Below are 70,083 nucleotides of genomic sequence, written 5' to 3'. Positions count from 1 at the left end.
CCATGCATCCTTCGGTAATTTCCGGATTTTTGCCAATTTTTAAGCGAAAGTATGTTCGGCAAAGCTTGTGTTGTTATTGTCGTGTGGTGCTGAGCGGAATTGGCGTGCTGGCGAAAACGGGAAAGTTTTGAGCTTCGGGAAAGTGAGTTTTACCATTTTAAAAATTCCACTCACATTTTTATGAATATATAATGAGTGTGTTTGAACCAAATTTGAAAGTCTTTTATCGATACTGTATGGTTTTACTCAATGGTTCACGGTTAGTCATATCGCCTTTTAAAAGTTTGCCATGGAAGGACGTGTTTATGAATGTTATGTTTTGATTTGCGTGAAGCAGTGTTTCTGTGCTAAGAGCTCACAAAGTAAGTATTATTGCAACGCGACTGGCAGCACGATGCCATCTCGTCGTACTTTTCGCATAATCTCGTGCAATTATCAACCACGAACAAAGTCTCCAAAAAATCTAACACCTGCGAAGCTCATTTTAATATGAAAAGGCCATAGTCTACCGAGACGACCATGGAACAAAAGGCATGCCGCGTTGCTAGTCTGCTTTCTATTTGTCTGTGCTGAAACGTAACAGAAGTGAAATGAATTTACCTCTCTGAAAACAAAAATGGATCTAAAGAACAATATTCTACAAATAATGAATTATCATCTACACGTGTGAAGACTACACCGAGTCCTTTTGCTGCCAAGAATAGTTCCCTACGCGTGCTTTAAATTTTAAAAACACTTCGGATTCGAAGTAGTGTGTCAGCATATAAACACGTTACCATGGTATCATAAACTTTCATATTGCCTGACAAACAACGTCTGTATCGGAAGCCGCTAGATGTAGAAATTTTGTCACTTGTTGTCATTGTTTAGTACGGATATAGCGAGGGGCTAGAAAACGGAGACATGCATTAAATGAAAAAGATGCAATTGTTGGACTTGGTAACTTCCATCCAACTTACACCTGTGTAACAGCCTAAACTCGCTATAAACAACAACGCTGACTATCCTTGTACGTCTCCATTAGACAGACAGACAGAGAGAGAGAGACAGACAGACAGACAGACAGACAGACAGACATTATTGTATATTGGCGGGTTCTTAGATTGTGTGCCAGCGGACATTGTCGATACTCAACATATGATGCTTGGGAAGAATGGTTTTTGAACGGCTTCTGAAAAACTAAAAATGATAAATGCATCAATTCTTAACCTTGGTGCACTTAGCCACCGGTAACGAGAGTTATTTGAATATACTCTGGTGTGGTTAATTATCAACATGACGATCTTCTAGTTCGTAAACTGTGTATAATTTCAAAACCATTCGATTTAGTGACTGTACACTGCGAAGTCGATACAAATATTTAAAATACTACAATATTTGATAAGTACGACGACAATAAAACTTTGCTATAACTTTTGATCCCCCAAATGGAAACTTATACCTAGCTTCTTTGTCTTATCTGATCATTGTGTCATTTGAGAGAAGCGCCGACTGTTGTTGCTCTTTAGTCTGGTTCCTTAACATTTGTTGAATTGGATGTTGAAAAACAGATTGAAGATTAGCTTGTTGTTTGTCCTCTGCAAACGCCGTTACCTCTGGCTGAGGCCCCACATCACTGGTGATGATGCGATGCCCTGGCCAGCTGCAAAGACTGATGAAAATAGGGAATGCCCAACTCATGTCTTTGTGGGTGAAATTGGCCAGCAAATGGATGACTGTTTAGTGACAAACTGTAAATGTGAAATACATCATACAGACCACAAACATTATAACCTGTTTATATCTGCGATAAAGTTGTAATGGTGAACTACATAAAGTAGGACACAAAATTGGTGACCAATAAACTATCTTACAAAACATTTTACCGTTAAAATTATTAAGAAGCTCATATTGTGAAAAACATGAAGTGGGCCGTAGATTCGGTTGCCAATTAACTGTCTTACAGAATTAATCTATTTAGGTCACTCATTTAATCTCGTCCCAATCTAGTGAGGGCCCAAACACGCCATGAGACACATATTGTATCGGCCCCACAAGAACAAGGTCTAGTACATCACCCGGAACGGAACAAGTCACTGCAACCACGAACAGTGGCCTATGGCGATCACCGCGCCGGGCTGGCGAATACCATGTTGAGAAAATTCGCTAAATAAACTGTACCACATTGCAGGTTGCACAAGTGTGTGTTTTAGAGAAATAACCTAGAACAGCGCAACTTACTGAAGCCGTTGCGAACAGTCGCTGTTCTAAATGGGGTCTTCAAATGATGACCTATACAATGTCATCCTTTTTCAACAATACTGACTGTACCTACAGACTGACATGCAAATATCTAGCTCCAGGTAAGTATACGTCAAACATCGAAATCTTCTGATTGATTGTTGGACGCCTGCTGTTGAGGTAGCAGTGACACATGTGTTGACAAAGGGTGTTAAAAAACTGTAACAATTGCCAAACCAAACAGAAAGCTGAGCTGATGATCACATGACTCTACTGTAAAGATAGAAAAAAGTGTTCACATAAAGTGAAGACAACATTTGACTCTGGCTAAAGATATGTTTTTGTGCATTGCATTTACTAGATAATAAAGGAAAATCATAAGAACCAATGAGAAACTGACATTTGAGCGGTGATCAAAGTAACATATCAGACACCTGATTTGAGGTACTGGAAAATAAACAAACAAACAACAAACAAACAAAACCTATGTAATGGTTGTAGCAATTGATAATGTTGTCTATAAAGACAACTGTCTGGAATAATATCTTATCGTTAATTAACGTATAACATACCATTGAATGTGATGATTTAATATACAGATGTGAAGATGCATAAATCTTTGGCTAAAATCTATATACAGTTCTTTAAGAGAAGTAAATAAACAACAAGCAAAGAAAAATTATCATTTATACATTCGTGTAAAACATATCAGTAAAGACCAGCTATTGATGTAAAGATGGAAGCTCGCTCACATGAAGCGGGTACAACCTTTGATTCTGTTGTAAAATTTTAGATGAGGTTAAGCGGCAGAAATGGCAAACATGCTAGGACTGTCTGGGCAAAGGAGAACCAGCCTTTGGGTGACAACCTGACCTTCACCACAGGTAGCGCAGTATGAAAGTTTGCAGTCAGATAACTCATTTTATCACATGAACTGGCCCGTATCGCCACCTGTCTAATGTACACCAGCATAGATAAGAAACCTATATTACCCCAGTTGTAAGTCATCTATCCGGTGCTATTTTCAGTCTCGAGATACGGCGTTCACGCACCCAACAGTTTTGACTGCGTTCACTTACCCTTAAATAGCACTGCACATTTTCATATACACTACTTAAACTTTATTGAAGAACATGAAAATATGGTGTCGTTTATTCAGCTTCTTCAGAATTTGATAAGTAAAGTGTTCAACACAAAATTCGACTTTTGTTGCCTTTTCCCGGGTAAAACTGAATGCGGGAAGCGAGGGACACTTTTTGTCGTCTGCAGCTCCGGAGATTGCAATAGATCTTATACCAGTGCTAGTGTCCAGGCGTCCCTCAAGTCGGACGGAGTGGCCTGCTCACTATGGCTGATCAAACGCGAGCCAAACGTAACGAACTGGACGAAGACATTCTTGAAATCTTTCGCTTAGCAGGAAAACTCGGCGTGACGGAACCGATGGGTATTTTACTGAGGTGGAGCGAATACAACCGGCTCCGACTGTGACCACAACTTCCGACCCTGACCCCAAGTTCGCGATACGTCGAATTTTCGGAAGTCGGCAAACAACATCTCGTCGAGGAATAACGCAAGAAAAATCCCGAAAGACCTACGAGTTCTGCTGCCAACCAATTTCAAAAACGGATGACAGCAATGCGACCATAACCCTAGCAGATCTCTCTGGCGATGTGATGATTTTTTCCGGAAAATTATTCGACGATCATTCATTCTTGATAGCTACTATTTGTGCAATAGACAGCACATGCAATTTTTATTGTGTATCATGAGTTATATAATTCTCTTATCGTAATCTCTTATGTTCTGTACAGTGCACTGTGACGTATGTGTAGTGCGTTTCTTAAAAAATTTTAATAATAATAATAACAAGGCAGTATTGCTGAAGGCAATGAGTACTTGGGCCGTGATAGAGTAATTTTGAGGACAATATATACTACTATTCAAATATGGTCTTGAATTTCCTCCTGTCAATTAGGCATTTGATTAACTGGTTATTAAACGAAGCAATGGCATGACAACGGCAAAATATGTCTAGCAACTTTTGTGGAGTTTGAGGCAGGGGTTCTTTATTTATAGTGGAAATTGCTTAAACTCCTTAAATATTCAAATTACAGCAAATTTCTTTTGTTCTCGATGGTAGATGGGCATATTTAGATTTCTACCCTATAGTTATCCCTATATACCAAAAAATCGGACATCCAGCTCTATTGGCTTGCTCAGAATTACATATGCGCATAATTAATGAGGTACAATATGTGGTGTCATAAGGTGTCCCATCATACCAAATATGAAGGGTGTAGCACTTGTGGTTACTGAGTTGTGGACAAATATATATATTTGAGGTCAAAGGTCATTGAGGTCACGTGACATTTTGTCAAAATAATTGTATTGCTAAGTTATTCCTATATACCAAAAATCAGACCTCTAGCTCTATTCGCTCGCTCAAAATTAGATATGCGCATAATTAATGAGGTACACTATGTGGTGTCATAAGGTGTCTTATCATACCAAATATGAAGGATGTACACTTGTGGTTACTGAGTTGTGGACAAATATGTATATTTGAGGTCAAAGGTCATTGAGGTCACGTCACATTTTTTCATAATAGTTGTATTGCTATGTTATTCCTATATACCAAAAATCAGACCTCTAGCTCTGTTGGCTCGCTCAAAATAAGATATAAGCATAATTAATGAGGTACAATATATGGTGTCATAAGGTGTCCTATCATACCAAATATGAAGGGTGTAGCACTTGTGGTTACTGAGTTGTGGACAAATATGTATATTTGAGGTCAAAGGTCATTGAGGTCATGTAACGTTTTGTCGAACAAATTATATTGTTAACTTATCCCTATATACCAAAAATCAGACCTCTAGCTCTATTGGCTCGCTCAAAATTAGATATGCGCATAATTAATGAGGTACAATATGTGGCGTCATAAGGTGTCCCATCATACCAAATATGAAAGGTTTAGCACTTGTGGTTACTGAGTTATGGACAATAATGTATATTTGAGGTCAAAGGTCACCAAGGTCACATGATATTTTGTCAAAATGTCTGAGATATCTGCGTGAACCGATGGACTAACTGATGGACTCACGGACGGATATGACCCAATCTATAAGCCCCCTGGACTTTATCTGTGGGGACAAAAAACTGTGTCACTGCATCCTTTAGGCAATATGAATACGATGAGAAACTAAATTTTTATTTTTCTTGGCCTTATACATGGAGAACTGCCTTATACATGGGAGTCTATGGAGATGTAAACTAAAAAGTCCTCTAACACGGCCAAATTCGATCGCATTGTGAAACAAATCGACGTGCATCTGTATGGGGTTGGGTACTATTCTTGTGCAAAGTTTGAAAGAAATTGACCAGGGCATGTCTGAGATATCTGCGTGAACGGACGGACGGACGGACTGACATGACCAAACCTGTAACTCCCCCAGGACTTCGTCCGTTGGCCCTAAAAACAACGCAACAGTTATTACAGCTACACCGGCGTTAGGTTCATATCCAGAGCCCCGTACGGTCTGCCGCCGTCGCTTGAAAACAATCTCATAAACCTGGCCATATGGGCAACTGTGTATGGGCAGCTGGATGCTTGACTTTCCGGAGAAGGCGAGCTGTCACGTTCAAGCTCAGGATTATTTGTCGATCAAATTTCAGTAAATTTACCTTACCTAGATGAAATTTTGTCTATAGGCTGAAATTTCGCCGAAGTTTGACAAAATTGCATCGATTTTTCAGGTTCATATCCGACATTTTTGAGTTTTGAGTGCAGACAGAAATAAGTTTTGAGGCAACACGGCTGCGACCCCATGTTGACCCCTAGCCCTGCGTACGATGCTATGTGCTACAGCTGACACACAGCATCGTACGCAGGGCTAGCGAGAGAGTTGCCGACATCGACGGTTATTTACGAGAAGTGAATAAAAGACTGTCATTTTTGGAAGCGATCGAGTAGCTGAGGTAGGCTGGGATACGACTTGGGCCCAAGAACGCTGAATTTCGGCAGTAATTAGGCTTTTTACGTCAAGTCCCAAAATGGATTTGTAGTCACCGACCCTAGCTACGTACGGGTCTTTGCAGGGCTGTGGTGAGCGGGCGAATTAGCTGTAGCAGAACACACAGCATCGTACGCAGGGCTAGTTGACCCCAAGTGAAAATGTGTTCGCGATCAAATCTTCCTATATTTTTTTCAGAATTTTCAACAAAATCATTGCTTCTTAAATCTTTTGTAAAATATAAAATACTAAAATAAAAATGCGATGTGCCATGTCTCCAGATTTCTAAAATATCGTTTGTTGACCGTTCGACGGAATACTCATTTCGCAAACTTGTGACACAGATGAAATTCAATACTGACCGCCAAATAATCTTAATGAGACCAGATCATTCTAGACATCCTCCAATTATCCAACCATTCGCGTTAGAGTTCAGCTCGCTTAGAGTATCATAACATTCTTTGGCCTTCGTTTAGATCGACCCTAATCTCTCCCATTTAGGAAATAAATACACAAGCTACCTTGACTAAACTTCGTGCACCATCCAGGACCAAACGCACTACAAATCTGTCTTGACGTCATCATCTCTCCTTACATGGTAATCGGCATACCGTATTTTTTAGCAAAGGAGACACAGAATACGTCGGAGTATTCAGTTTCAAAACGTATTACATTGTGTGATGTTGTCAAAAAAGGTAATGTTACTGCAGTGGTATAAATTACAAAACACAAAAGTTCTAATCAGTTTATTTTGGACTGGCTTTACCCAACATTTCATATTGTTTCTTATGCCAGATTTGACCACGTGCTTACTGGCGACCCCTTTACATGCAAATTTTGTGTCAAATGGTGTGTTCTCCTGGAAAAACAAACGTACGATTTCTATATGAAGGAGGCGAAATTTGCCCTCAAAACTCGAAACCACCCCTTTATGGGGTGTACCTAGCTATTTTGAACGAGCTTCTCGAATCTGCAGCTCTATTTCGAAATGATGGTCTGGTTTTTCTCAGCTCAAGGATAAGTGTTCTCCATCGCTGTGGGCATTACTATTCTCAACTGGGGGTACAGTTTCCAGTCGTAATATTTTTCATTGTGTCCGGGATATAAAACCTTTTCTTTTCACACTTTTACTTTGATTAACACTAGTCCACATCTTGTCAGCGATTAAACATGTTTCAAGTTTAAAAGTTAAATCTGGTCTCGAGCCCTCTTGTTCGACCAAACTGAAATTACCCCTCCCACTTTGGCTCGTCCAGTGGGTGTAGCAAGGGTCGTGCCATCGCCTAGGAAACGGAGGGTGCACTAATTGTTGCATTTCGATGCACAGTTTGATTATATTCAGAAGATTTTGTGGCAAAAACTCAGATAGAGAAGCATTAATATTCACATCTCACTTATTCAAGACTGGCTGAGAGCAGCACTTCCATTCAGTTAACATCATTACGCCATTTATTATGCCAAGAAAGATGAAGCCAAGACATTTTGCCCTCCCTGGTCTCAGCCAGAAATGGTTATACCTTACAGAGTTTTTTTCCCACGGAATGAACACAAATGTACTTGGGCTGAGGCCCAAGTACAATAATAATATTAATATAATATCGTGTCGTATATATCAGAACCAGAACAGGGTTCAAAATAACTTGGTGCACGTTCAATGCACTATTGATGGCCACCTTGTTTCATAGAGCCCAGGAACGAGACAAGAGTAGACTGCCAGACCAATGTCACGCTGAGCTATTTCGAAATAAAAATATGCAGGATATTGTTATCTCAACCTGAAAGGTTACATCATCCTGATTTAAATCGTTGTTGTAGCTGTTTTGAATCCTTTCACCACCATGGTTTAGCCCATATCCATGGCAAGTGTGGACCTAGGCCTGTTTACAGGGAATGGGGTGAAGCGAACAGATTAATGTTACAGAGTGTTTCTCCCAACGGCAGGCTCTGACGCAGAGGGCCTTTGTGATGACTACTGGGCGGCCTTTTGAATACGAAGCATGAAATACCGTGACAATCAGCTGGCATTATGTTCTACGGGAGATAGTATGACCATATACAGCTTTTATCAACATACGATACGCGCACATGTGTATAAGCTTGTATAAACTTTGAACGCAACTTAGTGGTTCAACTAATTTCACATTGGAACTGAAACATCTCGCTAGTAAATCCTGTATAAAACAATTATAGCATGTAAAACTTTTACAGTAAATCATGACCGTACGTGACCTTTACGGCTCATTGCTGATACTAGTGCGCCCTCAACGCCAATTTGACGTTTTACTGACTTTTCTTCTCTTTGCACTGTGAAAAGTTGCGTAGTGCATGGTACAGGTAAGACTCGAAATGCCTTTTCCGGAAATTCCTATATAGACAATATGAGTACTACAGAAATAAATAACATTAGAGCGAAAGATAATAATGTTCATCTCCAGCACATTTCGTCAGATATTAAGGGCCCTCGATCTTCGAGCTGAAGCTATAGAAATGTACTTAGGGTGGGGGGGAGGGGTAAGATCCTAATTCATTTTGTATGGGTCAAAAGCGCTATAAGGATTCTAGTATAAGAAAGAATAAAGATAAAATTCAGAGAGTGAAACTTTATCACAGTGTGTTCGTCAAGATTGGAATGGACGTATTTCTTGTGGCAGATTATTGAGGTACACATGAAAACATATTTTAAAACATGGTTCTTACAAACAAGTAACTGCCATAATATCTTTTAACAAGATCTTGAATCAACTATACTTTGTGAAACTTCTGATTAGATTTTGAAAGAGCTAACATGAAATATAAACCTTTATATCATGTAAACAATTAAATAAATGCAAATAAATAAATAAAATAAAATAAATAATCAATCAGTTAATCATTTTATCAATTAATTAATTAATCAATCAATTATGGAACAAGTGAAGAGATGGGGTGTTGTCGTTATTGTCAGGCCTGAAACAATTACGGTATTACCAGGAGATCACTCACTAGACGAGCATTATTGTAATATAATTGTATCACATCGTTGCACTAAAATCGATCCATTCCAATGCTAGAATCTGCATACCGAGGCGTAATGCTGAATTGAACGGAAGATTGCAAGCATAATGTAAAACGTCGCAAAACAAAAATTACTGTTTTGTGACATTGTCAAACCTCCCTTCCTGTCAGGCGTACCGTAGCGATCAAATCACCTGTGACGTTTCTGGATGTGTAATCGTCTTTGTTATGGTTTCTTAATTAGTTAAGTGCCTGTTAATTGTTGTGTTTACGTTTTAATTATAGTAGCGAGTAGCGTACTGTCCTTGGTACATGCACTTAAGAGGTCAGTAGACATATCCGATGACATGACTGGACTGCATTCCAATGCGTCTCTTTGTCTTAGAGTGTGTAGTCATTTATCACTTCTTCTGACAGTTGTTTTTTGCCAACGTGGCAGTATTAGTATCAATTTAATATTAAGTAGGGATATTAATATACAGATTAGGCAATCATAATGAGCAAAATATTGTATGTCATTGGCTTAAGGCTTTGTTCATGTGCAAAAGTAGCTTCTGATTGGCTAGTTGTGTGATTTTGTTGAGTTAGCATCGGGCGCTGCTCCACGCACAGGGGAAGGATGCCGTTATGCCAAGCAGTAGTAGCAGAGATCTCTAAGCTCTGGACTTAGAGTTTTGTAAGCAGATAGAACGGAGTTGCTGATAGAACGGAGTTGCTGTATGTGTACGAGACATCTCAGACGTCTCGACGGCGAGGCTTGCAGTTATCCTGAGCAGCTGCTGACTTAGCCTCGAGGGCTTCAGCATCGATCCAGCGGCCAGTGTGCCGACAGCAAACCCCACTGAGTGAGACCAGAGTATCACCTTAAACTCTGGTGTTGCTGCTCTAAGGCTGCGTTCACAAAAAACAGTTGGGGGGGGGGGCTGGAGGAATTCAGGGGGGGGGATTTGAAAATTTTGGGGGTAGTGGAGGGGGACTTGAAAATTTTGCTCTACCTATAGGGGGGGGACTTGAAAATTTTTGGGTCCCTTTTGAGTTTTACATTTTCCAATTCCAAGTTTTTGTATGTAATTCAATGAAAAATAATACCATTTTTTATGTCATCAAATGTTGTAATGTTAGTAATAATTTAACAAAATCTAGAACCATTTTGTCACATTTCATGACTTTTATCTCAAAAAAAACTAAACATGTAATTTGTCGTAAAAAAACAAACGAGCCTCGTAACAGGGCAGAAGCTGCAACTGTTAATGATTTCTGCAATATTTCTATGAACAACTACAGTTTCTTGCTATCTCCCTACAGCATGCTCAAACACACAATATTTAGTTTGTCGACAAAGCCTGTATATATAAATAAAAATATGTATTTGGTGATAATTTAATTGGAATCCAGACTGACAGTCAGTTGTCAGATATACAAATGCATGGCACACATACATAGGCTGTGATAGCAAGCTGAATACTGGACAATTTAACATGCTGTAGGGAGTAGAACAAGAACGCAGTTGTAAAACTGAACAAAATATTGCCAAAATTATCAAGTTAATACAGCCACTGCCTACGGGTAGTGTCACTATCAGATACTACCCTGCTACTGCAGTGTCACTGTCACTGCATACCTGAACAGTGACAGAGACAGCTCTGACTCTGATGTACATGGTAGTTGAAGAAGAGTTTTGGTCAAATGACACTCATGACAGTGAAACTCACTTGTACACAAGATCAGGCCAGAGAGCAACACATGGAAGAAAACATAGAAATGTTTGAATTCTGGCATATGAGAATAATCAAATATTAAAGAAAAAAGATGGGGTCACCATGCTTGATTTTCTAAATTTTCACTCTCTTATTATAAAATGATACAGAAATAAAACTTTGAATAGTAAAAACTAAAAGAAAAAATATGTGACCAAATGGAATTATTTATTTTTTAACCAAATTTGCAATTATCACACCCAAAATTTCATAGATTAAAACATTTATTTGATGGAATATTTTAACCTTCCGGTATTGTCAATTTTGAGTAGCATCTAATTGATATAGGTCTTGTAGTTTTGAAACAATTTTTGGTAGGTCACTGTGCAGTACCGCAATTAGCCAGAATTCACAATTTTCCTACTCTCTAATGATTGCATTTTGTGTGCTCTTCAACAGGAGCAATTGACCTGGCCAGAGTTGGATTAACTCAAGTTCGCTTTTAGACCAATAAATCTAAAAAATTCACTGATGCATTTAAAGAACTTGCCTTGGGAATATGACTATACAACGTGCTAATACAGGTAGTGTTGAACACCTGTGAGCAGAACGGCGCAATACATGTTTATTTTTTCTGCGCTCACATCCTTTACAAATATGCGGGCCTGTGATAGTTGGGGGGGACTTGAAAAAATTTGACCATATAGAGAGGGGGGGCATTTGAAATTTTTTTAGGGTACTTAGGGGGGGGTCTGAAAAAAATAAGATTTCAATCGAGATTCCTCCAGCCCCCCCCCCAATCGTTGTTTGTGAACGCAGCCTAACCTTGCCAGACTGTCTTAACAGAAAGACAGTTCGTTCCTGTCCGTTGCTGTCGTATAGTTCCAGTGGGCATACTTGGCATTCCAGACATTCATTCCCTGCTGGATGGAGCTACGTACGACCCTGAGTAAAGTAAGTAGAGAGTATTAGTCTTAGCCATTTAGCAGTAAAGCTGTCACTTTAGATCCAGTAAGGCCAGGAAGAAAAAATAAATTGTTCATCGGAATCGCCGCTTCTACTTTGGCATATTTGGAATTTTTTTTTTTTTTTTTTTTTTTTTTTTTTTTTTTTTTTTTTTGATCGCTGCAAATTCTTACTTCCGCATTTCCTCGTTTTGTAAAGGTTAGTACATGTCACATCATGAGTATTAATTTGATCGCCAACATTCGACGTGATGGCCAACAGTTAGTTCAAAAGACGCTACTCAGTGTTTGTCCTGATATTACGTTCGGCAATTTTTTCAACAAGATCGTGACAGCAGATGGACGGTGCATCTGATTGAATGAAAATTGCATCGAAAGTATAACAATTTACGGCAATGACAAAACACATGGTTGCGTCGATGTTAAAGTACGATCTGAATGATGACTACCGGTATATAACTACACTCCGATCACAGTAAGTGTTGTTAGGCCATTGTGTAAAATGTGTAGAGACAGTGCTAAAGTGGCCAAAACATGGGGCCAAAGTAAAATGAAAAAACCAGATGCTAGGTCCCACCAGGACAATATTAAAGGACAATACTGAATTGTTGGATTTCAGTGATTTGCTGTACATTTCAGTTTATTCTGAGAGAATGTTGAAATTCTTGACCGCGGAGTGACGTCACTTTCACCTCACGCACGCGAGTGAGGTGAATTGGGATTTGACTATACAGGACAGTGAACAATGCAGAAATTATGTGACAAAGGACAGAACTTAGTGTTTATCATTGACATAATGTTGAAACTTTGAATACTGGTGTAAAGGTTGAAAAATCCACACTTCAATATTTTGTTCTCACGGCAGTGTGACGCAAAAATGACGTGAAAAACCGCAAGTTCCCGGATGTCTGCGGTCAAGAATACTCAGGATATGTTGTGCAATTAACAGTAACATCGTTTATTGTTGGGAAATATAGTATTGAATTCAGTTACCAGTATCAGTGTTTCTTGTCTGAGATATTTCTGGTAAAAGGGAAACAGTTATCTTGCCTCGTCTGCATCTGTGCAGAAATGCCAGAGAACCGCGTTTACCTTCGGCCTAAAAAGAAATAAAAAAAAAATTCGCTCGCCGCTCCTGGGACTTGGTCCAAAAAATCCGATGAACAAGATTTTTTTTTCTCTGGCCTAAACTGTTGCTGTAGTTCCTGTTGAATGCTGTATTTAACCATTAAAGAATACAAGCCGAACGGCAGAGAGGGGTAATACACGACTCCTGCTGTTTTATTGGCCTGGCTTGGGCCGTTAACCCAGCAGAACTTCGCCGGCAGGTACCATTAAGTCAGAAACCCTTACGGGGCCTCTAAACAGTGTAGAATTGCTCAGGCCGGCTACCACTATCCTGTTAAGATATATTCACTGTGTAAAGCCTGGCCCTGTACGAACCCGACTCACGGCACAAAGGCCAGAAAGAGAAACATAGGGCCAAAGTCCCTGAAGCTACTACAGACATGGATACAAAATTAAGTATTTCCTGACTGTATGAAATTATCTCACTAAGGTCATCCTAGGGACCTGTAAACCAAATATTAAAGCTGTCTGACAAGCGGTTTTGAAAAAACAAGCGAACCAACAGCCCACAGAGCTCTGCTGTTTTATGTAGAGAATAACTTTTTGTGACACATGTATTGATGAAGAAGGTGGATATCTTTGATTGCTCATTTCAGGATGGCCTGACCAAAAATGGCAAAATTAGCTGCAAAAATACAAAATTGAAGATTTCATCATAATTTCAATATATTACATAAGATAAAGCCTAGAAACCTGTATACCAAATATCAAAGCTATCAGCACAGGCGGCCCAAAAACTATTACTGAGTTTTTCTCACTGTTTTCTCTATCATTTTCTCTCCTTTTCTTCATGCTCTGACTGATCGGAGTAAATAAAATAAATGGTTATATAACCTAACCTAGCCTTTGTGACTCTTTATTTATTTTACACCCCATTACAAGGACGTATATCTCTCATACACACATGTTGTAATTAATTAGTCAACACAACTAATTATGCTAATCCGTGGACTTATCAGGGATTTTACGAGTTGGTCAACATCGCGAAAGATGGGAAAGGGCTCTTTTTTCATTTACATCTCTATCTTTGCAATGTTGACCAACCCTTGATAAGCCCACGGATTAGCATAATTAGTTGTGTTGACTAATTAATTACAAGATGTGTATATGAGAGATAAACGTCCTTGTAATGGGGTGTAAAATAAATAAAGAGCCATAAGGCTATAGGTTAGGCTATATAGTCATTTATTTTATTTACTACGATCAGTCAGAGCATGAAGAAAGGAGAGGGACTGACAGTGACAGAGAAACTGAGAAAAAAACTCAATAATAAGCTTATTAATAGTGTATGGGCCGCCTGTGCTATGAGATGAGTAACTTTAAAGAAAAAATATTTTGACCAAAAAGGCAACATTGACCCAAAAATAAAAAAATTGAAGATTTCATCAAATTTCAATGTATTACACAAAGACAACCCCTAGGAACCTGTATACCAAATATCAAAGGCATCAGACAAGTAGTTTTTGAGAAACACATTTTTTGACCCAAAATGGCAAAAATTGCACCAAAAATTCATCAAATATTCAATATATCCTATTTTAGTTCATCTGTTGGTACCTGTTTACCAAATATCAAAGCTGTGGTTTTGATGAAATAAAGTTTTGACCAAAAATGACAAAAAACTTCCTTAAAAATACAGATTTGCATATTTCATCACAATTTTTGACAGATCTAAGTTGGGTTATCCCTAGGGACCTGTATACCAAATAACAAAGCTGTCTGACCAGCGGTTATGAAGAAGATTTTTTACCAAAAACGCCTTTTTTGGCGCTAATTTGCATATTTTCAACAATATCAAAAAATTAAAAAAAAGTTTCTCAAAATCATATTTTTAATCTACAAAACAAATATCAAATCAGTAAGTACTGCGGTTTGAGTGGACGGACGCCTCACAAACGGACATACATACATACATACATACATACATACATACATACATACATACATACATACATACATACATACATACACACACATACACACACACACACATACACACACACATACACACACACATACATACATACATACATACATACATACATACATACATACATACATACATACACACACACACACACTGACGACGGACGCCGAGCGGATACCCATCCCAATAGCTTCTATAGACTATAGTCTATAGTAGCTAAAAAGTTTCGCACACCCACTGCCGGGATACTATGTGCGATTAATTTTCCCTGCTGCCCCGCACCCCCTCCTCCACCCCAACCGGTGGAAAATTGATAGGTGCATTACACTCATGGCCAGTTAATATATACACACAGTCTCTTTGGAGGGGCCATGATGTACATGATCATGCTCCAATATTGCAAATACCTCTGGAGCACAAATAGTCTTCCACCTTCCGAGTCAGAGAAGACAAGGCTTAGTGCACTGTACGCAATAGATAAAGACGGCATCATTTTGGTCTATCACACAGAATATGAAAATTTGTAATGGTATGGAAGGTACTGTTCGCGATCCCTGGTATCGCCTTTGTTCTAGTCTGTAAGAGGATTATGGAGGTGTCATAGCCTTTTGTTTTCCATTGAAATTGTAATCTGGTGGGTAAATTTTCAATCTGGTGCCAAACTAGGCCTTTAATGTCTCATGTGGTCGAATGTGTTACCGCTGTGTCGGGCATTGCTTTGCATGGGACTTTGTTTTTGACGTACAAAGCTGACCACAAAGCATTATTTGCCAGCAAATTAACCCGACATTTTTCAATTTGCAATTTCTCCGGTGCATTAAAACTCACTGGGAAAATGTGAAAAAAAAAATCACACTGCACTCGTATTCATGGCCAAGTACTATTTTAATTCCAACATTTACGGATCCGAAATAAAATTGAATGCCGGACCGGTGCATGAGCTATTGCATAAAAGTACCTCATTTGATGCTTAATGTCATCAGTAACACCGCCATCACACTAATCAAAGGTAGGGAAATGTATTCTCGACCGCAAAGTGACGTCAGTAGGTGAAACGCATATGAGCGAGGTGAATAAGAGATCAGAAGATACAGAAGAGAGAGCGATAGAGAAATTTATGTCATTTATGTATATTGAAACTTTGAATATTGGTTTGATGGTTGAAAAAGCCGAACTTCAGTTATTTGTTTTCACGGCGCTGTGACGCAAAAATGACGTAAGAACCCGCAAGTACCCGGATGGCCAGCGGTCGAGAATAAATAAAAGACAAGTTTGTACAATTTAAGTACTCATGTGGAAATTAATATTGAACCGACTTGGAACTATAACAAGACATTTCCATTTTTTGAGTAAAATATATTGATAATTATCATAGCGGAAACAAAATTAAAAATTTCAAAGAATATTGACTTCTCGTGCATTGGAATGATTCAGACATTTTGCCGAAAGACAGCAACTAACTTCTTTCTGAAAGTGTGAGTCACAGAGTTCATCAACATAAACTGTGAAGGAACGTGGAGGACAATATATCCCTTTTTTGTACAATCACTCAGATAAAACTGAGTCCCAACTGATACACAATGTTTGGTGTGTGTGGCAATAGAGTGGCGGTCATACCAATTATAAACAAAAGCCAAAAGCAGAGACATCCAAGTTTAGCTTACGAAATAATTTCCAGTGATTCACCCTACAAAAAGCTCATGTCACATCTGAACAGCAAAGGTTAATTGGGTGTCTCTTATACAATAAGATTACTTCAGAATCTGCCAATAACAAAGTATTCGACTTTCGTCAAAAGATGGTGTTCGTTGGTGTGAAACAGTAAGTAAGATTTGCCTGGAGTATAACTATCTCAAATAATTTAAAGTTGGCAGTAGCAATAGGGCGTTAATTTGCAGAGTCGGTTGCATCACTGGAAATTAAGATATTATACACCCTATGATATATGGTGCTGTGAGAGTTCAATACAATTCCTCGGTTTTAGCTAAAATCTATGCTCTATTGAAAACAAAACCTACATTCAAAAACACCACGTATTTTGTTGGTTGGTTGAGAGGAGAGGCATCAGTGTAATAACAATGTTCAACCGTACACCGGAATGTACTAATTTGCCTTCTGACATATCGGTCGATTGGTCACCTGCCCTCACAAGATGAAGGCCCGAGTTACGTCTTCAAGTTGTCATACACGGAAATCTTTGTCTGTGAACCCGTTCTCATATTTTCCTACTGTAATCTCAATTTGTCCTAACGGTGCATAGGAATACAAATCCTCATTTTCAAATTCACTGTGCAAAAATATTCACGCAACAATTTTCATTGTCAACCACTACGACTTTAGCGAATGGTTCATCGTCTGTTAAACAGATACCTTGCGGACTGCTTAGTCCGTCACTATCGCTATCAATGCGACAGAGGAATTTACCGCCAGGTTTGTATTTGACGATTCTCTTATTACCGCTATCCGAGACGTAGATGTAGCCACGTTTGTCCACAGCCACTCCACTGGGAGACTTCAACCGACGGTCACCACTTCCTTCGGAGCCAAATGTATACCGGAAGCGACAGTAACCATCAAACACTTGAATTCTGTTGTTATCTTTGTCTGAAACATACACATTGCCTTTGCTATCAGTGCAGACAAACCATGGACTGGAAAATTCGCCCTCTTTGTTTCCCGGTCCCCCAAAGGATTTGATATAATTTCCATCCTGGTCATGTACAACGATTACGTTTGAAGAATCATCTGCAGTATAGACCGTACCGGTTACAGGACATACAGTAATACCAGCAACGCGTCTAAACTTCCCTTCTCCAAAACACTTAAGAACTTTGCCTCTCTCGTCACAGACTACAACTCGGTTTTGATCATCATCTGTATACAATATGTCACCACTCGCTGCAACAGCTGCATCAAACAGACTGGGATTCGATGACAATTGTGTAAATTTCAATAAATGGAGGAACTTTCCCGACATATTGAAAGACTGAGCTCTCGGATTATCATAATCACAAACCAAGATATTTCCCGTTCTCGTAATTGTCAACCCGTATATTCCGGAGAACTGACCATCCCCTGAACCATTCCCTCCAAACTGACATATTAACCCTTTCTTACGAATAACTTGAATTCTAACCGGTAATCCATTTACCGGTTTCTCACGCACGAACGCCGACACTTCATGTACCCCTTCCGTCTTTGCCCGAGTTTTCAATGTCAATGTCCCATTGTTATTACTGAATACTGCCATTTTCTCTTGGACATTGCCGGGTGACGTCACAACAACATCGACTTGTTTGATTTTCCCATTGCATTTAATTTGTGACGTTTCGTGAAGCGCCTCCATAGTAAGCGAGATTTCTTCATTAATTCTTACGAAAGTTGGTATGTCAACCAATTTGTATAAGGTTCTGGTTGTCTCCAGCATCCCTAATTTCTTCTCCTTGCAGAAATCTCCACACGGTTGAAACAGCATGTAATCATCTTCGACTGGGTCGACAACCGTCTGCAATGTCAGCAATTCTCTGACTTTGGTGTCAAGTCCCTTCTTTGCTATCATCAACTGCGCAGCATCCCTATAATGCACCAGATTCTCGGCGTATTCACTCGCGGTGACGACATCATCTTCGATGATTTCTAGTTCTTTAATCTGAGAGTTCAGGTGTACTTTTCTCTTGTCGTATTCATCTTTGATTTCAGCCAGACGTTTATCGCCATCTTCCTGAATCAGACGTGTTACATCTTCGATAGTCTGTCGGATGTGTTCTTTCAGTTTTTCTGTTTCTCTTGTGAAGGTCTCATCGAGAGATTTTGACACAATTGTTGCAGTCCCTTTGCTGTCCTTGGCTTGATTTCCTTTCATTTTCACTTTGTCGATGGAGGCTGTTAAAACGTTGGTATATTCTTCAGCAGCCTCTGCAATGCATCTGTAATGGTGCTCCGGTTTCGAATGGACAAGAGCAGTGCACTTCACACATATCTCCTTTTCACAAGTGTCGCAGTAGAACTCTATTTCGTACTGTGGGTGCTCGCAACAGTGAAGAGGTGCTTGTACGGAAGCGGGGTCAACGGACTTTGCAGAAACATAGTCGTCCATCATTAGCATACTATGAGTTCGCGTCGCTGGAATTCGTTGGTGGGTAGTTGCACAACTTTCACAGATATCCATCGAACACTCAATGCAGTGTTTAACTAGGCTCCCTTGCAAACATATCCCGCATTTTTCTGATTCTGTCGATTCGTTCTTTGAGAACAATTCAACCAAATTGTTCAAGAAGACGTTGTTGTCAATGCCTGACACGCCATTGTCAGGCACCTCGTGTGAACGCCGACATATTGGACACGTTATAGCGTTACAATCTGCTGCCAGCTTACCTAGACACGGTTCACAGAAGCTGTGTAGACACTGTAGAACTTTAGCATTCTTGTATCGCTCTGTACAGATCCCACAGAGGAGAAAACTGTCGCCGATTTCCTTTGGAAACGTGAGCGTCGACTCCTTGACTGCCATTGCAGAATTTATGCAGGATGTCTGTGACCTTCGTGAGGCACGGAAACGATCACATGCACATGTGGCAATCTCAGCGATGCGACTTTGACCTCTCACTCGGATTGTTGCTCGGACTCGACCACTGCGGGGCGGGGTGAGACAGCTATTCAGTTTCACACAGACGACAGATCAGGTTGTTCCGTCGAGGCCATACGTGGTCCCTGTATCACGTGATAGAGGTAACGTGGTGAATGTGAGGCTGTCTTCAATCGCACTGATCGCAAATGACGTCACTGTTCTCTCTCATTAATGTGCATAAATAAATGTTTGTCTGCATTTTCCGCATGAACGACGAAAATGTTACAAGGGTTACTAAAAGTCACGCTAGTTCGTGGTATTTTATGGCTCAGACTACAAGCTGCAACAACAGCCGCGCATGCAACAACAAAGTTTGTCCGATTTCAATTAGGCAGCGTTGTCCGAAAGTCGCGCGTGTGCAGCTATATTTAGTAACAACCCTGAAATCGCGATCGCCAACATACTCGATCGTCAGCTCAGGCGTACTAGACGAAAACACATACGGGCCTAGCCATATCGGAGAAAGACCACTGTGAGCGGTCACGCATAACTAGAATGCACAACACTGTCATTTGATTTTCAAGAATACTTCAACCTTCACTGCCTTCAAAGCTTGATATTTAATAGGAGTAGAAATAATCACCGTCCCTCCACACACCGGTTGTTGGGAATTCGAAACGCCTGGGTCCCTATAGTATTGTTACGGTATGCCTCATGGTTTGAAAAGATTTCTGTGTTTGTAATTGTAGAGCTTCATTTCGGTTAGAATACTATCCACCCCCACACCAAGATAAACACCACATTTCATGTGATATTTGTCGTAAGGCTGCGTTCACAAAAACGGTTAGGGGGGCTGGAGGAATTCAGGGGGGGATTCGAAAATTTTTCGGGGTAGTGGAGGGGGGGATTTGAAAATTTTGCTCTACCTGTAGGGGGGGGGACTTGAAAATTTTTGGGTCCCTTTTGAGTTTTACATTTTCCAATTCCAAGTTTTTGTTGGTAATTCAATGAAAAATGAATACCATTTTTTATGTCATCAAAATGTTGTAATGTTAGTAATAATTTAACAAAATCTAGAACCATTTTGTCACATTTCATGACTTTTATCTCAAAAAAATCTAAACGTGTGATTTGTCGTAAAAGTAAACGAGCCTCGTAACAGGGCAGAAGCTGCAACTGTTAATGATTTCTGCAATATTTCTATGCAATATAACAACTACAGTTTCTTGCTATCTCCCTACAGCATGCTCAAACACACAATATCTAGTTTGTCGACAAAGCCCGTATATATAAATAAAAATATGTATTTGGTGATAATTTAAATGGAGTCCAGACTGACAGTCAGTTGTCAGTGATACAAATGCATGGCACACATACATAGGCTGTGATAGCTAGCTGAATACTGGACAATTCAACATGCTGTAGGGAGTAGAACAAGAACGCAGTTGTAAAACTGAACAAAAATATTGCCAAAATTATCAAAGTTAATACAGCTACTGCCTATGGGTAGTGTCACTATCAGATACTACCCTGCTACTGCAGTGTCACTGTCACTGCATACCTGAACAGTGACAGAGACAGCTCTGACTCTGATGTACATGGTAGTTGAAGAAGAGTTTTGGTCAAATGACACTCATGACAGTGAAACTCACTTGTACACAAGATCAGGCCAGAGAGCAACACATGGAAGAAAACATAGAAATGTTTGAATTCTGGCATATGAGAATAGTCAAATATTAAAGAAAAAAGATGGGGTCACCATGCTTGATTTTCTAAATTTTCACTCACTTATTATAAAATGATACAGAAGTAAGCCTTTGAATAGTAAAGACTAAAAGAAAAAAAATATGTGACCAAATGGAATTATTTATTTTTTTAACCAAATTTGCAATTATCACACCCAAAATTTCAGAGATTAAAACATTTATTTGATGGAATATTTTAACCTTCCGGTATTGTCAATTTTGAGTAGCATCTAATTCATATAGGTCTTGTAGTTTTGAAACAATTTTTGGTAGGTCACTGTGCAATACAGCAATTAGCCAGAATTCACAATTTTCCTACTCTCTCATGATTGCATTTTGTGTGCTCTTCAACAGGAGCAATTGACCTGGCCAGGGTTGGATTAACTCAAGTTGGCTTTTAGACCAATAAATCTAAAAAATTCACTGACGCATTTAAAGAACTTGCCTTGGGAATATGACTATACAAAGTGCTAATACAGGTAGTGTTGAACACCTGTGAGCAGAACGGCGCAACACATGTTTATTTTTTCTGCGCTCACATCCTTTACAAATATGCGAGCCTGTGATAGTTTGGGGGGGGGGACTTGAAAAATTTTGACCATATAGAGGGGGGGCATTTGAAAATTTTTAGGGTACTTAGGGGGGGATCTGAAAAAAAATAAGATTTCAATCGAGATTCCTCCAGCCCCCCCCAATCGTTATTTGTGAACGCAGCCTAAAAGTTTATTATCAGGCGACTGGTAAGGTGCGAAAACGCCGTTTACTGCATTTGAATGCAGGCGAGCTACCGTAACTGCCATTTTATTTGTTTTACGGAAATCAAAACAACAAAACCAAATCACCGATCTCTCCAAAACCTAATGGATTGTTCATTTTTTTGAAATGGCTGAGGATGTATCACCCCAATAATGTAATAATTAACCTAATATGTAATACTAACCCAATATGTAATAACACGTTTAACCCTATATGTAATAAAACTAAACTTGGGAGTAATACTGCCCTAAATAAACAAAAATATGCATAACAACCATGACCACGCCCCTTCACAACCCGCAGCATTTCTGGTTTTCTTGAGAGTGAAGATGGCGATAATCCTATTGGTCAGCAAAGTGCTAAATACTAAACATGCCCGGCAATCATTGACACACCCTCGGCAAACAATTAAATTTCAATTGATTTGTAAAAAGCGTGTTCAGAAAATACACAAAATAAAATGTAGATATGCATCACCACTGTTGTCATGTTTCGAGCAACCACCAAACAATCAGGGTTTTTTTCATGCATTCTCTATGGGGACTTTATTACATATTGGGTTAACCCAATATATAATAAAACTTCCATGCATTCTCTATGGGGACTTTATTACATATTGGGTTAACCCAATATGTAATAAAACTCCCATGCATTCTCTATGGGGACTTTATTACATATTTGGTTAACCCAATATGTAATAAACTTTCCACAGACAACGCATAGAAGGTTTATTACATATTTGGTGAACCCAAAATAGATGATTAATTACATATTGGGTTAACCCTAAAATATTGCGTATGGGCACATAATTTGGAGTATACCAAAATAAATGTATTTTTCTTTCCTGTAAAGTAAGCCTTATAACGAAAGGTTATTCTCATTCAATCAAAGTTGGTCACTTCAGCCTCTCAGAGCTATTTTGTATCGTTTATACTTATTATTTAACTGCCGACACATTTATGTCTGGATAATATTTGCGTTTATTTGTTCATAATGTTGTAATCTTACACAGCATATTAATATATAAGTACTTGCTTTTATATTTACCGTAAATCGTCTTTGGTTTTATGAATGTCCAGGGGTACCTAAGAAAGTGTAGCTTTTGAATATGAAAACGATAGCTTTGACACCGTGCAGGATAGCTTGGGTAGGAAAACGATAGTTGCTGGAATGGAATCCGTAAGTTTGGTCATCTAAAACGATAGCTTTGAACATATTTTGATGTCAATGGCGTAAAACAAGATGGCTGACAGCAAAAGCAATGGTAGCGGCGGTAAGGATTTTACCCGTTTTCTCAACAAAATTACCAAATTCTGTTGTGTAGGATACCGCGTATTAGAATAGGACGTCCTAATAGCTTGTGTTCGGTTCGAAAACGGGAACGGTGATTTCTCTGCAAGTTTTGTAAAATGGGGGCAGAAACTTCACGTGCACAGAAGTGTAATCGAACCTGAACCTCACTGAACACAGCATCTTACACAACACAGCTTGCTGATTTTTTGTCGGAAACGGGTAAAATATTTACCGCCGCTACCACTGCTTTTGCTGTCAGCCAACTGGGGGCTTGTTTTATGCCCTCAAGACGACCAAACTTACGGATTCCATTCCAGCAACTATCGTTTCCCTACCCAAGCTATCCTGCACGGTGTCAAAGCTATCGTTTTCATTCAAAAGCTACACTTTCTTAGGTACCCCTGATGTTGACAGCCACAAAAGTTCCGCATTGAAACATCCAAACTAGTAAAATATGAACCATTGCTGTCATTTTCTGATTGTTGTACGGTCAGCAACTAGCAATATTGGTGAAACTTTCTTTCGTCATGAAATTATTGTTAAATGATTAAAAGAAATGTGAGAAAATTAAGGCACAATGAAAATTAAAATATAAATGCTTGCCGACGGCTTGCTTATGGTTCCTGGGTATAATAGCTTTTTTGAAAGTTTACTGAACTCAATAATTATCGCCTTCTTCAGTTTCATCTAAAGTTTTGAAGTGTTTTTGGCTACAGAGGGACGTTTAATGGTTATTAGGCATTTTTTGTATTATTGTACTTGGGCCTCAGCCCAAGTACATTTGTTTTCATTCCGTGGGAAAAAACTCTGTAAGGTATAACCATTTCTGGCTGAGACCAGGAGGGCAAAATGTCTTGGCTTCATCTTTCTTGGCATAATAAATGGCGTAATGATGTTACTGAATGGAAGTGCTGCTCTCAGCCAGTCTTGAATAAGTGAGATGTGAATATTAATGCTTCTCTATCTGAGTTTTTGCCACAAAATCTTCTGAATATAATCAAAATGTGCATCGAAATGCAACAATTAATGCACCCTCCGTTTCCTAGGCGATGGCACGACCCTTGCTACACCCACTGGACGAGCCAAAGTGGGAGGGGTAATTTCAGTTTGGTCGAACAAGAGGGCTCGAGACCAGAATTTAACATTTAAACTTGAAACATGTTTAATCGCTGACAAGATGTGGACTAGTGTTAATCAAAGTAAAATTGTAAAAAGGAAAGGTTTTATATTCCGGACACAATGAAAAACATTACGACTGGAAACTGTACCCCAGTTGAGAATAGTAATGCCCACAGCGATGGAGAACACTTATCCTTGAGCTGAGAAAACCAGACCATCATTTCGAAATAGAGCTGCAGATTCGAGAAGCTCGTTCAAAATAGCTAGGTACACCCCATAAAGGGGTGGTTTCGAGTTTTGAGGGCAAATTTTGCCTCCTTCATATAGAAATCGTACGTTTGTTTTTCCAGGAGAACACACCATTTGACACAAAATTTGCATGTAAAGGGGTCGCCAGTGAGCACGTGGTCAAATCTGGCATAAGAAACAATATGAAATGTTGGGTAAAGCTAGTCCAAAATAAACTGATTTGAACTTTTGTGTTTTCTAATTTATACCACTGCAGTAACATTACCTTTTTTGACAACATCACACAATGTAATACGTTTTGAAACTGAATACTCCGACGTATTCTGTGTCTCCTTTGCTAAAAAATACGGTATGCCGATTACCATGTAAGGAGATGATGACGTCAAGACAGATTTGTAGTGCGTTTGGTCCTGGATGGTGCACGAAGTTTTGTCAAGGTAGCTTGTGTATTTATTTCCTAAATGGGAGAGATTAGGGTCGATCTAAACGAAGGCCGAAGAATGTTATGATACTCTGAGCGAGCTGAACTCTAACGCGAATGGTTGGATAATTTGGAGGATGTCTAGAATGATCTCGTCTCACTAAGATTGTTTGGCGGTCAGTATTGAATTTCAACTGCGTCACAAGTTTGCGAAATGAGTATTCCGTCGAACGGTCAACGAACGATATTTTAGAAATCTGGAGACATGGCACATCGCATTTTTATTTTAGTATTTTATATTTTACAAAAGATTTAAGAAGCAATGATTTTGTCGAAAATTCTGAAAAAAATACAGGAAGATTTGATCGCGAACACATTTTCACTTGGGGTCAACTAGCCCTGCGTACGATGCTGTTTGTTCCGCTACAGCTAATCGCCCCGCTCACCACAGCCCTGCAAAGACCCGTACGTAGCTAGGGTCGGTGACTTCAAATCCATTTTGGGACTTGACGTAAAAAGCCAAATTACTGCCGAAATTCAGCGTTCTTGGGCCCAAGTCGTATCCCAGCCTACCTCAGCTACTCGATCGCTTCCAAAAATGACAGTCTTTTATTCACTTCTCGTAAATAACCGTCGATGTCGGCAACTCTCGCTAGCCCTGCGTACGATGCTGTGTGTTAGCTGTAGCACATAGCAGGGCTAGAGGTCAACATGGGGTCGCAGCCATCAGTTGCCTCAAAACTTATTTCTGTCTGCACTCAAAACTCAAAAATGTCGGATATGAACCTGAAAAATCGATGCAATTTTGTCAAACTTCGGCGAAATTTCAGCCTTTAGACAAAATTTCATTTAGGTGAGGTAAATTTACTGAAATTTGATCGACAAATAATCCTGACAGGTGCAGCCAACGGAGCTATTCATCGAAAAAGCTATTCTGGGAGCAATTTTTGAGGGAAGGGGAAATTTTAATTTTACTAGGGCAGGGGACATATTTTTAGGTGGCAGGGGAGCAAATTTTGGTGTTTTTTATCGGGCAGGGCAGATATTGGTTGATTGTCCTAGGGACAGGGCTTGGCGAAAAACGAGGAGAGGGGAAGCTACTTTAAAAACAGGGACACGGGAATTTCAGCTATGGTATTTCCGGGGATGGGGACACAGTGCAAGTACTTATACCTTTAAAGGTTACCCAGACTACTTAGCCTATTGATTGACCCCACATCTCACTCTATGTACTGCGAGATGGAAACCAAATACAAGGCAGTATGTGTCTGCATGGGAATGTTAATTTTCAGGGGAAATTTTTTCTCAGGGCAGGGGAAAATCGACAGTTTTTTTTTCATCACAGGGTAGGGCAGCTTCATGTCTGCAGAGGAAATGGAATGACAAAATTTTTAGGTGAATTTTTTCCACGGCAGGGGAAATCGGCAAGTTTTTTTCGCCACAGGGCAGGGGAGCTTCAAACTTGCACAATGGGAAGGGGAAATAGGCAAAAGTATGGGGGAGAGCGGGTAAAAATGAATTGAAGTTTGAGTGCGGCAGGGTAAGTCGAAAAATTTTCAGTGGGAGGGCAGATTATGAACAGCTAATTATTTACCCTCTTGACTTAAAATTAGTCAGGTCACATTACTTGTCCTGCACAGTATATCGTACCATAGTAAGGACCCCTTTAAAAGTGCATTGTTCGTTGGCTGCACCTGTCCTGAGCTTGAACGTGACAGCTCGCCTTCTCCGGGAAGTCAAGCATCCAGCTGTCCATACACAGTTGGCCATATGGCCAGGTTTATGAGATTGTTTTCAAGCGACGGCGGCAGACCGTACGGGCTCTGGATACAACCTACCGCCGGTGTAGCTGTAATAACTGTTGCGTTGTTTTTAGTGCCCACGGACGAAGTCCTGGGGGAGTTATAGGTTTGGTCATGTCAGTCCGTCCGTCCGTCCGTTCACGCAGATATCTCAGACATGCCCTGGTCAATTTCTTTCAAACTTTGCACAAGAATAGTACCCAACCCCATACAGATGCAAGTCGATTTGTTTCACAATGCGATCGAATTTGGCCGTGTTAGAGGACTTTTTAGTTTACACCTCCATAGACTCCCATGTATAAGGCAGTTCTCCATAGACTCCCATGTATAAGGTCAAGAAAATAAAATTTAGTTTCTCATCGTATTCATATTGCCTAAAGGATGCAGTGACACAGTTTTTTGTCCCCACTGATAAAGTCCAGGGGGCTTATAGATTGGGTCATATCCGTCCGTGAGTCCATCAGTGAGTCCATCGGTTCACGCAGATATCTCAGACATTTTGACAAAATATCATGTGACCTTGGTGACCTTTGACCTCAAATATACATTATTGTCCATAACTCAGTAACCACAAGTGCTAAACCTTTCATATTTGGTATGATGGGACGCCACATATTGTACCCGTTATTTATGTGCCTATCTAATTTTGAGCGAGCCAATAGAGCTAGAGGTCTGATTTTTGGTATATAGGGAAAAGTTAACAATATAATTTGTTTGACAAAACGTCACGTGACCTCAATGACCTTTGACCTCAAATATACATATTTGTCCACAACTCAGTAACCACAAGTGCTACACCCTTCATATTTGGTATGATAGGACACCTTATGACACCATATATTGTACCTTAATTATGCGCATATCTTATTTTGAGCGAGCCAATAGAGCTAGAGGTCTGATTTTTTGTATATAGGAATAACTTAGCAATACAATTATTTTGACAAAATGTCACGTGACCTCAATGACCTTTGACCATAAATATACATATTTGTCCACAACTCAGTAACCACAAGTGCTACACCCTTCATATTTGGTATGATAGGACACCTTATGACACCATATATTGTACCTCATTAATTATGCGCATATCTTATTTTGAGCGAGCCAATAGAGCTAGAGGTCTGATTTTTTGTATATAGGAATAACTTAGCAATACAATTATTTTGACAAAATGTCACGTGACCTCAATGACCTTTGACCTCAAATATATATATTTGTCCACAACTCAGTAACCACAAGTGCTACACCCTTCATATTTGGTATGATGGGACACCTTATGACACCACATATTGTACCTCATTAATTATGTGCATATCTAATTCTGAGCAAGCCAATAGAGCTGGATGTCCGATTTTTGGTATATAGGGATAACTATAGGGTAGAAATCTAAATATATGCCCATCTAATAGACATGTACCATCGAGAACAAAAGAAATTTGCTGTAATTTGAATATTTAAGGAGTTTAAGCAATTTCCACTCGAAATAAAGAACCCCTGCCTCAAACTCCACAAAAGTTGCTAGACATATTTTGCCGTTGTCATGCCATTGCTTCGTTTAATAACCAGTTAATCAAATGCCTAATTGACAGGAGGAAATTCAAGGCCATATTTGAATAGTAGTATATATTGTCCTCAAAATTACTCTATCACGGCCCAAGTACTCATTGCCTTCAGCAATACTGCCTTGTTTTGCTTATTGTTATATGCTCCAAGTTTAGTTTTATTACATATTGGGTGAGTGTTATAACATATTTGGTTAGTATTACATATTGGGTTAAGTGTTATTACATATTGGGTAAGTATTACATATTGAGTCAATTATTACATATTGTGGTGATGAAAGGTCAAAATTGTGTTCTTGAGAATTTCCAGCTCACCTTAACAACTCCGGCCCATTTTCCTTACGACAACAACTGAGTTACTTAGGGGGGCCTTCCCATTGTTATGAGATACCCAACCCCTAAGTTACCTTGATTTGTGAAATTGTTCTGTGTGGGCCAAGTGTACATCAGTTTCCCGGAGTTTAATTTCAAATGGATTCTTGGAACACAGGATTACTTATTTTATATCAACCAGTAACACATGTGCCTAGGTTCTCACCATACTTCTTCAATGGCACAAGTTAGCGGCACTAATGACCACCATATTGCGCAGTGACTTTGAGCTACTCTTATGTACAGTTCAATCATTCCACTGAACCACTTAAACATTGTTTGTGCTCTCTTATAAAATTGTTGTCCTGTTAAATGGCTGCCAGACATTTTTTGTATTTAATATTCACCCATATCGCGCAATGTGACGTTTGGTGGCCCTCCATATGGTGCGTGGTATTCTTTGTTATGGGTCGTCAGGCATCAAAGCGGACGCATTAGAAACGCATTTCCTTTGTTTTGGTATTAGTCCACCCTCCTCTCTAAAAAGGAAACCCCAATTAATGAGAAATTTGTTTCAGGAAAAGTGTGTTCTTTACTGTGTATAGGGAATATCACATGTTGTGTAATAGTCGCGCCAGCGGCTTACTGACTACGCATGCGCATATTCATAATATACTATGCGAATAACCGGAAGTGTACCCTTCTTCCATGGGCGCCGCCATGTTTTTTTTGAGTACTCGTAAATAAACAAATACGAAACAATTACTATTATATAACATGCCATTTATAAAATATACCTCTTTCATTAGCCAGTAAATGTTATTATGCACCTTGTCGCTGATACAAAATATCGTTAATATAGATAAAGGGAGAAAACTGTCGTGCATATGAACAGCGGCATACGCAAAGAATACTGGATTGAATTTTAGAAAAGCGCCCCCTGTGTCTATAATTAGATGCCAGTTTTTAGACGGAACGCTATAGTTTTCAGCTTGCAATGGAAGATGGGCAGTGCGGTTACCATTGCAATGATAATGATTGCATAATACGTCCCTTGTTTAACGCAATAGGCTGTTATCATTGTAAAATTGCCATTTTTGTCCAAATTTTTACACGTTACAGAAAATCTATACCTGCACTGCTGCAGGGTTTCCTACGTGAACTGCTTACATCGGAGGAAACTGGGCATAGTTGTCATATAAACGTTTATGAAGTAACAATTAATTACATTTTATCATGAATCATGAATCAATACAAATAACATTACCAATCTTAACCCCTGGCGCGACACCAAGGGCTGAGCCCTATAATATTAAAATCTATACATGAATGTAAATAAACAAACTTGACGTCAGACCTTGAATGGTTTCATAGTGCGAATTTTGTTTTTATTATTTGTTACATCAGAATCCTTATTGCGATTTGTACGCAGGAAAAATGAATAGGAGTCTAACCCCTACCCCCTATAAATTAAGGAATCGCGTTTCTATCATTGCGTCAGCTTTTATGATCGAGGGCCCCTTAATGATATGCCGCAATGTGTTGTAGATCATCATGTTTTCACTATTATTTACTAAATTTCTAATTACTCATCCTGTACTGTCAATATAAGAATTTTCGGAAACCCATTTCAAATCTGCCCTTACCGAGAGATTTGATGCAAAACTTTTCACGGTGCAAGGGCGAGTGCAAAAGTCAGGAGGATGTCAAATTGGCGTTGAGGGCGCGCTAGTATCAGCAATAGGTCGTGTCATGTCACGGTGTGCTGTAAAATTGTTACCGGCAGTATTTTTTACAGGCTTTACTACCAAGATATTTCAGCTCTGATATGAAATTGATTGAACACATACAAAATTGCTGTTAGGAAAATATATCATTGAGATTGAAAGCTGAGGGGAAAGGACCCGGAAGAGGAAAAGTGCCGCGACCAAGAAGAACAACGGCAAGGAAAAAATGCAGCATTGGGTATGATGTAGCATTTTCAGGTTCAGGTAACTATATAATATGCTGCATTCAGCGTGACATTGGTATGGTACTACCCTTGCCCTGGTCCCCCGCCCTTACAGAGGTGACACGTGGACATCCACAGTGCGCTGAACGTGCACCAAGTTATTTTGAGCCCTATTCTTGCTCTGGCTGATATACACGATACTGTGAGAAATTTATATAGCACATGGTACCCAAAAATCGCTTTACACACGATGTTGCGTGAGTATAATCTTTCAAGGGTAGGTCTTTCGTCTTGACTTGAGAACTTCAGTATCTGATGTAAAACGAATATGACTAGGCATACCCAGTCTATTGAACCATAAGCTTACATTAGCAGCACTGAGCTGTCAAGAATGAACGATTGCCGTATAATTGGAGTCCAGTACGTGGAACTTTCAGGAAAATATCATCATATCGTCAGAGAGCTCTGGTAGGGTTATTATATTCGATGAGTGCAGTTATCAGGCGCAGTGTTGCCGTCAAAGTTATTCGGTTGTTGCAAACTAAGCTTATAGTATTTAAAATCTTTCTCAGTGATTTCCTGCTTTTCTGTTCTCTCCTGAGTGCATCATATGTAATTCAGTGATTTTTTTTACTCTCATGTTTCCTTTGACCAGATGATTCCAGCAATATTCGCTGAAGTTAGTTATACTATACAAAAATTAGCTGAACGGCTTTGACAATGATATGTTCGCTAGGTGACTACGTAACATATACGTTGTCAGTTCGAATCCGATCGAGAATTTGACGAACCTCTCTTTGATATGCCAATATGCGAGAGGCACCAGTGCAGCTATCTAACAGCAAGTGAACATGTATTAAACAATCTATCGACAGCTGTTCTTTTCATATATAGTTTGCGTCACTCTGTGACATGCCTTACAACAATCACATTCAGCATGGAACCGGTCGTTTCCACTTAAGTTGCTGGCGCACTTCATGGCACGAAAGGCATGAACCATTTTAACTTGCCGGGGCAAAAGTGGAGCAAGACAAAATACTGTTACAGTTTCTTTAAATTACTCACTCCAGTCAGGTGAAAATACGTCGGATAACGAAATCGTCAGAAAAATTATTTCTATTTTCATGGAGTATCTAATCCAACGAAAATGGGTTTGGACTGGATTGACATTTTTTCAAAATCAAGTGTTTTGCCTTCTGGGTTGTGCGTTTCTCGAGGGTCTACGCCTGCACTGAGTTTTCCAATCTGAGATGATCCGCTGCCGTTGAGGGCATACATTCAAAAGACCGCGTCCCATCTGCAAACAAAGGTACAAAGGTCACTTACAAACCGCAATGGCAGTCAAGGAGTCGACGCTCACGTTTCCAAAGGAAATCGGCGACAGTTTTCTACTCTGTGGGATCTGTACAGAGCGATACAAGAACGCTAAAGTTCTACCGTGTCTACACAGCTTCTGTGGGCCGTGTTTAGGTAAGCTGGCAGCAGATTGTTACGCTATAACGTGTCCAATATGTCGGCGTTTACACGAGGTACTAGACTTGGTTCAAGTCTGTGATTTGTGAATGTTTGAGTGGAGTGAACGCAATGATTTGTATTTTGCTTTCATGTGAAACGCGCGCGTGAGTGGACGCGATGAGTGGAGTGAACGCTATACAGCGGAGTTTCACCCGGAATCACCCGTGTGAAAATATCTGTGTTGTTTGTGGGGCCCATGTTGCAAAATGCGAAAATCGTCGCCGGTTATTCAAGGATGGAAAAAGACACCGTCCTTACAGTTGTAGCCTGTTCTCTTACGTGCCCAAAGCGATGGAAATCAAAACAATGTGGGGCGAATTCGTATGTCAGTGATTTTCCGCTGCCGGTTGGTGCGCAGACGAACTCATCTTTTCCCTCAATGTAACTCTCAACAAGCTTTCTCTGGTAACCTCGCATGATTAGCGATGGTCGACCGATCAGTTGTAAAACGCAGTTGATGTACGAACTTGATGCCATTATTCGCCCAGATATAAAACGTACTCGATGTCTAGCTTTGCACGGAGATGTACAACCACGCGTGGATGACAACAAACTTTTTAATACATGCAGAGGTTTATTAGCATGCGTTCTTCTTATTGGCCAGAATAACGGCGGGGGCAGTCAATCATTTTGTATTAGCTCTACGTCACTGTGTACACAGTCCGTCTCACCGCCTGTACTTTGCAAGAAGTCCAAGTCGGTGAATCCGGCAGAAACTAACTCAGTACTGCGCAGACTCAAACGTGACGCATTCAATCGCTGGGAAAACCTGGCGTGAGCTGCCAAATTCCGGATAGGTTTGTACGAAATCGGAGAGACACAAGAGAAACTATTATAAATGGTTTTATTTTTTTTAAATTCACCGACTTGAACCAAGTCTAACGAGGTACCTGACAATGGCGTGTCTGGCATTGACAATAACGTCTTCTTGAACAATTTGGTTGAATTCTTTTCAAAGAACGTCTTGACAGAATCAGAAAATTGCGGGATATGTCTGCAAGGGGACCCAGTTAAACACTGCATCGAGTGTTCGATGGATATCTGTGAAAGTTGTGCGACTACCCACCAACGAATTCCAGCGACGCGAACTCATCGTATGCTAATGATGGACGACTATGTTTCTGCAAAGTCCGTTGATCCCGCTTCCGTACAAGCACCTCTTCACTGTTGTGAGCACCCGAAGTACGAAATAGAGTTCTACTGCGACAGTTGTGAAAAGGCGATATGTGTGAAGTGCACTGCTCTTGCCCATTCGAAACCGGAGCACCATTACCGATGCATTACAGAGGCTGCTGCAGAATATACCAACGTTTTAACAGCCTCCGTCGACAAAGTGAAAATGAAAGGAAATCAAGCCAAGGACAGCAAAGGGACTGCAACAATTGTGTCAAAATCTCTCGATGAGACCTTCACAAGAGAAACAGAAAAACTGAAAGAACACATCCGACAGACTATCGAAGATGTAACACGTCTGATTCAGGAAGATGGCGATAAACGTCTGGCTGAAATCAAAGATGAATACGACAAGAGAAAAGTACACCTGAATTCTCAGATTAAAGAACTAGAAATCATTGAAGATGATGTCGTCACCGCGAGTGAATACGCCGAGAATCTGGTGCGTTATGGGAACGCCGCGCAGTTGATGACAGCAAAGAAGGGACTTGACACCAAAGGCAGAGAATTGCTGACATTGAAGACGGTTGTCGAACCAGTCGAAAATGATTACATGATGTTTCTACCGTATGGCGATTTCTGCAAGGAGAAGAAATTAGGCATGCTGGAGACAACCAGAACCGTATACAGATTGGTCGACATACCAAACTTCGTAAGAATTAATGAAGAAATCTCTCTTACTTTAGAGGCGCTTCACGAAACGTCACAAATTAAATGCAATGAGAAAATCAAACAAGTCGATGCTGTTGTAACGTCACCCGGCAATGTCCAAGAGAAAATGACAGTAGTCAATAATGAGAACGGCAAACTGTCTGTGAGAACCCGCGCCAAAATTCTGGGCCAACACGCACTCTCAATATATGTCAATCAGAAACAAGTGAAGGGTTCACCATTTAGGATACAAGTTATTCGGAAGAAAGGGTTGGTGTGCACGATACCGGGGGAGGGCCAGTTACCCTACACGTACGGCGTTACACTCACTAGAACGGGAGACGTCTTGGCCTGCCATCACGGCTGTAGAGGACTCCTACCTTTCAGCATGGAAGGGAAATTTCTCAATACAATAACGTATGGAAAATTGTCAAGAAAACCGGGACTATACGATGCGGCAGTGACAGCGAATGGTAACATTTTTTGCGCAGACAACAGTGGCAAGCAAGTGATAGTCTTTAGCGAGGAAGGTAAAGTGATCAAGCGTTTTGGCACGATAGACAGATCCTATTGTGGTATTGCTGTAAGTCCTGTTAACGGCAGAGTGTACGTCACAGACAGGTCTTCAAACAGAATATTTATCTATGACCGAGATGGAAAAGTGGTCAAATCGTTTGGTCAGGCTGGAACCAAACGGGGCGAGTTTTCTAGTCCAGGGCTTATCTGCACTGACAGCGAAGGCAATGTGTATGCACCAGATAGCGGCAACCATAGAATGCAAGTGTTCGACGGAGACGGTAACTTCCTGTATGCATTTGGCGCCAAAGGAAGACGAGCGGGTCAGCTATTGGATCCCCGTGCCGTGGCCGTGGATAAACACGGCTGCATCTACGTCTCGGATAGCGGTAATGACAGAGTTGTCAAGTACGAACCTGGAGGTAAATTCCTCTGTCGTGTAGATGATGGGAGTCTGGGAAATCCTCAAGGTATCTGTGTAACAGAGGACGAACCATTCGCTAAAGTCGTTGTAGTTGACACGGGAAACATGTGCGTGAAAGTTTTTGCACAGTAAATGTATAAGTCAGGATTTGTATTCCACTGAACTGCAAGGGCATGTTGACTCACTATCAGACATTTCCTTTCCCTTGGAAATACAGTGGAATTTGATCGAGTGTCCGTTTTGCCTTGCAGAGCTCGACAAGTCTACATGTTGCTTATCATTAGAAAAGTAAACATTTGCAACAAATTCAGTCTTCGTCTTTGGTTGGTGTTAGATTACAGCGCGCGGCAAACGTTTCCCATACACAGTCTCGTCACGATCACTGCAGTCGTTTCAGCATGTCACTCACAACAAGCTTAACACTGCACTACATGCACATAACCAGTTTCCTTTTAGGTGGTTACTTTTAAATTGGGAAGAAAATTATGAAGAAACAAGTAATTCTTTAAAAAAAACTTTTCTTCTCCTCTCGATGTCAGCAATCACGACAACAGTTCCTTCAGCATGCAGTCTGTAGCATTGCCAGTGCAGTCTACTCTATCAACAAGTTTGACACGATACAACACTGAATATTGTCAAGCAGAAAATGCTAAACACTCCTGCATGAAACTTTAATCCCGTTTTCTCTTTTGTCTCAGCTTAAAATGAAATTTTCTCAATTGATACTTCTCTGAGCTACAAATAGACTTGAAGAAAAGTGTTGATTTTGCACATGCAAGTGCAATTCAATCAACACGGTACATTTTGCGCCATTGAATAACACACCCAGTGTTTCTGAAATAATTCACTGTATTTTGGCACTTAATTTCCCGGACGACATCATACACGCCCAGCGTCAGTCCGGTTGATGTTGAGGATTGTTCGAGAAAAATATGCCAATGAGTTTTATCTGAGTTGTATTTCCCAAATCAAAGTACACAAAATTAGCTGAAAGAAAACTTTGATGATGTGCTATAGCTATAGTGTGGCGTCAAGCTTGTTGTGCATGAGTGGCATGCTGAAACGACTGTCATGATTGTAGACTAGACAGTGTATGGGAAACGTTCGCCGCGCGCGCTGTATAATCTAACATCAAAGACTCAATTTGTTGCAAATGTTTACTTTTCTAATGATGAGGCAACATGTAGACTTGTCGATCTCTGCAAGGCAAAACGGACACTCGATCAAATTCCACTGTATCTAAACCTGTGCACTGACAATCATTTCTGTGTATGACAAGTTTGACCTCATGTCGACTAATTGTAGTGACTTGTAGAAGATAACGGTCACGTTTATTTTCAAAAGCGTAAAATGTACGCCCGGTATCAGAAATAAATTTTGCCGCCGAAAATGTTGTTATTTTGTGCGATGTCCGTGTTTTCTTTGCCATCAGCAGTGATCATCTCTCAGATGCAATGCTCAAAATATGGAATATTCAAAATGTGGAATATTTAAAATATTCCACGATGGATGTGAAACGTGGACGGTGGCACTACATTTTCCCAGTTAAGGTCGCATGCGCGACTGAGTGAAAACTGTTGCTCAAGCTTTCCTCCATGAAACTTTCAACCATTCTCTTGTATAATCTAAAATACAACTGTGTGGTCGCCGTGCAGGATTTAGTACTGCAAAAAATTACCGTACATTTACGGCCACCGATATTCGAGATTCAAAATGGCCGCCATTCCCATGTTAAAGGGGAAGTTCACCAAGGCTGATTTTAAAAACGTGCTACCTTTTGTGTCGCTTATTCCGGAAAAGCAATTGTCGCCATTTCTTACTCGCGCGCTTTTTGCAAAAACGGAGAAAAGTAATGAATGAGTGGAAAAAAGCGCCAAGCTTGGCGCTTTCATAACATTTTATGGCTGGGACCATATCACTCGTGGGTATGGCATTGTCATTTACGTTCACACCAGGCTGTGCGTATTTGCATAACTATTGTCTATGTTATGCAAATATACAAGTCTGGCGTCAACCACAGGGCCTCATAAGTGCCTATTTAAGTCAATATTACAGCGTTTTTCTTTCTTTTTCAATGTTACAAATAATCCAGCTGAAGAGCACAACACTTGTGTTGCTGTCTTTTGTGTAGCGTGTATTGGCATGTATAGTGCGTCCTCGTAAATGTGACCTTTAGTTCCGTGACCTCTAGGCTCTAGCCATGCCTACTATGCCCTGCCCTCGCTATGCTTACTGTACTATAGTACAGTAAACACAGCGACGTCTGTACACGTGGCCAGAAGGCATGGCCAGAGGAATTGGCTAGAGGTCACGGAACTAAAGGTCGTATTTACATATGATCACATTCCCCATTGAGGGCGCACTATACATGCCAATACAAGCTACACAAAAGACAGCTACACAAATGTTGTGCTCTTCAGCTTTATTTGTAACATTGAAAAAGAAAGAAAAACGCTGTAATATTGACTTAAATAGGCACTTATGAGCCCCTGTGCCATAACACGTGACGAAAGCTCCAAGCTTGGCGCTTTTTCCCTGATTCAAAATACAGTACCTTGATGAAGCCCTAAATTGCATCTGCCGCCACAATATTTTTCGCTTTTTTGTGAAAATTCGCACCAGTTATGAACGGAGAAAATGGCTTTTCCGGAGTAATCAACCCAGACGTCAGCACATATGAAAAAATTAGCCTTGGTGAACGCCCCCTTTAACTCTATGGGGCAAAACAAAATTTTGATTTTCGAAAATCTACGACGTTAAATTTTTTCATACTCCAATAAGTATATAATAAGCCCCACAAGTGGTAGATCAGAAAGACATTGTGAAAATATGGGAGTCCCAATACTGTGAAATATTTTATTTTCACTTGGAATTTATTTTTCGTTTTTTTTTTTCCGCTAAAATAAAATCCAAGTGAAAATTTTAATTTTCTATACTTTGCATGTCGTCAGACTAGACGAACTGAAAATAAGATCACAATGAAACATTGAAAATCTGTTTTTAACTGAAAGAAATTCCAGTGAAGATAAAATTGTACACAAGTGTCCCCGAGGTGCATTCTACCTTAGAGTGGTGTAGATGTCACAACGAATTCACTGTAGCCACGAAAGACGAGCAAAGTTTGTCCAGCAAAGGTTACTGCTCAGCGTGTAGAAGGAATCCATGAATTCTATTCTTGCCGAGGAACCATGCTCGTACTCGCATGAGAAAGGAATTCGAGCCAAAAGGGAACGAAAGACACAAAAATCGAGCAACTTAAGTAAATATAAAAACAAATAAACTACGGTTACACATTGAGAAAGTGAAAAAACTGTAACATAATCTGACTGCAAAACGATATGAATCATGTACTAAGGAGAGCAATAGTGAGACTTGTAAAGCAAATTCAAAAAAAATGTGTGATTCCGATATTATGCGTTTCAAAATATGGGTATATGTAGGTCGGAATTTTTTTCTCATTTTTTCTTAATTTTTAAGTCGTGCAGTTAACAGAAGAAATCAGGCGGTTGAATTCTTTTATCAACTGCCATATTCATCGGAACACTACTCTAAGAAGCTGTACATCTGCGTTAAAGTTCCTAAACTCCTGTAGGTCTTTTGTTCTCGTTTCTGCAAAATTGTTATTTCTACTCGCACTGCAAAATCTAGTGTAAGCTACCGGGCCGCGATTAAGCCTGAAATCCACCCGCACTATATACACTAGCACTGCCAGCAGCCAGAAACCTGCAGATATCAGCTCTCGTTTTCCTCTTACACGTGTCAGACCATAGTGCATATCGCGAAGTATAGGAATGGTCTCGTCGCGACTTGGTCAGATCAATGTCTATGCCCATAACTGCAGCGTCGTGATCAAAGTTTAGTCTTGTTTGCGTATTATACGGTAATAGAACAATATATATAGAGAGAGACATTATCATCTATCATAAATTACCGTAAGCTCAAACGTTATGTTGTTGCAAATACAATTCAAAGTGTATGTCGCTAATCTTTGTATTGGTTGTCTCCACTTTAGATTCAGTTTTCAAGCTCTGACTTTTCTGGAAAAACAACGTAATTCTGACGATCAACCTCCTGAGATCAAATGACGCATATTTCCCCTTCCCTTTAGACGCCAGACTGATTTCACTTCAGACCTCATTTCTCGCTCCACCTCTCTATTTTGACACAGAGCTATTCCAAACGACACAGGCAGTTACAATTTTATATTTACTTTTTGACAGAGAATTTCAAGAGAGAGTCAATCAAACAAACAAATATATTCATTTATTAATTTCTGCCTCTGCCCATTCCGATCGAGACATGCACTTAGGCAAACAAACACACAAACAATAAATTATTTATTTTCTGACCTAGAACCACTCAGTTCATAATGAGACAGGTGGTAAGGCGAACAAAGAAACATTTATTTATTTATTTATTTATTTATTTATTTATCTGTAATACATTTAATGGCTTTTCTGCTCGTGCCAATCGACATTGTCCGACTCTGTCCATGCGAGTATTCATCACGATGACGTACATACAAAAAAACTTTTTCAATATTCAGTTCTTATCCGCTGACATCGCCTTATGGAACTGATATCAGTTACAGGATCATGGACGGCATCACTTCTAATTAGGGTTCAAGTATTCACCCCTGCAGCTGGGTTGTATTACTTTTGGGTTGTATTCACTTTTGCTAGTCCTGGGAGTAGGGGATGAAGTATGGATAGTATGAGTGTTGAGAAAGGATTCAGTAAACATTTTCCTGTCATTCCCGGTCAGGTGCTCATAAATGCACTTTGCAACTCCGTTGTAACAGCCAACGCTTTGCATAGGACCGACAATGACATACAAAATACTCTGCAACACACAACAACAGAATATAAACGAGAAGATGATTTATCGAAGTGTCCTTACGGTGGTATTCTCTCCTTGTGGAGTGAGTGCTTCGTGTAGTAATGTACATACAAACATATTAGCACGCTTATAATTTCAAATTGTAAGACGGGTATATGATAAAAAATTAAAGTTGCTTTCACGTTTGCCGATCAGGAAAGTTGTTAATATTTATTGATGTATTTTATCTAGCGAAAATTGATGGATCCGGAACCGTTAGAGGATTTCGGTGACAATTTCACGGTGGCTTGACGAAAAAAGAATGTATTTAACGCAGCAAGGCAAAAACGCTGAAGGACGTCTGGTTTTAGAAGAAGACATGAGTGTGCGTTTGAAGTTGCTTACGGTAGTCATACCTCAGACAGTATTTTCCATAGCAATAAGAGTCATCCTGGCAGCGATTGATTTCAGTGATAAAAACTAGCTCGGTTCGAATAAAAATGAGACCTCAACGGTATTAGAATGCGCCACTGAGGACAGAAATTCTGACTCTTAATGTTTTACATTTTCTGGTCTACCAGATGACTTTTAGGGGCTCATTTTTATGCTATTGAGTAAGTCAAGTTTTCACCATCGAATTTTTGTGAAAAATTAAAAAAGTAATTCCCCTGGCGTGAACATGATAGGGATGACAGCCATTTTGAATTTCAAATCTCTGTAAAATTGTATGAAAGTTATTTGTTTCACTATTTAAGTTCGAAACCTTGCAAGAGGACCCTCATGATTATTCATTCTTCATTATTTTGATAAGAGTATGTTTGATGGTTTCGTTAAGGAAAGTTCCAGCAAATTTTAAGCGTAAGTCATACAATTTTGAGGCACATACTACCTTAAAGTACGGGTCGACTAATGTCAAGGGTCAGGAAGACAGAATTGAAGCTTGAGGCTTTGATATTGTGAAAGATCGAAACAACCAAAGTGTGAAATCAAGGAATGTACTAATACCGAATATTTTGTTATACTTTTCGCATAATGACCTGCTGGTATGTAATACATTTTATCTAATGAAACTTTCATCTACTTTGCACTGGCCATGTGTAGATACAAATAGAAGCGAAATGCATACGCGAATCGTCTTGTGTGATATTCAATCGGGCCAGCAGGCAAAATCAGTGTGTATTTCGGAGCATGCGTATCAGCTTCAGCTCGTACCAGCAGCAACACGATGCCTTCGATATCATTCGCCCTGAGGCATCGCTACGATGCCAGTGCTGAAAATTTCTGTATCGGTGAACGACACATTGCTGAGCATGTCGGGATTGATTGTGGCGTCTGATTGTTCTCCGATGTCCTGCAGAACAACTTGACCAGAATGTCGACGCACAGTTGTCTGTTTAGGGAGAAAAGATGAAATGCAGGGTAGAGAATATCTTACTGGATCATTATGACATCCTAAACATCTCACAGTGTCATCTTCAGCCTTGTAAAATAGATTTTCCATAAACCGATTAAACATAGCCAAAAGCCCAAAGAAGCATGACTTCAACACTTATTACTTAAAGGTACGGGACTCGATTCCGGAGATCGAGTTTGTTCTACTTTGTAAGAAGATTATGAAGGTGTCATAGTCTTTTGTTTTCCATTAAAATTGTAATCTAGTACCGGGTAAGTAAATTTCCTGGCAAGACAATCTGACGCCTGACCCATGCCTTCAACTGGTTATAAATACCTTCTCATACATATTCATTTTCATTTAAATCTCTCTCTCTCTCTCTCTCTCCTCTCTCTCTCTCTCTCTCTCTCTCTCTCTCTCTCTCTCTCTCTCTCTCTCTCTCTCTCTCTCTCTCTCTCTCTCTCTCTCTCTCTTGTTACATACCTTGGTGATACTAGATGATTTTGAGAACGTGATACTTTGAGTTGCAAGGTGGGTTTCTCTTCGGCGTATCAACTGCTTCCGTACCTATAAGTGTGAAACAATTTTCAGAACTGAAGCGAGTTCATGCTTAATTCTCGAAGTGATATGTTATTTTCTAAATACCGAATTTAAGACATCCTTTATTTATCGGAATTTTATACATTCACATCAAACGTCACTACCTTTTAAAAGGACAGTGTTTCAAGAGCTTGTACTGTGTGGACATGTCAAATTCATTTTCTTGGAGCACTGTTCCACGCTTATCAAACACATCGTACACATATACGCATACAGCACATAATAAAGCCTGTGATCTCGATGTATGCAGAGGCTTCTGGCGACGATTTCTAGATACATACAAAATCGACTTTCGAAGTAACATGACTGTATGTGTAATCACACATGAGACCACGGAAAGCATTCATAACTATATAAAATGATAAAGCTTTCAAAATTTGTGCGAGTACAAACTCGACTCAGTCATTTTGGACCAACTTTCGAAGCATTGCACGACACGACGTAGGAAATAATCAAAATAGGTTTCCGTGTTTTGATTCGCACATTTCATGTATTATGCAACATGATACATTTAGACCTACCTCGGAGCTTCCGATACAATAGAAGAGGAATATGAAAAATCCTTGTAATGAGTTGAGAATTGCAAAGGCGTACTCAAAGACCAATGTTTGGGAATTGATGGAGAGGATGCCAAACACCCAGGTAAGACCAAGAAGAGGAAGGAGAACCACCGTTGCCCTGGCACTGGATCTGAATAATTTATAAAGAAATTAAATCTGTTAGGTGTGACCAGCCTGAACATTATTGGTCTTTCAACAACCACCACGCAACATGATGATGATGATGATGATGGTGATGATGATGATGATGATGGTGAATATTTCACAAACGTTGATCTGATAGTAATGGTATATTGGACAACAATTGAGACATATATTTGCTGAGATATTGTCGGTACTGAAAGGGCAAAATAATTGGATACTTACCATTTTGACCAGTGACAACGGTTACTTGGACATCGATAACACTCCATACATCGACGCAGATGATGATGATGATGATGATGATGATGATGATGATGATGACGACGACGACGACGATGGTGATGCATGATGAAGATGATAATGATAAAGATGATAATGATAAAGATGATGATGATGATGATGATGATGATGATGATGATGATGACGATGGTGATGCACGATGAAGATGATAATGATAAAGATGATAATGATGATGATCATGATGATAATGATGATGATGATGATGATGACGACGACGACGATGGTGATGCATGGTGAAGATGATGATGATGATGATGATGATGATGATGATGATGATGACGACGACGATGGTGATGCATGATAAAGATGATAATGATAAAGATGATGATGATGATGATGATGATGATGATGATGATGATGATGATGATGATGATAACGACGACGATGTCGATGGTAGCTGTAATAATGGCTGGGTGAAAAAGATGATGGCATGTAAAGCTTTATGAAGAACCGCGTGACCTTTTCATTCAATATTTGCTTAATGTGTCACTCAAAATTTAGTGGAAAAATGTTTAATCGTATCTTTAGTAACACAAGCTATTTTTGGCTAAATATAAATGATGAAAGAGAAGGATGACATAAAATATTATCCTAACATCTTAATTTGCTACTGTCTCTATGGCTTCGGAAAGAACCATAACGTCGACGCTCACCTTAGTTTTGCGTGTTTTTCTTCATTGGTGTTACACTTCAAACTCACAATAACACGGACTATCTTTCCAAGGATTACTGTATTGCCTGCTATGATGACGAGGACTGGTCCAAGAAACGCCCATATTGCGCCTTTTTCTGTCGTGAGCCAACAGCTTTAGTAAATAACAATACAAGGAAAGAATGTTGAAAAGCATAATAGTTTTGAATAGCTTTCACATACAATCACTGTTACAGAAACTCTTGACAATATTTTCAACCGTTTTCTCCATAAGTAAGTGTCCTTGTTGTTTTTTCTTGATGTATTCAAATTCAAATTCAAATCTTTAGTCTCATCAGCACAATGTGTTTTGTCACGTTTTCGTCGACGAATCCATTCAATCCGGAATAAAATTCTTTTCTGATGTAGCCATTAACGTACCCGTTCGTATTTAAACATACCGTCTGCACTGACACGAATGTTAGCCAATTTCATATGATTGAGAAAGTTGCATACATTGTAAAACCGGTGCACAAGCAGAGCAAGCATTACCGGCAACTTTATGTGGCTCAAATGTACACATAAATATACAAGTTAGTACATACACACAATTTGAATGAGGATAGCGCCTCCTATACATCATTACATGATGCGTATCTCTACAGATATTTATCAAATTAAAATAATACTGAATTGTAATACTTGCAGTCATCTGTCAAATGCCTCTCGGCTTTATCAGTGCTATTTTGCCAAAATGTACGGTCAAGTTTGACAACCAACAGCTGAACAGCTTTTTATCGTTTCATACATCACTTCATTAGTTTTACTACACATCTACTTTACACGCAATTTTGTCAAGTTTGACAACCAACAGCTGAACGGCTTTTTATCGTTTCATACATCGCTTCATTGGTTTTACTAAACATCTACATTACATGCAATCTGATTAGAAATTAGATGTATAGAGATGGCGATGTTTCTACGCTCGAGCTGCATTGCATAATTGCACTAGCGGCTTTCGGTATTCGAACATTCATCTTTGTTAGTCGGCTATCAGCTAGCGAGAACAGCACTGAAATGGAAGCAAAGATGGGAATGCCATCATCTCTAGATATGAACTTTAATCGGATTGCATACGGTACAAAGTCCCACTTACTTCTTGTCAGAACCGTACTGAGCGTGTGCAATGCTGGCAGAGCAGACGACAAGCATCAACGGCAAAACTGCAATGGAGAGCGCCATCATATAATCAAATCAGGCATGACTTCACTGGCCTTAAGGTAATTCGGACACTTCTAATTAACGCATCATTGATTTTCACTGGTTGGGAGGATGATATTCTGCTGGTTCAATATGGCCGACACGCGCCTTTACCATATATGGACGTATGCAGATTGGGTTGACATAGTAACTTTACGTCACGAGCCAATGCCATTTTCGCTCTTACAGCTGAAGGTTGATATACCCCTTATTGTGTCTTTGATTTCTTCCATAACGATTTGCATCACAGATCATTTGGTTTCCAGTTTTTATGCTGATTGTCAGGCCGTATGTCGACATTTCTGTATATGCTGCTTCTCTTTTTAGTTTACAACTACCTGTATCTATTCTCCCGGGTAAATATTTTTTTTCAAATTGCACACAAAAGTGTTCAGCTCTGGCACCTTCAACTTGAATATTTGAACAGGATTAAGCAAACTACGGTTGATTACTTACCCCATCCCGCTGCAAAGTAGAAAGTCATACGTTTGGTTTCCCCGTCGTCAAAGACATTAACAATTTTAATGTACAGTTGAACTCCCTCGACCGCCATCCAACAGAACGCTGCCGTGAAGAAGAAATGTAATAGTATGGCCACCATCTTGCAAATACCCTAGGACAAAATGTTAGTTCACAAATCAAGCGATTAGAGTTTCGGCGTAAGGTAGTGGACCAGACCACAATGGGTAGCGCAGCCACGCTTTGCATATAGGAATGCGAGAAAACAGCATTGTAAAATTTTCATTTTCTTGAAACTTTCACAATAGGGTTGGAATCAGAAGCAATTTTGAAAATGGTATTATAAACGTGGCATCACCATGCTCCGGGTTTCAATGTAAAATGGTAAGATATGCCTGTTCTACAGTCTAACGGCATTTGCAACGGTATGTTTCGAAACATTATGTTGTGGGACAGATAACCAAACCAGCTTTAATCTTCTCCTACATGTTTGAGGGTTGAGATTTGTCGTACAGTGCTGTCACCAGCTCAGAACCAAAGACTATAGCGATACGATAGCTTTCCATAATAAATTATTCGTACTCTTTTTTTTCTTGGCTTTGTCCATAGCAATTTAGGCCGTTCATCTTTCTATAACTCGCCGAGAGGAGAACAAAAAGCAAGGATCCTTACCGCGTTCTCCGTAGCATCGATGCCGGCTAGGAAGATTATCTGACCGATGCCAATAGCGATACACAGATTAAGGTGTATAACCCTTTCCTGGGTGAAATTCCTGTCAAAGTGACCAAAGTCTTTGTTAAAAGATTCAATACCTTCATATTGTGAAAATATGATCACGCGTTCATAAGAATAATATTAAGTTTTTTGCAACGAAAAATAATGAAATGTCTCTGTGCTACTTGAGAAAAATGTCGCGGGTAATTAAAACACGCGCACAGTAAACGCAATTTCTTGGTTTTTAGGGGGAGGGGGTTGACTGTATTTCGATTACCGTGCGCAAAATTCGCACCACATGATTTTATATCACAATATCTCGCTACACGTTTTATGTATTGCAAAATATCGCGCTATGTTGTTTGAGCGTACCAGGCCAGTGCCGTTGGGCACTAGCGCTATACAAGCTTTCTTTTGCAGGTGTAAAATAACGTAACAGTCATTTTGGATGTACTGTTGAATTCATTTCATTCTGATGGTTGCGTCATTGTCAAGTTGGCAGAAACTGTGTCTGAAAAGAAAAAGTTGCAGGTGATTCATCAGATTAAACATTCGGTGTGTAACTACATTGCTACAATTTGTTGCAATTTCATAGCGACCTAATTACGATTGTAGGTATGCTATACAGGAAGAGGCTTGGTTGGATTTTCGCACTCCCAACCTTTCGTTTAGCCTAGAGAAGGGGGTTAAGGTCAAACACAATAAGTTGCGTTTACCGTGTGCGTGCTTTTATTACCCACGGCCTCTAACACTGTCTCTGTTTTTATTCCATTGCATATTTTTCTTAAATAGTTCGCTGCAGCTGATGCCTTCATAGGCATTAGTGTGGCACGGATGACTTCACTGTCTGCGCCCCGAATACCGATTTTTACAGAAATACAGATAGTCGACCGCCAAGCTTGCTGCAGCAACCCCTCACTACCCCTTCTTCCAAAGACTACGTCTTAAGTTTAGAAACCAAATTTCATAAACCACGTGCAAGAGGTCACCTTTGGAATATCCGAGAGGCGTGATTTTGTCTCAGAGATGCCAGCTTGATTATTTGAATTATAGCAGACGACAATGCCACTCTACGATAGTTCCCCTAATAATGTCGATTGTGAAATATTGCTCTATTTGAAGATGGAAAAGTGTTTCTTACCCGAGAAGAATGTAGATTACTATAGTAACAGACAAGCCCAGTATCGATAAACTGCATCCTACGATGGTGATGATACTCAGCGCTTTTTGATGTGACTCAAGGCCCGTTTGGGAGTTGTTCTGAAAACATTAAAAGCACGAAAGGTAAGTGCTCTATCATTGATGTGTGTTTTTTGTCGAGGTACTCTGTCCAAAGTAGCCTTGAAAAAACTTCACTACATGCTAGAAACCAACCACGGAAGTGTCAAAACTTTGGACACTGACGTGGCTCTTTCCATGCAATGATTAAATATGGCTGAGAAATGGAATGTTGTGGGACTTTCAGGACAATTAATAAAGTCAATCGATTTGTTAATCGACGCATTCATGTAAATTCGTACGGGTGTTTTAGTACTTAAGCTACATATATATATATATTTCTGATGGCTGGATGTAACATGATTAATGCATTGAGATCATGCACCGTTCTCACCTCACTCTCGTCCCATAGTCTCATCAGGACTGCAAAGTTTGTCAGGTGAAAGCAGTGACATACAATTACGCCCCCTACGTCCATGAACGTGGTGCAGCCACTGGCGTTCCATCCTCCATCCTGACTGAAAGAGAACGAGTCAAATTTGATTTAACCCAAAGTCTATACAAGAGTTGCTGAACAGTCGACAAGTTTAGTTCAGTCTGTTTGGTCACCGTTGAGGGCGCATTTAAAAGTCGTTGGCGGTAATTAAAGTCGCAATGAAATGAATAATGTTGTGTTTAGTTGTTGCTTAACAGCTATTTAGGGTCTTTTTACTAATAAACTCTAATGATATTTAAATAGTAGTGGCATTTCATTTGTGTTTTGAATAGAAAGACCGATACATTCTACTGTACGCCTACAGTCCGATTTCTTTGATTTGGCCAGTCTGATGACCCGGGGACCAACGGAACCTATCTCGATGGTGTAACTACAGGACGAAGAAAATCTCAATGCATGCTGTTCAATTGTCAACTTGGTCTCACCTGTAGTGTTTGAAATCCCAAAACTCACAGCTCGGGAAACTTCCAGCGACGTCATCACCACGGAGAAGGGGAAAAGTAAAGACGGCAGGGCTGTCATCAGGCAAAGTGTCGTTGAGGGCGGGGTACACCCGACTCGATAGAATCGGACTGTTCAGGTAGCCGTTGCCAACTCTGTTTATATGAAAAGCAGGGCGGAAGACATTTGTACAAACGTTTTAACATTTTTGTCAATGTACAACATGAAACGTTCCGTCTTGTAAATATGTGCATACGAAAACAAATGTCAGGAACACAATATCAACACTTTGAAATGTTTACTCAGCAATTGTGAACTACTAGTACTCTATGAATAATTTGTCGTTCATATAAATTTAAGTTGTCCTGTTAGGGAAACGTTCATTTGGGTTCGAAGATAAGAATTTGCCCGTTTATCGATTGTCGTAATACCATTACATTTGACTAGAGGATAGATCTGGCCAATATCCCCACTCGATAATGTGCAATGGTAATAACATTACCTCTGATAGGACTTGTTGACGAGTATTTCTGTATTTTGGTACAAGATATTGATAACATAGCCCTCACCTGAAGAAAGAAAAAAACAAAAAAGCAAATAATTATCAGGAAAGAACGGGGATGACGGACAGAGAAAGACAAAGATAGATACACAGATAGAGCAAACTCCGATATAGACAGACAGATGGATGATATACAGATGGGAATAGATGGGACAGATAAAATAGACACTGTCAGATTTAAGCATAAAGATACATGGAGAACAGGTGGGTTATTTAATTTGGATCGTTTCGAAAACAGATTTCACTCTCTTTTGAAATGATTGTTTTCCATCGATGAATCATTGGTGTTATTACATGGCAAGTTTACAAACGAATAGTCATTCTGTATCGATAAGTCGGATACTGGTTGAAGAATTTCTACAGGTAAATTACTTAAGTGGAATGTGTCAGGTAGATGTATACTGAGGGAGAAAATCGGTCGTTAATAAGCTTACCTGCACTAAGGCAGAAAAAAACAAAATTAAAAGACATTCTACAGTATTTTCATTGTATGAAAAACTCAATTCTATCTGTGTTTTCATTTTTAATCTACATCTATGAAGCTATACTGAAGACTGACGTTCACTTACCGTTGAAAAGCACCTCGCCCGGAAGAAATAAACTCGCCGATGTGTTTAACTCGCTCCCGTTTGTAGCCGGGAAACTAATACCGGTAAAATTGCCACCTACGATGCTGTGAGCTTCTATGAGAACACCTGTGAGATACATGGAACAAGAAAAGAGAACAGGTGTACTTAATATGGCCTGTTACAAACGTTGTTTCTCTCAACATAAGCTTGAGTACATATATTATCCGAGAGAGAATATCACAACGTGATGGAGCTGAAAGAGGAAACTTACGAGTATAAAATCTAAAATTATTAAAGATTACAGCAACTAGCCCTGTGACTTTATATTCATCAATCGGATCTTAGGTGAATGACCTCGAACGCGAAGGGTATGCACGACTATCAACACAGGAATACAGTCCGTTGAATAGGTGATCAAAGTCTACTCTCAAATTCTATTTACCGAGTGAAGTTCGTGTAAGTAAATTAACCATAGTACCTTGCATCGACGGTTACAAGATGTGAGAGATTGAGGTTTACACCAATACAGACGATGTGCCTTTATTAGGAACTAGACGAACAGACAAGACAATGACGTCATAAAGCATTTTCGCTCGCCGTTCAAAGGCTCGTCACTCTGTCAAAGTATATGTAATTGTCCATCCTTAAGATTACTGATAACAAAACGTGAACAGACTTTACCTGGCATTTTGTAATGTAGGGTGACGGTATTATTGGTCACGTAGCGAGTCTTAAGTTCTTCAATCAACTCCAGGCTTAGTTGTTCTAACTCGATTGCAACGTCCATGCAAATGTCACGACACAATTCCAGTTCATTCTGAAAGAGAGTTATACATATATACATACATACATACATACATACATACATACATACATACATACATACATACATACATACATACATACATACATACATACACATACATACATACATACAAGCACGCACGCATGCATTCTTGACCTCATGGCTCGAGAAGGTTGTTCTAAATGTGTAAAAACACACGAAAATAGACAATTTATGATTTTAACATCCCGACAGGATGTATCGGATAGAGATGTTACCTACATTTGGACTGAAAGATAACAAGTTGTTCACAGTATCGCTGAAAACCGCCTGGAATGCGTCAATAACAGTTTCCATTGTCGGTTCATCACGCTGTAGAGCATTCATCTCATCAAACTTGTGAAAGGAAAGAGGAAAAAGAACATTTGTATTATGAATTCCGCGCAGAGCCTGATCAAACATGGCCGTAATTTTGTATCCTCGTTCCAAGGAAAGAAGAAGGTGGTACACAGCGGCAAGCATCTGTGAAATAACCTTACATTTCTTCCACTACATGTCAGAGCATGGAGGTATAGGACGGGACGTGGAAACCCATATCGGTATACTATCATTGAGAAACAGATTAACTCAGATTCACTCAATATTTTTTCCGACCAGAATAGAGATTCTTTCATTCTATAATGTGAAAAGCGTATATCAGACCCTATATAAACTATTAAGGTTTATATATTTTAGGGAAGTGTCTTTTTGGAAACGACTGCATGCTACTCTTAGTATATCCTACTATGAACACTTAATTGTCTATTGACGCCTGTCCATCAATCCCTAATTAAATTAAGTCCTACCTTTTGCTGCCATTTCGACATGGGGTCAAAGGTCGTACACACCCGGTCAGTCGTTCTTTTAACGATATTACATGATGTCAGCTGATTTCCTGTTTGAGCGAATGAAGCAATGATAAAGTTACAGGTATTTTGAATTACATTGTGACGTCATAAATACTTTTTGGAAAATTTATTAATCTGAATGTCTAAAAATATGCAACGTACATGTCATTACATAAACAAATAAATGAGGAACTAAATATAATAAATCTTACATAAGGCCAGGAAGAAAAATAAATTGTTCACCGGAATCGCCGCTTCTACTTTGGCATATTTGGAATTTTTTTTTTTTTTGATCTTGGCAAATTCTTACTTCCGCATTACAAATATTTTTAGTACTGCCGCTGGTGGCGCCCTACACTGTGTAGGGTTTTCGCGGGCACGGGATTTTGAATGAGACTTCATACGTGTTCGGACTTTTAAGTTGACCGCCAACACATTGTTGTGACGTCTGAATTTGGCGAATCACGACGCAAAGTGGGTCGATTTGACCAGAAATTTGCTCGTTTTGTAAAGGTTAGTACATGTCACATCATGAGTATTAATTTGATCGCCAACATTCGACGTGATTGCCAACAGTTAGTTCCAGAGACGCTATTCTAGTATTCAGTGTTTGTCCTGATATTACGTTCGGCGATTTGTTCAACAAGATCGTGACAGCAGATGGACGGTGCATCCGATTGAATGAAAATTGCATCGAAAGTATAAAAATGTACGGCAATGACAAAACACATGGTTGCGTCGATGTTAAAGTACGATCTGAATGATGACTATATAACTTCACTCTGATCACAGTACAGTGTTTAAAATGTGTGTATATAGACAGTGGTAAAGAGGCCAAAACATGGGGCCAAAGTAAAATAAAAAAACTCAGATGCTAGGTCCCACCAGGACAATATTAAAGGACAATACTGAATTGTTGAATTTCAGTGATTTGCTGTACATTTCAGTTTTATTCCGAGAGAATGTTGAAATGCTCAGAATATGTTGTGCAAACACTAACTGTGACTGTAATGGCCTATGTTATTGTTGGGAAATATAGTATTGAATTCAGTTACCAGTATCAGTGTTTCTTGTCTGAGATATTTCTGGTAAAAAGGGAAACAATTATCTTGCCTTGTCTGCATCTGTGCAAAAATGCCAGAGAACCGCGTTTACCTTCGGCCTAAAAAAAAAATAAAAAAAAAAATTTTCGCTCGCCGCTCCTGGGACTTGGTCCAAAAAATCCGATGAACAAGATTTTTTTTTCTCTGGCCTAAGATGTTGCCAACCATACTGAAAAAGACTAGTGGCCGTTCTTACCTGCTACAATATCTACGTCTTGAAGACATCGATAACAGTTACACACGCTTGTTGCTACAGAAACGAGACAGAGTTTGATTAAAATACGCCTCAACTATGTCAATGGTATATATCTCATCCATATCTTATCAGGCAGGCATCTGTATACACAACATAGTCCGTGTGCAAAACACAAATACATCATTTTCGCTTTTTAAGATTCATCAACTTGACTAATCGACGAGATATTCAGATTGCAACTTATTATGACAAAATACACATATATGCACTTATTAAATCTTAACTTTAGATACCACTTCATTCTTATTACGTTTAAATATAAAATTTGCTTACTGTCAGAAAAGAATATGTGCTGTGGACGAAGAGTAACATCTTCACTTGACAAAACTTCTCCTAATTTTGGGAAGAAGGTAAAAGAAAAAAATTATGATTTGTTATCGTCTTAATCCAGTAGATACAGGCAAGAAAAGTGACACTTCTCTACAAGAAATACTACAGAACAGCCTTATTAAAGAGCCACGGCAGATTTATAAAATGATTAATTCCACACATTTAAGTGCATTTAATTCAAGAAATTTCGTTCTTGAATTTCTCCTACTGCCATTTGAGTATGGATGAGAAATAATGGTCATCAGAACACTTTATTTGAGGGGTTTAAATACTAGCAGTATGAAAGTTAACATGTAAGTAGATATTTACATAATAACTATGTAGTTTTTCTCGACAAATGATCATCAACACAAATCCTTACAGTTTGCCCTCTTCTCAAAATTGTGAAAGATACCAAATTAAAGATGAACTTGAAATTTGCCTTAATTTCTTTGGAAATATGCATGAATCGCAGCAATTGCTGAAATATTTGCAGTCATATTTGCAACAATATCTGAAAGTTTTTAATTTTCGTACAGTAGAAAATGTCTTTTCCTGTTGGTAATTGGAACATTTATAAAAACGATAGAACTGCTTCGCGACAAGAAATATTGTTTCTTTACCTGGGTTTGCCAAGTCGTCGTTCGTAAGATTTCTCTCACATCGGCAAACATAGAGGCCAATGTACCGTAGACATGCGTCTCCTGATGCGTAAAAACGAAATAAATTAATGATTGACATTCTATCTGACAATGTACAGCAAAAGGCCTAATAATGAGTAAGCACGCGTATACAGGGAAGGACTTTACCAGTTTGTAGCCGAAGAGACTGGTGGGCAGGGACAGACAGACAGACAGACAGACCGTGGGGGAGAGAGAGAGAGAGAGAGAGAGAGGGGGGGAGAGAGAGAGGGGGGACTCATAGCTTATATGGTTCGCTATGAAGCTGTAGCTGTAATCCAAAAACTAATATGCTTTAGATGAACTTGTCAAGCCCGACTGAAGTCAAACGCGCAACGAAACCACGCCAGCAACGCCACGTAGCACAAGTACACGGAGCCTGATATCATGAAATCGTGAGGGTTATATCGTTCCAGAGTCTTGAGAGAGACCCATCTATATGAACACCTACGACAGTAGCAATATACATTGGTTATGACTGGAACACATATTCACATCACAGGTACGAGAACTCTACCGCGATCTCGTAATCGTACTATCCAATCACGCTTACCTGTGGTACAACCTTCAGGCCGAGTACAGACACAGTCATATGACCCGGGTTGGTCTTTACACGCTAATATGTCATCACAAGGATCTGAATCACAGTAGTTCACGTCTGTTGGATCCGTAACACACGAGATATGAAAAAAAAGTAGCGATACAGAAAATTGCAGTTAACAAAGTCCATCGCTAATGCAAAATTTAAAGCAAAGACTTGAACGTATGAATTAGAATTCTAGAATTTTCAACTTGAAGAATGAGCTCCTCATCTCTGTGTATGATATTTTCTTACACAAAGGAACACTTTTTAGTTTTGAACAAAACAATATGGCCAAATGCATAACAAATAAAACTTTAAATATGTGATTGTGGTTTTGGCCAACCGTCACAACTTCAACTCACCAATGACAAGCAGCTCCGAAGTTTGAGAGAGGCTCGGTTCGTACTCTCCCCCTGACACAGAGCACACGTATGATCCTGAATCGGTGATCTGTGCATTCACGATGACCAAGTGGTAGTCTCGACCTTCGTGAACGACGACCGAGAAGCGAGGATCCGCTCCGAGGAGATCTTGTTCTGTGCTGACGGTGTCGTCACTTCTCGTCCAGTTTTGGACACCGTACTTGTCACGTATGGAGCAGTTCATGAACGCCGTCATACCAACGTCGATGGTTACACTAACGGGCAATGTAACTAAAGCTTGCTTCCCTGATTTTAGAATAAAATTTATAAACGGTTACTTTCAAGACAGAACAACTTGCAATAATCTTAATCACGGGGTCTTTCACATACCGATTACTGATTCAATCACTGAGCAAATTGTCGTTTTATGTAATTCAGACGTTTGTGTCGCGTTTATTTATTTGTTTCAATGAATCGAACCTAGCCCATGTTTGATGTGTTGCCGTCTTTCCCCCTTTTTCGCATTTCTATATAAATAAACGTACACGTGAAATAGCTTTACTTCTTTATAACCATGTAAAGTGACAGAGATACACAATGCTTCACTAAATCGTTTCCGTCCTTTCTAGCTTGTCAATTTTGAATTAAATTATCTTCGATCACAGCTAAGGTAACGTACTTTTAACGTTCAACGTTGCATTATGGGATACTATTTTCAAACTGTATCCGACTGCTGTCACTTCGCACCAGTAACAACCACTGTCGTCCAACTGCGCAGAAGTGATGCGCAAATTGTATTCCCCTGCTGGATGGCTGCCGACGACAGACAGACGGCCACTGATGGCAGCCTCGATCTGAGTATCGTTACTGAGGGCGGTTCCATCTTTCCGCCAGACGACATCCCCTTCCTTGAAGTAGACTTCACAATTTAAATCAACAGTTGAATCAACGGTGACAGTTTTGCTCGTCGGCTCTCGAATAAAAGCTTGGACCTCTGAAATATACAGATTAAAGTTCTGAGAATAAAAACAAAATGTTTTCAAAATGTACTCTCATTTGACATTTTCAATTAAGACAGCAGATATAATATTGCCTGCACAGTGGCAATATGCAGGGAGAGAGAAACACACACACATTCAGACTTGATAATAACACGACAGTAACTCACGTGTGTAAAAACGTGAGCGAAAAAAAGAACAACAAAACATTAAAATAACACTCGCCAAACACGGCAAGGCTGTCTGTAGACAAAGTTCAGGATCATTGGTTTCAAACCTTAAAGATATGAGCACGTAATCACGCACCGAATGTTTAAAGGAAGTCAGCATATGCTGTAAAAGTATAAGCAGATACAGCAATATTCCCGATGCTCTGGTTCCCGAGGAAATAAACTCGGCACAATGAAAAATTTGAAGGTAAGAAAACCGAACCTACCGACCACGTCGACTGTAGCAGTATCTGACATCATTGGAGCACCGCCCTTGACAAAACATACATATGCTCCTTCATCTGACAAGGTCACGCTGTCTATAATGAGGTGATAACTCTCGGTACCATCGCTCTCAGCACTGATCGAGTAGTGAGGATTGGTAGTCGATCTATCGAGGGATATTGATTGAAAGTCTTTCAGCCATTCGACGTTGGATGTAGGCTGCTTATCTTGTATGCTGCAGTGCAGCGTTAAACTGCTCCCAACGGGGACCGTCGTGCTTTGCGGCTCCAAGAGGAAGGACTCAATGCACAAACCTGTAGACACGATATGCAAATGACGATGTATACTCTACCTCAGTCCGAGTAAAAATGACACTCTTCAAATAAATTCACTGAATCGTGCCAGTACATGAAATCACCTAAAAAGGCATTAAGGTAGTTCTTGCCTGGAAAAATCAAAAGATTCAAACTTTTGCTCAAACTTTCCTCTAGAAAACGTTCAACCCCTCTCTTTCAAAACCAAGAATAAATATTGAGGTCACAATGCAAATTCTGACACCAGAGAAACAAATTACCAAATATTAACCAGTACTTGAAATTCAAAATGGCCGCCATCCCCGCGTCATCTCTGAGGGGGGAATGTTATTTTTGATTTTCACAAAAACAATCTGGTCAAAACTTTATTTACTCCCCATGAGCTTACACATTAGCCCCCACAAGTGGTAGGCCAAGAGAATATTGTAAACGTTTGAGAGTCCGAATATATGTCTTTGAGGCGAATCCTACCTATAAGCATTGTACAGTGTGGAATATGACACGACGTGATAAATCGGATATGGCATCTAATGATAACGTATATTTAAAGTGATACTATGCTATTTGATGAAGCATCAGACAATATGATGTGGAGTATATGATGTGATATGACGCGTTTTGATATGATTATGATATAACGTGATGTGATATGATGTGATGTGATGTGATACGATATGATGCGTTACGACATGATATTGTTTCGGAGATGTTTGCGGCAACTTTCGAAGTTCACAGTCAAAGTGTGTTCCGTATTTCAGCAACGACGCGGGAGACGTTAAAGTTTAAAAGCTTGTTGGTAAAATGTCTATTCTTGGTGGCCTAAATACTGTGAAAGTGTGTCGAGTCTGGTATCGTTTTCCTGTTGCAATGTCATTCAAGTCCTTTTCGTAAATGCACTTGAAAATATTTGAACAAGAAAGGCAAAGAAGCATAGCCGACTTTCACTGAAGATTTTGGGCGCGTTTTTTGACACTGTGATCTCGCTCGCGTCATCAGTCGACATGTCGCTACCACCAATCTATTCCTGTCGTTCAGAAAGATGTGGAGGCATTGGAGTGCGTCTTGTTGTTATGGCGACTTCATACATAATGAGATAAGCTTGTGTACACAAATATCACCAATAACTGCGCGTGAAGAGATTAAAGTAGAACCCTTCAGTTTAAACTTTCTCCAATCGTCTGTAAAATTCTCGGCATGGATATTACAGACAAAAACACATTCAATAATCATTATCATTCAAGAAAAATTGCATTAACAGGTCCAAGGAAGAAACAGAAAATACAATAACAGTGACTATAGGATCATCGTGAACGCCTGTCCAGTGATGGTATAGATCGGCCATCATCCGGTGCCTCACGATCCATGCGTCATATCAGAATGCGTGTCAATATATCTCTATGTCACCAATTCGAATTAGTCTTGCATCTGATTCAGCACAAATGGCACCCATCCTAGTGATATTCGGGGATTATTATCTAAAGTTTTGCTCGGTACCGAACACATCACTACCAGACTTAATTTAGTAATTTCGTTATCACACATGCATACTTTGGCAATATGTGAATTTATGGGGCATCCCGAAATTACAGGCAAAATTGACGGCCGTTTAGACTTATATTCTATAAACACGACAGGAACTTATTTGGGATAATCGGCTAGTGAAGTATTGTCTGTTTCATCTGCAAATATAAGCTCGTCTGCTTTTCAAGTTACGCACTTGTTTTTGGGAGTAATTTGTAATATTGCAACATTCAACTATAGGGAACCCGACACTCTTGAGAAATTTGAAAAAATATAAAGACCAAATTATCCCATGTTAGTTTTAATCATGTTAATAATGATTGTTCAAAATTCCGCATTTGGGCTATACCACTTATTTTGAGGCTGTGTATAGTAAGCGTAAAGTGTGGAGAATTTCAATACTGAGCAGTCAACACAGGTTTTCACAATTTGGAGGACATTTGAATGAAGGACGAGAGGAAGAGTAAAGCATGGGGTGGAGAGGAAATTGGGCTGCTTTCTGGTTTCTGTGAATATACTTCAATCCAGTACGACAGTTACGTGGTCTGGCAAAGAAAGGGTCCATTTGTCAGTCGCTTCCCGTCTGCAATCAGAAAGAGCGTCGACGAGTAACCACTCCCAATGCATATATGCATGATATCTGGTAATTATAGTAGTAGGGCGGTCAGTAAGTCAGTTTATCGCCATATCAGGCGTTCCTAAGTCAAAAAGACGATGTTAGAAAATTTGTAAGCAGGCGAGGGACGAACTTGACGAAAGTCACGTAGAGTAGGTCATGGCACTTTGAATTGGTTTATTATGTGCCGCATCACATTTTACACGAGTGAAATTATTTGTGAGAGATTTTACACGAGCTATTCATACATTTTCCTACTGGCTCGCGTATAAATGTTCAAATACCTCGCCTAAACGATTTAAAAAACTACAGTTTTGAGGAACATGAAACCCTAAAAGTCCACGGAACAACAATATGGCCACTCAGCAACACTGTGTCAGTACGTATTGGCATCTGCTTATTGGTAAACTTTCAAATGTGTCAATTGTCTCATTTGGATAACTAATTGATGATAATATCAAATGCAATTTCACAATCTGGGCATTGACAAAAGTCTAAAAAATTCTGAGCACAGCAGTTCTACCGCTCATGATGTATTGTTGACAGTCCTCTACGAGCAGACGACATGCAAAACACATTGGTCAGGAATATTTTTTCGTAAACGCTGTCTGCCGAACTACTCACATATTTCATTACGCAATGGTAAAATATTGAAAGTCAACAGCATAATTTTGATCGTAAATGACGTTTCGGGGAGTTATGGGAGCTGGTCGTTCATCTGTTTTTACGCGAACATCCCAACGATATCGCTGTAAGTAGTTTGGGTCACAGGAAAGATAATACCATTCATATCTTTCCTAACGATAGGAGAATGACAATACACACATGGCATGCATGATCAAGTGTATTACGTATCACTAACAATCAAAGTTATCGACGGCGAATCATTCAACAACAACTCTCTCTCTCTCTCTCTCTCTCTCTCTCTCTCTCTCTCTCTCTCTCTCTCTCTCTCTCTCTCTCTCTCTCTCTCTCTCTGAACATGTGCAATATGAGGAGATACACAACAGATATTCCCAGAAAATGATAACAATCAACATGCTATGAACTACCACATATTTCCTAATCCCTCGCGTTGTTTTCCCTACAGCATGTTTTTTTTAGCGCGCGACAGAAAATTGCACTGTGACTTCAAGGCCGGAAAGACTTGTCGACAAATGTACAAGCTGAGGGCATAGATGCGACGTATGAATAGGGTAGGCTGATATGAGAAGTTGAAATATGGAGTTCCTTACCTGTTGTCAGCATCTTCATTAAAGAGCTTATAAAAAGAGCCGAACGAACCATGGAAACTCGTGCCTCAAACTCAAGCATGCCGTCTCTCCGGGAAATGTTCATTGCTGTTGGTTACGTTCATGAGGCTGGGTTCATACGTCACATCCTCTTTGGTGATTTCAGACGATCACCTGCGAAGCCAAAGATTCCGATTCCCGCCGTTATGATGCGACCGATTATGATGCGACAATGAATATATTACAAACCTTGTGAAAACATCAAAATTAAAATGGATAAATGGCATCCTTACAAGTGTCCCTATAAATCCCCAATGATATTTTCACATTCTCTTATTAGATATAAAATCTAATATATTTTTTACAGTTCTCAGTGATATTAAAAACGACTTGAAGATATTATTTTCTCATTTTATTAATCAAACGCATGCAAATTTCAATAACATATATCGAAGCACAGACTCGAAGAGTACGCCGAGAGTGCGCGCCTCAGTTTAACGAGTAAGAGAAGTCAAGCGATCTCTTAAATTTCCCAGTCGTGCTTTTTCTCGGAAGAGTGAAGTTGACGATAAATTCTGAGTCTCTGTCTATCGATTCCGTCTCTATCCGCGAGAACACAGGTACACGTAGTACCGTTTGTTTTCAAGCCCTGCTCACAGAAATTCCATCCGACAATTAACCCAAGCTTCTTGTCTACTTTCGAAGCAAAATTCTCAAAAAAAGTCACGAACGAAGTCTCTAGGGACCTGTAAAATCGATGTAATGGAAGAAACGTAATTGTAGAATTACTCGTCGATAAGTTGGCATAAATCTGAACACGTCGCACAAAATAGCCTATCGAGTTTAAAAGCAAGACTAGTACTGTCACCGTGCCACGCCGCCGTTGTACCACGTTGCGACCTAATTTTCGGAGCCTTCGGTCGTGAAATTGTCGTCATGTGCCATTTTCAGCATGCTAGGAGTACAAGGAAGTGCGCCATGATCGGCAAGGTTTAAGTGTCGCTGTTTTCTAATTATTGTCAATTAATGTAACCACGGCCTGGGGCAGACGGTAATGAAACATGACGTAGTCCAAAAATGGGACCATTCCATGTGGTTATAAGCAGTTTCCCCTGATTTCATGTATATCGTTAGTTCCCCTGGTTTATGCTGAAAGGTTTCCACCGTACCAGAAGTTTAGATTGGCGAGTGAAAAGAAAGTTTTGGTGTGGTTAGCTATTCTAAAAATTGAATCAAAGTCCTGCATAATTCATTTTCCCTTCTTGCGCTATTACAAACTAAGGGAACGAGCACAATTAACGGCAGGGGGGACTGGAAGAGAAAATATGTGATGCATGTATTTTTTAAAGCCCCCCCCCCCCACACCAGAAAACATTTTAGTGCCCCCCATCACCGGCAACAACATTTTTGTGGCCCCTCCGAAAATAAGAAAGATTACATAGGTACAAAGTTGTACACATATATATAATCCTTATAACTTTTAATATATGCTTTAGTGAAAACAACATTCTTGCATTCTTGAAATAAATAATAAACAAATAAAAATATAAATAATAAACAAACAAAATAACATACGTTCAAGCTTTTTTTTCCATATTTTTTTCCTGTGTGTCCACTACGTATTCTAGTTCTTCCTATAGCATGATGAAATAACCAGTTTCAACCTAGCCTCTGTATCATTACCAACCATTATTATTGTTGACAAATGAAGTCAATTTTCAATAATAATACTGCTCATTTTACACATAACAACTGCATTATGGGGTTTAAAACTTGGTATTTCATCATGCTACAAGAAGTTTAACAAGGAACTCCAGCTTCAACAAGGAACAAAATGCTGAAAAATATTCTCTGTCTGTCATGGTGTAAACAATTTTGGTGGCCCACCCCTTACCTTCCCTGGAATTTTCATGGCCCGCCCCAAGAACACTCATTTTTTGTGCCCCCCCCCCCATTTTCTCTTTCGCCCCCCTGTCGTTAATTGTGCTCGTTCCCAAACGGTTTTGTTTCGTGCAAAATATATGAATCGAATCTGAGAAAAAAATCCGTCTTTTGTTGATAACACTGATTTACCGTTTGTGGGTTCAAGTATTTTTGGTCGGACAGTAACTGATTATTCCACACATAATGATAAATGTGAACATAAATTTCGTAAATAACAATTATTATAGAATGATAAACTGGCTACAGGGACACATACACACGAATTACAAACATACAGAAATATACATACGTTGTGTGCACCAAAGCTTAAAACTCATTAGACAGACAGATAGACCGATAGGCAGGTAACCAGGTGGGGAGGCTGAAAGACAAGTGGGTGAAAGACGCCTAGAGATAAATAAATTAATAAATAAGTAATTAAATAAAAGAATTAATAATTAAATGATAAATAAATAAATAAATAATAAATAAATAAAAAATAAATAAATAAATAAATAAATAAATAAATATGCATGCATGCATGCATATTTTGCACAGTACGACGGGGCACCCATGGAAATAGAAACGCGCGGATCACCAGGCTGAGCATGATATTAATCTAATTGAAAGTAGATTGACGGACATGTAAGTAGCAAAGACGACAGAAGTAAATGTCAGACACACAGACACACAGATAGACAGATACTCATGTACATAATGTTGTTATTTAACTCGTACTATTTAACGGCGGACTTGAGGAATTGTAAGTCGTATTGATATATATTCTTGGACGAAAATGTAGATACGGCAATACAAGTTATATAAACACAGGAGCCGTTGCAACATTCATACGAGTCGAAGTGTTCAGAATTGCATATATATATATATATATAAGATAAATATATATATATATATATATATATATATATATATATATATATATATATATATATATATATATATATATACACACACACGAACGTACGGCACCTAGTCACCTCGTGAAGACATCACAGTCAAAACCTCCTCAGCTAAATCCAAAATGTCGGCATGGAGCACATAATTGCCATTTCTACAAGTTGTTAACTTGCAACGAACCAGTACCACGAAAATGCGGAGCAAATCCACGGTTTGGGTTACGTCAGATAAGCCTTTCACACTTTGTACTACTTCTAGCGTAGTTGACGAACGAACAAAGGAACGATAAAGGAGCCAAGTCCTTAACACTTTCTCTTGAAGGGTTTCTTACCAACCATAGAACCATGAACCGATGCAGAATTACCACCGTCAATCAATATTGCAGTTGTAATGCGACACTTTGCAAATTATATTCAGATCGGTGAAACTATCGAACATTCAAATTCAACTATCAACGGAAGCGGGTCATTAGATGACCAGACATCGATCTCAAATTACTGGTCTTTTTGTACCCTATTCCATGCTTACCTTCTGCTCATTGACCACATTTCGCCTGGCTGAAAAATTAGTATAGTTGTTTGTAGCGCGATCGCCAAATGAGGATGTTGATACACTAGTGTTTTTGTCTGTGGATTTCCTTGGCTGGCTCATAGGTTTTTCAAACATCCACGTACGACAAACAAAGAATTTTCTTTAAATGGCTTTAATTGACATTCGAGAGAGTCAAACTCAGTTCAATTCCTTTAATTTGAAACTCTCTCTCTCTCTCTCAATTTCATTACTCCCCCTCTGCCTGATATTTAAATGTCATAGACACTATTTTGATATAAAATGTGTACATTCTATCAAAAACAGCAGAGTGTACCCTATTGTGTATATTAATTTACAAATGTCATAAAGAAATGAAATATACTGGTGATATGCCTAAGCTTAGAGAGAATCGGCTTCCGAATGTCCTATTTGCATTAACAAGTTTGCAGATGATGATTTAGAAAGAAAGCAACACTATTTAAGAATAATGTTTCCACTGAAACGAAAACCTACCTTTTCCTCCTCGAAGTCGCTTTAGTGGCTCGATCACCTAACGTCACTCACACAATCAAATCGCTAATGTGGACAGCATAGATGAACGAAAACGTGTGAATGATTTGCTAAGACGATCTCCTCTTGCCAGCCGAACCGTTAAAACGCACCTGTCGACATCAAAACTGACACTTAATTGGACGCCCCGGGCGAAACATTGCGACAGTAGATCAAAACAAATTAAAAGGTTACTATCAAAATAAATAAATCAAGAACTGTATATATTTTACAGATTATACATACTTCATGCGTTTGCTGTACATGTTGTATTATCCTAGACACTTTGTTGTCATGATATCAAAGAGAGATCAATTCTCACACTATAAAGATGAAGGTGTTTCACCCCAGAAAACGGCTTCCACTGAATTCAATAACATCACCGCAAAGTCGTCAGGCAATGATAATAACAGTCTGTCGAAACCTCTGCCAAATGGTCGTTTCATTTCATAGCATTTTTTTTCATTACTTGTCTCCTTTCTGTCGAACCTTGTACACAATTTGAACGTTGGAAACTTACACCAATTCAAATAGCAATATACTACTTTCATATTAAGGAATGGTTTTTTCAATATTTATGTAAGAATTTTAATAAAAAATTCTTTGTCCATTATGTTCGATCTGTGCACGTAATGTACAGTGTGTTTGTGAACGTGGCATCTGTCACTTTGTCGCGAGAGCTCAAAGCTAACGACGGTGAGGCGTTTCTAAACATTTTAGAAAGTGAGGGAAAAACTGTTATTGTCATGTAAGTGGAGACTAACATAGTTACTGTACTTAATGTAGCAAATAAAGACGGCAAAAGGTAAAGAAGGGGGCATAACTGTGTTTTATGCAATTAAATAGGACAAGCTTAATATGCGAATAAATTTCAAGGAAGTTTACCGGTCTTTCAGTACAAGACGTGGAGTTTGCATACGAAGCCCACGTCATTTCCACACAGTTTAACTACCAGTCTTCAAACTTCTTATTTTTAAAAACTAGATAATATTGTAAAACTTGCAATAACAGTGAAGCGGTTTTTGTAATTCTAATAAAATTGTTTCTGCTACACCGATGAAACTCACGGTTGTCCCACTGGATGCGTTTCTGAAATAAAGACGAGTCAAAATCAATGAATCGAATAAATTGTGGCGACTTTTGCCCGCTGGAAATATGCATTATCGATTTCCTATACATCACTGATTTCGACGGTTGGTGGCAATGAAACACGACCACCAAAAGCTTTTAAAGGCAACGCCCAAAGTTTGACCTTTGACCTCTCATAAAAGCAAAATGAAAAATCAGCACTTAAGCGAAGCCGGTGAAATACGATAATTGTGGAAGGCTGTAAAGCAAGTCTCCTGCAGTTTAAATAATTTCGCCTCAGGAGGGAGGCATTTAAGAACCTATATTTGTTACATTATCACTGCCATTTTATTTGTTTTCTTTCCCTTGTCCATGGGTATAAATTTTTCGACTGTGTCAATTTCTCAATCAATGTTAACAAGCTTTTCCTTCTTTCTCGGACCGAAACGATCATTCATTTAACATTTTTTTTCTTACTTCATGTAGGACCCATGGTAGATTACAACCTTATAGGAGTCTTTACCCCTATTCGAGTTTGCGAATGGGAAATCCTTTCATGTGAAATAAATAGATAAATAATTAAATAAATAAATAAATAAATAATCCATTGCTCAGTACGAAAAAGTCCGGTAGCCGAGTCGCAAGTTACAATAAAACCATAATTTTAATGGAGTTGTACGCATGGGGTATGTTGAAGTCACGTGGCATCAGCGGCATTCTTAACATTGTCGTTTCAACAAATATCAAACTTGGTGAGGCTGCGTTTCACTTCGTCAAAGCTAAGCTGTGAACTGTAGTCATTGCATAACATCTTGTAGGCGATGACATCACGGTGTGCTATTTTTCAGCTTTAATAAGCAGATCCTTCAATCAAAAAAGGTGAAATTTTGACATAAACTAGTCGGCTACAGATGTGGACCGTTTGACGCCCCCTTAGTGAAAGTAAATGGCAAATTTCGATTTTTGGCGTTTTAGTTTGAATTGGCAGGGTACAGCTATGAATGTGTACCAAGTAAGGGACCGCTCTACCACGTTAGTGCTATTTAGGCGCGCAAGCCGAGCATATACAGTGTCAAAATAGCTTGGAATTACAACGTGCTTGGGTGACAAGAAAAACGTTCCTGGCGATTAAAAATAACGCCACCTGCATTCATAAAAAATGTTCTCCTTCGATAAATTTTGCAACAATTTAACTCAATAGGACGTTCAGTGTGCCACAGTCATCATCGTCAGTGCTCCCGCGTTCCCGCTAAAAAAACAAACTTACCTGTACACTTACTGTTTGAACATTCTCATATTGCCTTTATCATATTTCCCGTCAATAAAACTGCAGAGAAAGCTAACGATAGGTTTTTTCGATACAGTGTATACGGGTTGGTACAACGATTGGTGTTTCCTACACTGAACGTGCATGTTCTGTAAGTGAGAACAGTGGACGTCGTGCTTGGTTAAAATTTTGCAAAATCTATCGAACGAGAACGTTTGTGATGAATGCAGGTGGCGTTATTTTTAATCACCAGAAACGTCTTTCTTCAAGTTTAAGCGATGTATTCATTGCTTCGCTTCGATAAAGTTTGTGGGCGAAGTGTGATAGTGAGCGTATGAGCATGAGTGCTTCACGAACTCTACAACGTGTAGGGGGGTCGCAGTCAGAAAAATGTAACAACTTAGTTCGGTTATTGACGCAATCTTTTGGGGATTTGGGATTTGGCCGAGCGGTTTTGTCTGTGGCTTCTCCGCTAGGTGACTTGGTAGCATACGTTATGAGTTCGAATCAGATTGAAACCACCGTATTTGTAATGAATGCAGTTGGCGTTATTTTCTATCGCCAGAACCGTTTTTCTTATCAGACAAAAAAATAAATTGTGCTATTCCGATAACATGGTTTTCAAAAAAAATGTAGGTGGGTCGACAGGGATTTTTGTTTCATAAATATTTTTATTTTTACGTATGCATTTTTCAGGGGTTAAGGGCGATCAAACACTGGCCAAAACATTTCAAGAAAAACGTAACATACATATACCAGATATGAACTGTAAATGCTCACGTGTTTCATTGTATATTGCAGTTATGTGTAAATTTTAACCTTTGCCACATGTTTGCAACTTCATTGAAAGTATTATGATCAACATGATGAACAATATTCACCACAGATTAAACTCTATAGGTCATTACGTATTCAAATACGCAATTAGCTGAAATAGAAATAATTAATTTCTTTGACTGCTATCATTGTATGACCACTTTATATAGCAAGTGTAATTGCCTTTGGTCAAGTCCTTCAAACAATATATTCCAAACTTTGAAAGCTCATTAGATATGCAAACTATTAATTAGCTGACATGAAAACTTAAGTGCGAAATGATTTTCAATATTGGTATAATTTGGTATAATCATCAATATACATAGCATGTTATGCCAACTTTGATCAAATAAATCAAAGTATATATCCCTAATTTAGTAATTAGAAAAGTTCATTAAATACACAAATTAGGAATTGGCTGAAGCAAAAATGCTTAATGACTTTCAATAATGTTAGCCTACATTATAGTATCTTTAATGTACATAGCAAGTCTCGTCAATTTTAGTCACGTAAATTCAAATATATATCCCTAATTTCAAAAATTCATTCAATATTCAAATTAGGAGCTGGATGAAGTAAAAATGCTTAATGACTTTCAGTAACGTCATATCATAGTATCTTTAATGTACATGGCAAGTTTCGTCAACTTTGGTCTAGTCAATACAGATAAATATCCCTGATTATGAAAGTTCATTAAATATGCAAATAAGGAATTGGCTAAAGTTCAAATGCTTAATGACTTTCAATAATGTTCTATCATAGTATCTTTAATGTACATAGCCAGTTTCGTCAACTTTGGTCTCGTCAATTCAGATAAATACCCCTAATTAGGAAAGTTCATAAAATATACAAATTAGGCATCGGCTGAAGTAAAAAAAGCTTAATAACATTTAATAATGTTCTATCATAGTATCTTTAATGTACATAGCAAGTTTCATCAATTTTGGTCTCGTAAATTCAAATATATATCCTTACTTTCAAAAGGTCATGAAATATGCAAATTAGGATTTTGATGAAGTAAAAATGCTTAATGACTTTCAATAATGTTAAATCATAGTATCCTCAATATGCATACCAAGTTTCGTCAATTTTGGATCAAATAAATTCAGATATATATGCGTAATTAGGAAATTTCATTAAATATGCAAATTAGTAATTATCTTTCACGTCACCCCTTTAATAACTTTCACAGCTGATATATCTTTATGTGATCAACATTTGTAGCAAATCTCATCAAATAGTGTGCAATTGTTCTCAATGTATATCCGTTTTTTTCTAAAATCATTAATTATGCAAATGAGCAAAAAGTAAGCAAGCCACACCCACCAAAAACTAATCGGTTCTTACCATTTGCAAACTGAATCAATGTACCAGATTTGATTCTGATCTGATGAGCCGTTTTTGAGATATTGAGCACATAGACAGACAGACAGACAGACAGACACACAGACAGACAGACACACAGACAGACAGACATCGCTGCGACATATGCTCACGTGTGTCAACACGTGAGCAAAAAAGGATAAAAACACAAAAGACATCCTCGTTCAAGCAAAAATCAAAATGCCAGGTAATGAATGCGTGATTTTATGGGGTTTTTTCTTCTTTTTTACTTCTGTGTTTACGTAGCTTTAAAAAGTTTAGAGTCAGCAAGTAAAAAAAAGGGTAGGTCGGGTTATCGGAACAGCAATTTTTTTTTCGGCCTCACCAAAGCACGTTGTAATGCCAAGCTATTTTGAAATTCACTTTTATAGACGACAAAGCGTGCTTGAATCCTTTATAAACTGATGGCGAAGCATATTATAGTCTTATAGTCATTACAATATAGCTTGGTCATTAGCAGTAAATTGATGGTAGCAGTAAATTGATTGTCTCTGAAAACCTGTATTAAATAGAAAGTATATTATGTATTAAAACAAAGATGATTAGACGCGCGCTTACTGCTAGGAATAAAACTTACACGCTATAACTTTGTAAATTTTGAACGGCGTGACAAAATGTTCATTGTTATTGACAGAGAAAGGGGGTATCGCAAGCGTTCCTAGCCGAATAAATCGACAAAGCCATTAACACAGACGTTAGATTCTAAATAAATTTCTGAACGAGGCCGAACAATACGGGGACACTAATTCTGCAAACTGTAGTGAACGTAATATACAAGGAAGCCTGCAAACACATCCTTATTTTAAGATGAAATTATATTGTTATTATATTCCAGCGTGTTCATTTTTAGCCGGATGCCGGCCAAATTGACCGGCTACTTTCGTATTTTGGCCGGCTACTTTTCAGCACTGTTTCGCTCTCTGGCCCGGAAATTCTGGTTTTGATAACAATAATTAGATTTTTGGTGGTCTTGCAAGCCGCAGATAATATTTCAGAAGTGCCGATGTGGCTATATTCAGTCTAGCAATTTACGCGGTGAACTTGTTGCTATCACTGTAGTACCGCGATCAGCGAACGTGTTGTACTGTACACCGTGACTGGGAATCGCTCTCGAGGTCAACCTCGCTCGCCCGATCACAGCCCGAATTATTCCGACGTTCACATCGGGTATAGCCGAAAATTGGACAAACATACAATTACGTTATGCCCGCGAATAGCCGACCATTTCCGAATGAAGCCGACTTTTGTTTCGCTCAAACGCGGAAGAGAAAGTCGACGCTCGAGAGCTTTGGTTTTCTGCGTAAGAGTAGGGCCTAGTCTGATGGGTTTGGTAGGTTTTTGATCAAATCTAAAGCGACCACAAGTTACTGAGTCTCGAAACGCCACGTCAATCTATCCATGGTCGATCACGATGTCAACTCAAGTCGATCGACATCGCGTTTTGTGGAGGGGCCGTGGTTGTGTGCATCGCGGAAGAGAAAGTCGATCGACGCTCGAAAACTTTGATTTTCTGACTTTGTCTGTTGGTTTTGGGAGGTTTAGATCAAATCTAAATAAACAAAAAATTACTTGGTCTCACTTTTCGTACTTTTGAAACGCTACGTCGATCACTGTCAAATTTCAGGTCGACCGATATCGCGTTGTGTGTACTGTGTTACAATTGACTACCGGTGCTTTGTACACACACGGTGTAGTACAGGCTGGCGTTCAGTGTCGTTAGTTTGAGGTTTTATCAAACATGAACACTGAAATTTAGCTCTCTTTTTCAATTATATTCAACATCAGCAAAAAATCAATAATCAGCTCGCGGATTCGTTTTATTGTGAAATTAGTACAGTGAATTAAAATCACTGAAAATTGTGTTCCTATAATTCATTGAATTGAATAAACTCTTTGATTTTTACTGTATCTTCAATCAAGTTTATTTAAATCAGTAAAACACTTTGTACAGCCAGGCTGGTCAGGATTCTAGCGGATCGTTATCTGGGTTGTGAAAACCCTAGGCCCCATTCTATGATGTATTTCAAAATGTTTGTTCAAGTCATGAGCTAAACATAATTCTACACAACAGTCTGGTGAAATTTTGCTATTATCCATGTCAACTGAATGCAGTTGACAGGCCCGAGTGATATCAAATTAATTTTTCTGACTTTTTTAAACTTTATCCCTTGAAAACATGTTGTAATTGGCAATGATAATGATTATTCTGTATGCTGAAATGGTCTTTAATACTGTACAGAATGCATAAAATTACTCCAAAATGTCTTCAAAATTTAAAAATTTCTTGCCCACACACAGGGACGGGGACCCCGTCCCTGAAACCCTCCCCCCTTTGTGTATGTTGAAATAGCCTTTTATACACTTGTATAAGAATGCATGAAATT

General features: G+C 39.2%; 5 protein-coding genes and 2 long non-coding RNA genes across 7 annotated transcripts; 1 reads left to right on the top strand and 6 right to left on the bottom strand.

The window, feature by feature from the left end:
* Positions 1–17,228: 17,228 nt before the first annotated feature.
* LOC139143816 (tripartite motif-containing protein 2-like) lies at positions 17,229–19,454 on the bottom strand. The gene has a single exon (XM_070714392.1). It carries the CDS (start codon positions 19,452–19,454, stop codon positions 17,229–17,231), a length of 2,226 nt encoding a protein of 741 aa, XP_070570493.1.
* A 12,571-nt stretch (positions 19,455–32,025) lies between these two features.
* LOC139134172 (tripartite motif-containing protein 2-like) lies at positions 32,026–35,224 on the top strand. Its single transcript, XM_070701092.1, has 2 exons — positions 32,026–32,250; positions 33,123–35,224. The coding sequence occupies exons 1-2, from the start codon at positions 32,056–32,058 to the stop codon at positions 35,130–35,132; spliced, it is 2,205 nt and encodes a 734-aa protein (XP_070557193.1). The 5' UTR covers positions 32,026–32,055; the 3' UTR covers positions 35,133–35,224.
* Positions 35,225–41,055: 5,831 nt separating this feature from the next.
* LOC139143810 (adhesion G-protein coupled receptor D1-like) lies at positions 41,056–44,688 on the bottom strand. The gene is made up of 5 exons (XM_070714378.1): positions 44,603–44,688; positions 43,469–43,621; positions 42,333–42,501; positions 41,695–41,778; positions 41,056–41,208 (listed from the first exon to the last, which is right to left on the bottom strand). Exons 1-5 carry the CDS (start codon positions 44,686–44,688, stop codon positions 41,056–41,058), a joined length of 645 nt encoding a protein of 214 aa, XP_070570479.1.
* A 481-nt stretch (positions 44,689–45,169) lies between these two features.
* Positions 45,170–47,141, bottom strand: LOC139136321 (uncharacterized). The gene is made up of 3 exons (XR_011553182.1): positions 47,021–47,141; positions 45,838–45,937; positions 45,170–45,319 (listed from the first exon to the last, which is right to left on the bottom strand). It is a non-coding gene; the product is annotated as an uncharacterized lncRNA (long non-coding RNA).
* A 122-nt stretch (positions 47,142–47,263) lies between these two features.
* LOC139143800 (adhesion G protein-coupled receptor L3-like) lies at positions 47,264–49,976 on the bottom strand. The gene is made up of 6 exons (XM_070714366.1): positions 49,847–49,976; positions 49,166–49,291; positions 48,537–48,603; positions 48,019–48,189; positions 47,492–47,615; positions 47,264–47,314 (listed from the first exon to the last, which is right to left on the bottom strand). The coding sequence occupies exons 1-6, from the start codon at positions 49,950–49,952 to the stop codon at positions 47,264–47,266; spliced, it is 645 nt and encodes a 214-aa protein (XP_070570467.1). The 5' UTR covers positions 49,953–49,976.
* Positions 49,977–50,794: 818 nt separating this feature from the next.
* LOC139136246 (uncharacterized) lies at positions 50,795–52,542 on the bottom strand. Its single transcript, XR_011553177.1, has 3 exons — positions 52,469–52,542; positions 52,136–52,189; positions 50,795–50,883 (listed from the first exon to the last, which is right to left on the bottom strand). It is a non-coding gene; the product is annotated as an uncharacterized lncRNA (long non-coding RNA).
* Positions 52,543–52,577: 35 nt separating this feature from the next.
* On the bottom strand, positions 52,578–59,260 carry LOC139143794 (peroxidasin-like). The gene is made up of 7 exons (XM_070714354.1): positions 59,248–59,260; positions 55,564–55,875; positions 54,809–55,123; positions 54,130–54,435; positions 53,738–53,842; positions 53,128–53,208; positions 52,578–52,615 (listed from the first exon to the last, which is right to left on the bottom strand). The coding sequence occupies exons 1-7, from the start codon at positions 59,258–59,260 to the stop codon at positions 52,578–52,580; spliced, it is 1,170 nt and encodes a 389-aa protein (XP_070570455.1).
* Between the last annotated feature and the right edge of the window lie 10,823 nt (positions 59,261–70,083).

Source organism: Ptychodera flava, chromosome 1 (genome assembly GCF_041260155.1).
Source record: "Ptychodera flava strain L36383 chromosome 1, AS_Pfla_20210202, whole genome shotgun sequence".
In the NCBI taxonomy this organism is placed as follows: Eukaryota; Metazoa; Hemichordata; class Enteropneusta; family Ptychoderidae; genus Ptychodera; species Ptychodera flava.
The sequence above is the reverse complement of the archived record's forward strand: the minus strand, read 5'-3'. Positions and strand labels throughout refer to the sequence as shown.

Excerpts from the sequence above, each read along its gene's own strand:
- LOC139143810 (XM_070714378.1), bottom strand. The coding sequence starts at position 44,688 with ATGGCGCTCTCCATTGCAGTTTTGCCGTTGATGCTTGTCGTCTGCTCT. Across the intron at positions 41,779-42,332 it reads ATTGTATCGGAAGCTCCGAG|GTACGGAAGCAGTTGATACG; the intron begins GTAGGTCTAAAT and ends TCACACTTATAG. Across the intron at positions 41,209-41,694 it reads AATCATCTAGTATCACCAAG|ACAACTGTGCGTCGACATTC; the intron begins GTATGTAACAAG and ends CTCCCTAAACAG.
- LOC139143816 (XM_070714392.1), bottom strand. The coding sequence starts at position 19,454 with ATGGCAGTCAAGGAGTCGACGCTCACGTTTCCAAAGGAAATCGGCGAC.
- LOC139143794 (XM_070714354.1), bottom strand. Across the intron at positions 54,436-54,808 it reads TGCAACGTTGAACGTTAAAA|GGAAGCAAGCTTTAGTTACA; the intron begins GTACGTTACCTT and ends TTCTAAAATCAG. Across the intron at positions 52,616-53,127 it reads CGACGACTTGGCAAACCCAG|AGAAGTGTCACTTTTCTTGC; the intron begins GTAAAGAAACAA and ends TATTTCTTGTAG.
- LOC139134172 (XM_070701092.1), top strand. The coding sequence starts at position 32,056 with ATGGCAGTCAAGGAGTCGACGCTCACGTTTCCAAAGGAAATCGGCGAC. Across the intron at positions 32,251-33,122 it reads TATGTCGGCGTTTACACGAG|GTACCTGACAATGGCGTGTC; the intron begins GTACTAGACTTG and ends AAGTCTAACGAG.
- LOC139143800 (XM_070714366.1), bottom strand. The coding sequence starts at position 49,952 with ATGGACGTTGCAATCGAGTTAGAACAACTAAGCCTGGAGTTGATTGAA. Across the intron at positions 49,292-49,846 it reads CCTACATTACAAAATGCCAG|GTGTTCTCATAGAAGCTCAC; the intron begins GTAAAGTCTGTT and ends TGTATCTCACAG. Across the intron at positions 47,315-47,491 it reads GACTATGGGACGAGAGTGAG|CCATATTTAATCATTGCATG; the intron begins GTGAGAACGGTG and ends TCCATTTCTCAG.